The 69303-nt window shown below is 52.5% G+C and overlaps 3 protein-coding genes and 1 pseudogene across 4 annotated transcripts; 1 reads left to right on the top strand and 3 right to left on the bottom strand.

Moving 5' to 3' along the window:
- Window positions 1–2205: 2205 nt before the first annotated feature.
- LOC308578331 (tapasin-like) lies at window positions 2206–6638 on the bottom strand. The gene is made up of 6 exons (XM_081178607.1): window positions 6291–6638; window positions 5143–5475; window positions 4315–4641; window positions 3857–3946; window positions 3054–3094; window positions 2206–2726 (listed from the first exon to the last, which is right to left on the bottom strand). Exons 1-6 carry the CDS (start codon window positions 6394–6396, stop codon window positions 2724–2726), a joined length of 900 nt encoding a protein of 299 aa, XP_081034733.1. The 5' UTR covers window positions 6397–6638; the 3' UTR covers window positions 2206–2723.
- Window positions 6639–35774: 29136 nt separating this feature from the next.
- On the bottom strand, window positions 35775–37391 carry LOC308578335 (zinc finger and BTB domain-containing protein 9 pseudogene; annotated as a pseudogene). Its single transcript has one exon. The product of its transcript is annotated as a zinc finger and BTB domain-containing protein 9 pseudogene (transcript).
- Window positions 37392–47304: 9913 nt separating this feature from the next.
- LOC308578328 (carboxy-terminal kinesin 2-like) lies at window positions 47305–55512 on the bottom strand. Its single transcript, XM_081178604.1, has 17 exons — window positions 55468–55512; window positions 55209–55346; window positions 54940–55054; window positions 54792–54857; window positions 53616–53657; window positions 53296–53512; window positions 53006–53204; window positions 52042–52188; window positions 51831–51962; window positions 51063–51179; window positions 50440–50613; window positions 49865–50032; window positions 48555–48693; window positions 48236–48375; window positions 47832–47905; window positions 47565–47640; window positions 47305–47386 (listed from the first exon to the last, which is right to left on the bottom strand). The coding sequence occupies exons 1-17, from the start codon at window positions 55483–55485 to the stop codon at window positions 47345–47347; spliced, it is 2004 nt and encodes a 667-aa protein (XP_081034730.1). The 5' UTR covers window positions 55486–55512; the 3' UTR covers window positions 47305–47344.
- A 548-nt stretch (window positions 55513–56060) lies between these two features.
- On the top strand, window positions 56061–58663 carry LOC308578175 (PHD finger protein 1-like; the record flags this gene model as incomplete). The annotated part of the gene is made up of 8 exons (XM_081178431.1): window positions 56061–56250; window positions 56909–57132; window positions 57230–57311; window positions 57723–57818; window positions 57918–58003; window positions 58092–58240; window positions 58350–58445; window positions 58541–58663. 8 exons carry the CDS (start codon window positions 56061–56063, stop codon window positions 58611–58613), a joined length of 996 nt encoding a protein of 331 aa, XP_081034557.1. The 3' UTR covers window positions 58614–58663.
- Between the last annotated feature and the right edge of the window lie 10640 nt (window positions 58664–69303).

Consider the following 69303-nt stretch of genomic DNA (forward strand, 5'->3'; position numbering starts at 1 on the left):
TCACTTGAACCTCAAGCCTCTGTGCTCCAGGATTCAAAAGATACATGCGTAAAAGATCACAATTGTGTCAAGATATGCAACTGATATTTAATTAGTTTGTTTTGTATTAAGTGTTATTATGTAGGAATGTTGAAACGTGTCTGACAGTGTGTTACTTCCACAAGGGGGGTATTTTTGTGTGTAATTTTTATGTTTAATGTCTTATTGCTTGCACACCAATTCTCATGCATTTTATACTTTCTGATAGCTCACACTATTGTGTAGTCCAATGTTTAGATAACCACATTTCATTGTCCCACCTGGCACTCTGCCAACTTTCCCTATCCATTTTAAAATGTGCAAAAACTTGCTTTACCAAGGAGAAGCTTATAAGATACATGAAGGTGCACATGCTTTGGTTTAGCAGGAATGATCCCTTATAGAGTTAAATTGACTTATTTGGACAAAGTGCCCTTTTAAGAACGGTTTTCCTTTACAGACTGGTTTGAAAGGTTGAGAACCATGGGCACATAAATTCAAATTGGACTCAGTTTGAATTGGGCAAGTGTATCCAGGCTGCAATTAGCTTTTTGGTCCTTAAAGTGCAAGTGATCTGCGAGACCAGAGCCTGTAATAATAATAAGAAATCCCATGGATTTTGGCCAAGGCGAAGACATTTCTCTCAGGACGTGTCCGAAACCTGTGCCAGCTGTGGTGGGTGCCAGGCTACATGATGAATATGAAAGCCCTAAGTGGATTCACCAGGGATTGCCACTACTGCGACACCATGCCGATGTGAGACCACAGAAGAGCTACCTTGACACCTGAGAACACACAAATGGCGGGGGGGAAGCAAACTGCACTTTTCAGTCATTAGTGGACCTTCCTGCCTAAATGTAAAGCATAGATCACTATTGAGAAAATATTTCTTCCAAGGTGCTAGAATACCACAAGTAACTGAGCAGTGCACTGTTACACCATTATATTTCCATGCAAATATCCTTAAAGTAGCATGATATCCAAGTCCCTTTCAGGTTCACATGGACACACACATCTGGGACGGAGAATACCAGGTTATTATTTACCACCTTAAATTGTGCGGAGAAAAGGATTGCAAAGTAGCCACCTTTGCAATCTTATCTCCGAAGGGGGGAACTGTAGCAGGAACCCCCCCACCCCAATCATTCTGTTTGCACAAACTTCACACACACTCACACTCACACACTACATACGCCACATTTCTGTTATAAATTCATAGAAAATCAACCATACATCGGATTTGCACTGTTCCATTTTTTACTCCATGTGACAAAGACTATCAAAGGATCAAAGGGGGGTGCTTGGTTTCTGGTCAGCCATAATCTCTTCAGCATACCAGCACATCCACAGGAGCCCTGCCCAGTTGCTATGTCAACCCTGATAATCCCAGACAGAAGACAATCAAAATCACAAAGAACAGTGGATTCACCACGGGCTGAAACAAAGGACAATGATCAGATCTTCCCTCTGGGGGCAGGAAACTGCAAACTCCCCATTGTCACCTGGAAAGTACTCATGGGGAGGGGGAAAGGAGGAACCAGCCAGGTGACAGGACACTCAGGTTACCACCACAACTCCTCCCTCAACCCCTCCTTTCTGTAATGAATGCATGATGTCAACCCTTTCTGTAACGTATGCATGATGTCAACCCCTCCTTTCTGTAATGTATGCATGATGTTTCTGGGGGTGGGCTTGACCTAGAGGAGGGGAATTTCAAAAGTTTTTATAAGGTCTTGCGGCCCATTGTTCTGGGTCTTTCCTCTCTCCTGCAAGTGAGGGGAACACCCTGATGCATCAGTTCAATAAAGGCCAAGCCTACAGGCTGCTGTTTTGCTCCAAGTTATCCTGGTTGGTGTCTTTGTTTTGTCCAAGGGAGCCCTCAGATTTTTCCGTTAACACAGTCTACAGCAGAATCTACACAGAATGGGGAGGGGGGCGAGTTCTGGGCTCTGGGGGAGGGAAGGGGGGCAGGTCCTAGTCCGTATCGAGAGAGAGGGCCGAGGGGAACGAAAGCTGCTCTGCCTGGCCGTCTCTGCAGGGATGTTGCGGGGAAACGGGCTCCTTTTGCACCCAGGTCTCTAGAGGGGATAAACCTGGGTCTGGACTGTACCACTTCAGGTCCCCCAGAGGGGGAGGTAAAGGGACACCCAATGACCCACATTCTGTAAGTGGAGGATCCCTGATTGATTTATTTGGGGGGGGGGAGGGATATGCCAATCTTGCTCAAGTCAGCCTCCCCTCCTCCAAAAAGGTTCTCTCCCACAATCCCAAAGACAACACAGGCCCCCCTCAAGAGTCTCCCAGAGCATGTGCAGAGTTCAGAGATGCTTTTGTTGCGATTCCTGTCTTGCGGAAGGTTGGACTACATGACCCTCAGGGCCCCCTCCCAATTCTACACTTAAATAATTTCACAGCACGGAAGTGAGGAGGGGCAGGGACTGTCAGAAAGGGGGGCTTTTGCTATGCAGAGATCTGGCCCCCTCCTTAAAATCAGAGCTGTGAATCTGCAGGATGCGAAGCCAAGCAGACCCCTGACCCCAAAAAGGCAGGGGAAGGGGGCTTCCCACAAGGGACCAGTGGGGCAAGACTGGGCAGCCAAAGAGGAGGGACCCAGGAGTCCGGGGGCCTACGATCCACTTTGCTCTTTCAACGGGATCCGGAGACAGGCAACAAACCAAGCCGGGAGCAGGGTTGCCCAGAGTCCGTTACTGCAGAAAGAAGAGAAATCCGTGAGATACTGACCCGATTCAGAGAGGAAACATTAGCTGGCTGGGGGTTGCAATTGCAGGAATTGCTCCACAACAACCCTGTGAAGCAGGCAGACTGGATCCTGCCCCCCGGGACCCCTGAGAGCTTTATCATGGCCAGGGACTGGGGATTCGAACCCAGATCTCTCTGCCAGGGCCTAGTCTGGCCCTCTCACCACTGCACCGCACTGCCTCTCAGTGGGTGGCACAGAGATGTTTTTTTTAAAAGAATATAAAAATGAAGAATCGAGAGAACTTGGCAGTCTTGGGCGTATCTTGGACACTGACCTCGGATTTGGGCTTCTCCGATTTGGGTTTTTCTTCAGAAGCTGAAAAGGAGGATAATGAAGCAGGGAAAGGTTAATGACCAGAAAACCCAGGGAAATGGACAGGAATACTTGAAAGCATGCAGAAAGCTAAAAAGGAAATCAACATTTCTGAGCCGCTGGGCAGGGATGTTTTTAGCAGGCGACCAAAGAGAGTCTGGCCAAGGCGCCTGGTTGGTATCAAGAGGCAGGGAGTTCCAAAGAGCCTTGGAGCCGGGAGGGACCCCGAGGGTCATCTAGTCCAACCCCCCGCAAGGCAGGAATCTTGAACCCACAACGCTGATATCAAGAGTCTCAGGCTCTCCCGGCTGAGCTTCTTGTACTGGCAAATGTGGGAAAGGGGAGTCAATTGGCCAGTGCCAGTTCCGCCATTCAAAGGGGTCAGGTGGTGGAGGAGAGATTTCTCAACTGCTTTTACTGTCAATATTTGCATGGTCTTAATAGATTCTGAATAGTCTCCCCCAGGAAAATATTTCTATTTTTCATTATAATAATTAGACTTGAGGGAGGCTGGGTTATTTGTTTTGGTTCTCATTTTTATCATGTACGTTGTGTTTTCATCGTGCATTTTTATGCCACAAACTGCCCGGAGATCCAGAAAAGGAGGATGCTGTGTACATTTATAGAATCCTAGAATTGTAGAATCAGAAGGGACCCCAGGAATCTCAGCTAAAGTATCCCCTAAAATATTGACCAAATGGTAAAATAGGACCATATTGATAACAAAAATAACAGTACAGAAGGGGTGGGTGGGAACAACCTTACCCCATCGGAAGAAGGACCGCAAGACCCCCAGGAGCACAATGGCGACCAGGAACAAGCCGATGGCGTCCTCCAGGGAGGGGCCCAGGGACCCTGGGTGGGGGGAGAAGGGGCAGAGGCAGAAGGGGGGCGTCAGAGAGGGAGAAGGGGGGCGATGTCAGACCCCCACCCTGCCTTGGCCACCCAGTGCAGGTCCCAAAGCTGCACCTTCGCCCCACCCCCCATATCCTCCACCCCATGCCCGACTTGATCAGTGCCAATTCACAGAATCCTAGTTGGGAGGGCACCCCAGCGGTCATCCAGCCCAACCCCCTTCAAGGGAGGAATCCCAGCTAAATCACCCAGGACAGGCGACCTCCCAACCTCCGCCAGTCAGGAATCGCACCCCCAGCCAATCTTCTGGGCCTTGCTACCCAGCCCCCAGGGGACCCCGGCACAGACCCCCAAGTGCAGACCCCCACCTGCCACATGGAGCACGACCGCCTTCTTGACCCCCGCCTCGCCCAGCCCTGCATGGCCTACATGGCAGACGTAGGAGACCCCGTGGTCCTCGGTCGGGACGGGCAGCAGGCGGGCGAAGCTGGTGAAGCTGAAGGTGCCGTCAGGAGCCTGGCGGTGCCCCGAGTCCCCGATGTCCAGGAAGGCGTCCTGGGGGGCGCCGGACCCCCTCCGCTTCCAGCTGACCGAGGCACCCAGAGGGAAGAAGCCGGAGACCTCGCAGGCCAGCTGGGGCCGGGCACTGGGGGGCACGGAGAGCGTCGTGGGGCGCAGCGTCACCTGGGGGGGCTCTGCAGGGCGAGAGGGAGTGAGCAGAGCGCCCCCTGCTGACAACCAGGAGCACTGCAGGCTCCCAGCTGCCGGGAGGGGAGAGGGGGGCTCTTGGATTCGAATCCTGAGGAAGACAGGGTCCCCGTTGGCTTGACCAAGTGGCCAGGCGCTTCTTCAGGAGCCTCCCAACCCAGGGGCAGTCTCTCTGGATCGCTTGGTTCTTAGAAGCGTAGAATCAGACAGGTGGAAGGGATCCCCAAGGGTCATCTAGCCCAACCCCTGCCAGGCAGGGATCTCAGGGCAATTGGGCCACTGCGAGGTTGAAGCACTCTCCCTATGTTCTTTTGGCGCCTCCAGGCCCAGGAGCAGTCTATCTGGATCCCTAGGGCCTGGCCGGCATTTGGCCACTGTGAGAATGCAAGATGCTGGCTCCATGGGGGTCCCTTTGGGCAGTGGACCCCCTTTCCCCTTCCTTCCCTCCGCCCTCCCTGCAAGGGAGACCCCCCCGGTCGCTCACTCACCCACCACCTTGAACTCGAGCGCCTGCTGGGCGTGCAGGTGGGGCAGGTAGACGGTGCAGATGTAGGTGCCCTCGTGGCGGACGGCCACGCTCCACAGGCGCAGGGAGGCACCGCCGCCCTCGGCGTCCAGCAGCAGCTCAGCCCCCTCCTCGGCCACCGACACCCCCCGCGTGGCTCCGTCGAAGGCCAGCACCACCTTCCCGGCCCCCCGGAACTGATGGCGCCACTCCACCGAGAAGGCCGAGGCCGGCGCTGAGAAGCCGCAGTGCAGGACTGCCGGGCGCCCGAGGCGGGACTCCAGGCGCGGCGTCCGCGTGAAGACCGACAGCACCGCTGCGCAAGGAGGGAGGAGGGCGAGGTGAGCGGGAGAGATCCCCAGCGGTCATCTAGACCCACCCCCGTGCAAGGGAGGAATCCCAGAAGGGAAAAACAACAAACCCAGGGCTGTGTTTAGCAGATGCGGTGCCAGGCTGCAAATGTCCGCCCGATAGTGTTGGGGTGGCCGTAGCTGCGCACTGCCAGCCATTGTGGGGGGCGCAACTCTCCCTCATGCCAATGCAGGAGAGCGATCCCCCGAGAGGCCAGCGCCCTATGGGAAAGACCGCTCTGAACAAGCCCACCATCTATTTGATTTATTCATTTAATTTCGTGGTTCTCAAATTTGGGGGGACCCCCATGAACGCTCTCCCTTTCAGCCAGTGCCCTAAAAGAGGCATGGTTTGGAACAACTGTTTGAACGACCCAGTAAGATGAAAGCAAGATTTGAAAGAGCAACAATTACTTGCCAAATGACTCAAAATCCACTTCAAACTACTCCAAGTAGTTCAACCCAGCAGATGCCTTTGATCCAGGGATTTCTGCTTTCCGCTTGCCCCACGGTGCCCCCTATCTCCCGCCCCCCAGGAGGGTGGAACCAATGACATTGGACATTCCTCATTTAAATCATGGCCTTTCTGCCCCGCCTTCTCCTCCCAGGGGCTGAAGGCGGCCTCCCTCCCCTTCCCCTCCCCTTCCCCCGCGCTGACCCTGCCAGGCCGGCCTGCCTGAGAAGCACCGACTGGCCCTCGGTCCCTCTCTCCCAGGCTGCTGGCGCAGGGCTCTGACCGCTAGGCCGCTCGGCTGCTCCCCTTCCGCTCGCCAGGTGGGACCTGCGGTGGTGGTGACGCTGCTGACCCCATCCTGCTGCTTCCAAGGCGGGGCCTCCTCCGTGTGCAGGACGCTGCTGACCCCGAACTCGGCCTCGGGGGCCTGCATGCTGGCGATGAGCCACTTGCCCCTCTCCAGGGCGCGGGGGCAGCCCCCTCCGCCCACCAGCCCCTCCGCCCAGGCGACAAAGTGGGACTCTTGCGGCGCGTAAGCGTTGATCTCGCAGGAGGATTCCGCCTCGCTGGCATCCGGACTCAGCCAGGGCGGGGGGGGTGGCCGAGGCCTGACCGCCCCACAGGGCCCCTGAGGGGTCTGCCGGGGGGACAAAGCGGGGGGAGGTGAACCAGTGTCTGGGGGGGGGAATGATGAGCCTTGTCTCTCCACTGCCGGACCCCCCCAACCTACATCGCAGGGGGTTGGAGTGGATGACCTTTGGGGTTCCCAACTCCACCGTTCTGTGTCAGCCAGTTCAGTTCAACTCGCAGAATCACAGAATTGGAAGGGACCCCCGAGGGTCATCTAGTCCAACCCCCTGCGATGCAGGAATCTCAGCGAAAACAAGATGCCCTCTAAGGAGGATTTGTTTTGTCTATTTAATGGGATTTAAACGCCAGTTAATAAACCAAAGCAACCAAGCAGTTTGCTTGGTTCAGATACCTCTGAATCGTGTAAATGCTGAGGTTGGAAAACAATTTGAAGTACATTCAGAATAAGCATAACTAGATGAAATTAATCCACAACAATAGGACTCCTGAGTTCCTGAGATGATTTCTTTTGTCCTTTCACTGTATTTATTTTTCCCAATTGGAACTATGAAATGGTGATTTTCTTGAGTCAAAATGAGAGTAACCCTGAACGTTTCTTAGAAAAAAAGCACTGAACCTATATACCAGAGAAGAATGTACGGAACTGTAGTTGTTTGCATATATAGTGATATACAGTGGTACCCCACAAGACGAATGCCTCGCAAGACGGAAAACCCGCAAGACGAAAGGGTTTTCTGTTTTGGAGGCGCTTCGTAAGACGAATTTCCCTATGGGCTTGCTTCGCAAGACGAAAGCCCATAGGGAAATCTCCGGGGACCTCTTTTAAATGCTGGTGGTGGGGAGCAAAGCCTTTCCCCCCCCCTCCGGCCTTCAGAAGAGGTCCAGGAAGGCCGGCAGGGGCTTCCGGTCGGCGCCAGCGTTAATGGCGGTCCTCTTTCCGAGCTCCGGAGGAGGAATGCTCTGCGAGTTCGGGTCTGACCCGCTACGGCAAGCGGGGGACCCCTAAAATCACAGGCGCTGAAGCCTGTGAACAAGGAGACTCGGTGGGCACCAGAAGCGCCCCCCTTACTGCAGAAAGAGCCTTTTTAAAGGCTCCGGAACGGCATCAGGAGAGCGCGGTGCTGAGAGTCGCTACCCAGCCCGCAGAGTGAAGCCGCGTCGCCATGAACGGAGAGCGCCGATTTCTTCCTGTAAATTTGGGACTGAAAAGCCTGTGAGTAAGACTGAACGTTATTTTGAAAAATTTTAAAATTGGAAATCTGGCTGAAAATGGGGAAGGTGAAAATTAAGGAAGTCTGCCTTCCCCCGACTGCATGACAGCTAAAGCAACGGAAATTTAAAGCTGCATCCGTATGAAACATCCTTTGACTACTTAAACCTGACATTGGATCTAGATCTCCCCTCTAGCAAGCAGGGCAGAGGGGAGGAAAAAAGGACATTAAGAACTGCATGATTTATTTAAAAGAAAAAAATCTTCTGCTGCCTTAACACCCTGAAACGGACTGCCAAATAAGACATTAGGGCACTGAACTGTCTTTAAACTTCTGGGAAAGTTACATGGTTGAAGTTTCGTTTGATACAAAGTTTTAAGACTTTATTGCTACAGTATATTGGAGTGTGTTGAAAGAGTATCTACTGGAAAAAGTGTCGCAGCATATATTTTCAAGCCTCCTGATATACTTGTTTTTAACTTCTTTGTTTCCTCACTTGGACATTTTGTTTTGCTCCCCCTAGAGGGCTTAAAGTAACGGTTGTAACAGTTTAAGACAGTGGAATTTTCCATCAGCGGACTGTTTTTGTGGGAACGTCCTTGGGACATGAGTGGTCCAGCAGAAGAGATAACCACCAGAGCCAAAGCTAAGCAGCAACAACAGCAACAACAGCAACAAAAGAAAAGAGGCTCAATTACAGGTTTAACTCCTACAGGAACAGCAGGACAAGAAAAAGTGACAGCTGCTTCCATGGAGTCAGTGACACAGGCGTTACTCAAGATAAATCAATCTTTGGAGACTTTGACAAAGCAGAGTACAGAAAATACACAGAAATTAACAGAACTAACAGCAAGATTGGACTTGAACACAAAAAGTGTGACAAGCAATACAGAATCTATAAACAGGTTGATTGAAGAAAATTCTGCAACACGTAAAATCGCAGAGGAAGCCAGAAGTGTTGCCGGAGAGACACAGGAGAAGCTAGAACCGATTGCTAAAAAGGTTTATGAACATGATGCAACTTTGTCTTTGATGGAATTACAGAGAAAGGAAAGAAATTTGAAATTAAGATTAATTCCCGAGAGCGAAGGGGACAGCCTGGTGGAGTTCCTAACACAAAAGTTTGCTGACTTTTGGGAAGATTTGGAGGAGGAAGAATTTAAGATAACAACAGCATTTAGACTGGGCAGGAGACTGAACAAAAAGACTCCGAGGGATTGTCTGATTACCCTTAGATCCAAGGAAGAAAGAGACAAAATATTAAAACTACATTATCAAAAGGCCTTGGAAATTGAAAATTCACCTATACAAATTTTTAAAGACATCCCTAAATATATCTTGGAGGTGAGAACCTTCTACAAGGATCTGGTCTACCTGCTGAAGAAGAACAACATCCTCTTTAGGTGGGAGTTCCCACAAGGATTGTCCTTTAACTACAAGGGAAAGAAGGTGAAAATAAAGACAATTCAAGATAAAGAGAAGTTTTTGGAGAGAAACCAAGAGGATCTACAGAAGGGAACGGTGGATCCAATTGCAGAACAAAGGAGAGCACTAGACATTCTGAACCTACCGTTTGGACTCAACCCACCACCATCAGAGGAAGAGCAACAACTTGGAGCGGTTGGAGGAGTAACAGAAAAATAACAAGATGGCCCTGCAATTCCTTAGTTGGAATTGCAATGGGCTGAACATGCCTTTGAAGAGACGCCAAGTGTTTCATATCTTGAAAAGAGAACAATTGAACTTCATTTGCTTACAAGAAACCCATGTAACCAGGGTACACAGGAAACTATTTATAAATAAAAGACTAGGACAAGAATTTATTTCATCAGACAAAGTCAAGAAAAGAGGAGTTGTGATTTACGTAAAAGAGAAATGGGCTCCAAAAATGATGTTTAAAGATGAACAAGGAAGATACCTGGCAGTTGAAATACAAGCACAAGGAGAAAAATTTTTAATAGTTGGAGTTTATGCACCAAATGAAGGCAAGGCGGAATTCTTTAAGAAGCTCCATGAAACTCTGATGGATTACCGTATTTTTCGCCCCATAAGACGCACCGGCCCATAAGACGCACCTAGATTTTAGGGGGGGAAATGAAGGAAAAAATTTTTATTTCCCCCCCCAGGTGCGCTGCGCTACACCAGGAGCTTGGGGCGTGCGGAGCTCAGCGCGCCCCAAGCTTCTGCGTGCCGGCAAGGTCTCCGCTAGCGTGGGAGAGCCGGCGCCTCTCCCAGGGCTAGCGGACCCCTGCGCTAATCCAGAAGCTTGGGGCGTGCTGAGGTCAGCGCGCCCCAAGCTTCTGCATGCCGGCAAGCAGTCCGCTGCCGCCCCAAGCCTTGCGCACCCGGCGGGACCTCCTGCCGGGTGCGGGAGGCTTGGGGCAGCAGCGGACTGCTTGCCGGCATGCAGAAGCTTGGGGCGCGCTGACCTCAGCACGCCCCAAGCTTCTAGGTGCGCGCAAGCAGTCCGCTGCCGCCCCAAGCCTCCCGCACCCGGCGGGACCTCCTGCCGGGTGCGGGAGGCTTGGGGCGGCAGCGGACTGCTTGCCGGCATGCAGAAGCTTGGGGCGCGCTGACCTCAGCACGCCCCAAGCTTCTAGGTGCGCGCAAGCAGTCCGCTGCCGCCCCAAGCCTCCCGCACCCGGCGGGACCTCCTGCCGGGTGCGGGAGGCTTGGGGCGGCAGCGGACTGCTTGCCGGCATGCAGAAGCTTGGGGCGCGCTGACCTCAGCACGCCCCAAGCTTCTAGGTGCGCGCAAGCAGTCCGCTGCCGCCCCAAGCCTTGCGCACCCTGCCTTCAGGGCGCTCGACGCTGCGAGAAGCAGGCTGCTATCCGCAGCCTAGGCAGCCCTGTGGGACCTCCCACAGGGCTGCCTGGGCTGCGGAATGGTTCCCGAAGCGTCGGGCGCTCTGCCTTCAGGGCGCTCGACGCTGCGAGAAGCAGGCTGCTATCCGCAGCCTAGGCAGCCCTGTGGGACCTCCCACAGGGCTGCCTGGGCTGCGGAATGGTTCCCGAAGCGTCGGGCGCTCTGCCTTCAGGGCGCTCGACGCTGCGAGAAGCAGGCTGCTATCCGCAGCCTAGGCAACCCTGCGGGACCTCCCACAGGGCTGCCTGGGCGGCGGAATTGTTCCCGAAGCGTCGGGCGCTCTGCCTTCAGGGCGCCCGACGCTCCGAGAAGCAGGCTGCTATCCGCAGCCTAGGCAACCCTGCGGGACCTCCCACAGGGCTGCCTGGGCGGCGGAATTGTTCCCGAAGCGTCGGGCGCTCTGCCTTCAGGGCGCCCGACGCTCCGAGAAGCAGGCTGCTATCCGCAGCCTAGGCAACCCTGTGGGACCTCCCACAGGGCTGCCTGGGCGGCGGATATTTTCCTGAAGCCTGGAGAGCGAGAGGGGTCGGTGCGCACCAACCCCTCTCGCTCTTCAAGCTTCAGCGAAAGTCTGCATTCGCCCCATAAGACGCACCCAGATTTTCCCTTCATTTTTGGAGGGGAAAAAGTGCGTCTTATGGGGCGAAAAATACGGTATTTGGATTACAATGTAATAATTATGGGAGATATGAACGGTGTGGTTTCTACAAACATGGACAAGGCACAAAGACTGACAATCTCCAAGGAAGGGAGACTTCCGAAGACCTTCTTTGAAATGACTGAAAATGTGGACCTAATAGACATATGGAGAACAAGGAACCCTCTTGAGAGAGAGGGAACTTTTTTCTCTCAAGCAATGATGACCTGGACCAGAATTGATCAAATGTGGATTACTAGTGGGATGGCTCCAAAGATTAAGAAGATAGAAATCTGCCCAAAAACTTGCTCCGACCATAACGCCGTGAAGATGGAAATGAAACTTACAACAACTGGTCAATTTAGATGGAGGATGAATGACACCCTGTTTCGAAATAAGGAGATCCACATGAAGGCCCAAAAAACTTTAAAGGACTATTTTGAAATAAATCTAAAGGCCGATGTGGAAAAAAGAGTGATCTGGGACGCAAGTAAAGCTGTGATGCGAGGATTTTTGATTCAACAAAATTCAATAAAAAAGAGAAAGCAGAATGAGAAGAAGGAAAAGATTTTGGAAAAGATAAAAGAAGGAGAGAAAAAATTAAGATCAAAACCAAAGTCCCAGGAGATTTTGAGAGAGATTAAGTTATATCAAACACAATATATGGAATTGATGAATCAAGAGATTGAATGGAAGATAAAGCAAATGAAACAAAAGACATTTGAATCGGCAGATAAATGTGGTAAACTTCTGGCTTGGCAATTGAAGCAAAGGCAGAAACTAAATACAGTTACAAGCCTAGAAGTGGATGGAAAGAATATATCTAAACCTAACGAGATTAGAAACTGTTTTTTGAGCTGTTTTAAAAAACTATACTCTCAAGGGCCACAAATTGAAGAGGACATAGATGAATTCCTTAGTAAATATGGATTACAAAAAATCTCTCATCAAAGCAAGGTGGATTTAAACCAGAGAATAACAGAACAAGAGATAGAGGGAGCCATTCAGGACATGCAACTGGGCAAATCTCCAGGACCAGACGGACTGACTTCCAGATATTACAAAGCTTTGAAGGAGTGGTTGGTTCAACCGTTAAAGGAAGTCTGCAACGAGATTTTAGACGGGGGGAAAGGCACCAGAGTCGTGGAAAGAAGCTTATATTACACTCATACCAAAGACAGAGACTGAAAAGACTCAACTTAAGAACTACCGCCCAATATCATTACTTAATGTGGATTACAAAATTTTTGCAGACATTTTGGCAAAAAGATTTAAAAGAGTGTTGATGGAGAAGATTCATAAGGACCAAGCAGGCTTTCTCCCTAAAAGGCATCTATCAGACAATGTAAGGAATATAATAGACATTTTGGAATTGTTAGAGGTGAATATAAACACCAAAGCAGTGCTGATTTTTGTGGACGCGGAGAAAGCCTTTGACAACATTTCTTGGAGTTTTATGAAAAAGAATCTTCATGGGATGGGGGTAGGCCAAGGGTTTGAGAATGGTATGGGTGCGATATACTCTGAACAAAAAGCTAAGCTGATTGTAAACAATGTAATAACTGAGGAACTAAAGATAGAAAAAGGAACACGACAGGGGTGCCCAATTTCCCCATTGCTCTTTATTACGGTTCTGGAGGTGTTGCTGAATATGATTAGAAATGACCAGCAGGTTAAAGGTGTACAGGTCGGAGCTAAACATTACAAGTTAAAGGCATTTGCAGATGACTTAGTACTGACTTTACAAGAGCCAAACACTAGTACCAAAAGGGTCTTGGAGATAATTCAACAATTCGGCCAGGTAGCCGGCTTCAAATTGAACAAACAAAAAACTAAAGTTTTAGGGAAAAACTTAACAGATATGGGAAAGGAGAAATTCCAAGAGGAGACAGGGTTGACGGTGGTTAAGAAGGTGAAACACCTAGGGGTTTATTTGACGTCTAAAAATGTGATTTTGTATAAGGATAATTATGAAAAATGTTGGTCAGAAATCAAAAAAGATCTAGAAATATGGTCAAATTTGAAATTGTCAATGTTAGGCCGAATTGCAGTGATTAAAATGAATGTATTGCCTAGGATGTTATTCTTGTTTCAGACCTTGCAGATTCTTGACAAGATGGAATGTTTCAAGAGGTGGCAGAAAGATATTTCGAAATTTGTTTGGCAGGGCAAAAAGCCCAGAATTAAATTTAAAATACTGACAGATGCTAAGGAAAGAGGGGGTTTTGCCCTGCCGGACTTAAAATTGTACTATGAGGCAGCAGCGTTTTGCTGGCTGAAAGAGTGGATGCTCCTCGAGAACATAGACATTTTGGATCTGGAAGGCTTCAATAACGCATTTGGTTGGCATGCATATCTATGGTATGATAAAATTAAGCTGCATAGTGCCTTTAAAAATCATATTGTCAGAAAAGCATTGTTTAATGTTTGGATAAGATATAAAGATCTGTTGGAAAACAAAACCCCTAGATGGGTGTCTCCTGTGGAGGCCAAGGCAGTGAAGAAACTCAATATGGAGGTCGGATGGCCGAAGTATTGGGAAATTTTGGAACAGGAGGGAGATAAATTGAAATTACAAAGTCACGAGAAAATGAAACATAAGGTACAAAACTGGTTTCAATATCACCAAATAATGGAGTTTTTCAAACAGGATAGGAAAATTGGCTTTCAGGTGGAAAAATCAAAACTAGAGACTGAACTGCTAGAACCCAATACTAAGAATTTATCAAGAATGTATAACTTGCTGCTGAAATGGAATACACAGGATGAAACAGTTAAATCGGCTATGATTAAGTGGGCACAGGACGTTGGTCATAACATTATGTCTGCTGACTGGGAATGGTTATGGAACACTGGTATTAAATTTACGGCATGTAATGCCTTAAAGGAAAACATTATGAAAATGGTCTATAGGTGGTACATGACCCCAGTCAAGCTGGCAAAAATTTATCATATGCCCGATAACAAGTGTTGGAAATGTAAAGAGACTGAAGGTACCTTCTATCACCTTTGGTGGACATGCCCGAAGATTAAGGCTTTCTGGGAAATGATTTATAATGAAATGAAAAAGGTACTTAAATGTACATTTCCTAAAAAACCAGAGGCCTTTCTCTTCGGCATTGTCGGCCAATTGGTGTCAAAGAGGGATAGAACTTTTTTGATGTATGCTACAACAGCAGCAAGAATACTCATCGCAAAGTATTGGAAGACACAAGATCTACCCACTCTGGAAGAATGGCAGATGAAAGTGATGGACTATATGACTATATCCCTTCCCTCCCCCCACACCCAGGGGGTCCCCTCAGCCCTCCTTGCCCAGGGAGGCTCCATTGGGACGCAAGCGAAGATGGCAGGAGCAGCAGGGCAGCAACGGGGCCGGATTCGGGACTCGGCCAGGAAAGCGAAAGCGAAAGCGGAGGGACTGTCCCGGGCCAAACCCTCCCCCCACCGCCCCGCTTGGCGACAGGCAGAAATCCCACCGGAGAAGTTTCCCCCGCCAGCCCCTTCCTCGCCCGCTGAGTTTCTGCCTTGCAGGGGGAGGAAATCTGACCACGGGGGCGAGGGACGCCTCCTCCTCCGCCCCCGGAGGGAACCCAGGCGTCCGGCCCCGAGCTCTCCTCCTCCCGCGCCCTGCGAGGGGGGGACCCAGGCGTCCGGCCCCGAGCTCTCCTCCTCCGCCCCCCCCGGAGGGAACCCAGGCGTCCGGCCCCGAGCTCTCCTCCTCCGCCCCCCCTCAGAGGGAACCCAGGCGTCCGGCCCCGAGCTCTCCTCCTCCGCCCCCCCCTCGGAGGGAACCCAGGCGTCCGGCCCCGAGCTCTCCTCCTCCGCCCCCCCTCAGAGGGAACCCAGGTGTCCAGCCCCGAGCTCTCCTCCTCCGCCCCGCCCTCGGAGGGAACCCAGGCGTCCGGCCCCGAGCTCTCCTCCTCCGCCCCCCCCTCGGAGGGAACCCAGGTGTCCAGCCCCGAGCTCTCCTCCTCCGCCCCCCCCTCGGAGGGAACCCAGGTGTCCAGCCCCGAGCTCTCCTCCTCCGCCCCCCCCTCGGAGGGAACCCAGGCGTCCGGCCCCGAGCTCTCCTCCTCCGCCCCCCCCCTCGGAGGGAACCCAGGCGTCCGGCCCCGAGCTCTCCTCCTCCGCCCCCCCTCGGAGGGAACCCAGGCGTCCGGCCCCGAGCTCTCCTCCTCCCGCGCCCTGCGAGGGGGGGACCCAGGCGTCCGGCCCCGAGCTCTCCTCCTCCGCCCCCCCCTCGGAGGGAACCCAGGTGTCCAGCCCCGAGCTCTCCTCCTCCGCCCCCCCCTCGGAGGGAACCCAGGTGTCCAGCCCCGAGCTCTCCTCCTCCGCCCCCCCCTCGGAGGGAACCCAGGCGTCCGGCCCCGAGCTCTCCTCCTCCGCCCCCCCTCGGAGGGAACCCAGGCGTCCGGCCCCGAGCTCTCCTCCACCACCCCCCCTCGGAGGGAACCCAGGCATCCGGCCCCGAGCTCTCCTCCTCCCGCGCCCTGCGAGGGGGGGACCCAGGCGTCCGGCCCCGAGCTCTCCTCCTCCCGCGCCCTGCGAGGGGGGAACCCAGGCGTCCGGCCCCGAGCTCTCCTCCACCACCCCCCCTCGGAGGGAACCCAGGCGTCCGGCCCCGAGCTCTCCTCCTCTGCCCCCCCCCTCGGAGGGAACCCAGGTGTCCGGCCCCGAGCTCTCCTCCTCCGCCCCCCCTCGGAGGGAACCCAGGCGTCCGGCCCCGAGCTCTCCTCCTCCGCCCCCCCCTCGGAGGGAACCCAGGCGTCCGGCCCCGAGCTCTCCTCCGCCCCCCCTCAGAGGGAACCCAGGCGTCCGGCCCCGAGCTCTCCTCCGCCCCCCCCCCTCGGAGGGAACCCAGGCGTCCGGCCCCGAGCTCTCCTCCTCCACCCCCCCCTCGGAGGGAACCCAGGCGTCCGGCCCTGAGCTCTCCTCCTCCGGCCCCCCCCCGAGGGAACCCAGGCGTCCGGCCCCGAGCTCTCCTCCTCCGCCCCCCCCTCGGAGGGAACCCAGGCGTCCGGCCCCGAGCTCTCCTCCTCCGCCCCCCCCCCCTCGGAGGGAACCCAGGCATCCGGCCCCGAGCTCTCCCCCTCCGCCCCCCCCCACTCGGAGGGAACCCAGGCGTCCGGCCCCGAGCTCTCCTCCCATAGGCGCCGACTCCATGGGGCCTGAGGGGGCTCAAGCCCACTCAAAAATTTTTTGCGGGGGGCCCAGCCCCCCCAATAATCTCAGGCGCTCTTCCAGCAGAGCACCGCCGCCGTCCCCCGCCTCCTCCCCACCTGCTCCCTCGCCAGCCAGCCAGCCAGCCGCGCGCCCTAGTCGGACAGCCCCGGCCGTCCCCCGCGAGATTAGGTAATCCCCGGGGGCGGGGGCTCCTGCCTCGCTGCTTCGCAGCACCACCGCCACTGCCAAGGCACTGCCGGGGGGAATTTCAGCCCCCGCGAGAACAGGGGAATCCCGACCGGCCACACCTCCCAGCCAGTCAAGAGCCGGAGCGGAGGGGGCTCGCCCTCTCTTCTCCGGCTAGCCCCACGTTTCCCGCATATCAGCTGTTCCGGAGCTGATTAATAGGCGCAGCACGCTCTCCCCTATTCGCTCACGAGGAGGCGGTGCCACTTTATTTGCATATTCATGAGCTTATTTATTATTCATGAGCTTTCCCGGGCCCCCCCCAATATTTTTTATAAGTCTGCGTCCCTGGGGGACCCAGGCGTCCGGCCACGACCTACCCAGCAGCAGCAGCAGCGGGAGCCCCTTGGCGCGGAGCGGAGCGGCTTGGGCAGCCATGAGGTTCGGCAGGGAGAGAGCAAGGAGAGGCGGCGATGGCGGAGACTCCGTCCCGCTTCCCCTTTCGATTTCGGAGCCCCGAGAGGAAGGAGGGCGGGGCAGGAGGGAGGGGGAAGCTCAACATCCAAAAAACGAAGATCATGGCCACTGGTCCCATCACCTCCTGGTAAATAGAAGGGGAAGAAATGGAGGCAGTGAGAGATTTGACTTTCTTGGGCTCCAGGATCACTGCAGATGGTGACAGCAGTCATGAAATTAAAAGACGCCTGCTCCTTGGGAGAAAAGCAATGACAAATCTAGACAGCCTCTTAAAAAGCAGAGACATCACCTTGCCAACAAAGGTCCGTATAGTTAAAGCCATGGTTTTCCCAGTAGTGATGTATGGAAGTGAGAGCTGGACCATTAAGAAGGCTGATTGCCGAAGAATGGATGCTTTTGAATTATGGTGCTGGAGAAGACTCTTGAGAGTCCCATGGACTGCAAGAAGACCAAACCTATCCATTCTGAAGGAAATCAGCCCTGAGTGCTCACTGGAAGGACAGATCCTGAAGCTGAGGCACCAAGACTTTGGCCACCTCAGGAGAAGAGAAGACTCCCTGGAAAAGACCCTGATGTTGGGAAAGATGGAGGGCACAAGGAGAAGGGGACAACGGAGGACGAGATGGTGGGACAGTGTTCTCGAAGCTACCAGCATGAGTCTGACCAAACTGCGGGAGGCAGTGGAAGACAGGAGTGCCTGGCGTGCTCTGGTCCAGGGGGTCACGAAGAGGCGGACACGACTAAACAACAACAACTATTTATACCCCGCCCGCACATCTGGGGTCAGGGCACGAGGCTGCTGTCTTGATGGCCTCTGAGCCGAGAATCACAGAGAATTCTGCACATGCTCTGGACCATCCGCATTCTGGGAGGGAGGGAGAGCGACCTGCTGGCTGCGCTCAGCTTGCAAAGGGTTAAATCGAACAGAGCTGGAGTCCTAGAGAGGACAGGAAGCAGAGACAGCAGGCAGCAGGTCCTCCAGAGCAAAATCCCCTTCCTCCGTGCCCAGCCGCTTTGGGCATCTCTTGTCTCCTCCTCGCGTGCGTGCTGCCTCTGTTTCCCTCCTGGGAAGAGTCCGGTGAGTCTCCTCTCTCTTCCCCCTTGGGGTGCCTGGGGGAGAAGAAGAAGAAGAAGAAGAAGAAGAAGAAGAAGAAGAAGAAGAAGAAGAAGAGGAGTTTGGATTTTGATATTCCTCCTTTCACTCCCTTTAAGGAGTCTCAAAGCGGCTCACGTTCTCCTTTCCCCTCCTCCCCCACAACAAACACTCTGTAGGGTGAGTGGGGCTGAGAGACTTCAGAGAAGTGTGACTGGCCCAAGGTCACCCAGCAGCTGCATGTGGAGGAGCGGAGACACGAACTCGGTTCCCCAGATTACGAGACTACCGCTCTTAAGCACTACCCAGAAGGGGGTCCCAGGGCTGCAGGGGGGTGTTCTGCTTCTGAATGGCAGGGGCAGACCCCCAAGTCTGGGAGCAGAGGGTCCTGCTGCCCCCCATTTCTCTCTGCCAAGTCTGGGGGGGATGGCCAGAATCCCCCTTGAAATGGGGGAGCCCCTGCCAGGCCATCCTTTCCCCCTGCCAGAGCCCCAAGGGAAGCCTTTCTGGGCAGGGGCCATGAATCAGCCATTGAAGAATGTTCTGAATAACATACTGAATAAAGGAACATTACCAATTACCAGTCTTTTAGAAAGAAGCATATATTACAATAATTCCAAAACAAGGTGCTGATCCATTTATGGTGAAAAATTATAAGCTAATTTCGTTATTAAATAATGATTATAAACTTTTTGCTAACATTTTAGCAAATAGGTTAAAAGAATTGGTGAAAGAATTAATTCATGAAGGTCAAGCAGGCTTCCTTCCTGGTTGACATATGAAAGACAATGTAAGAGATATGGTAGGCCTAATAGAATATTTGGAGACCTGGAATGACAAGCAAGCAGCTTTAATATTTATAGATGCATAAAAGGCCTTTGACAATATTTCATGGAACTTTATGAAAAATAATTTAGAGATGATGGACTTTGATCAACCTTTCCATATGGGACTGGGAGCTATTTATAACAACAACAATTTATTTATATCCCGCCCTCCCCAGCCAAAGCCAGGCTCAGAGTGGCTAACACCAGTAAAAATAGCACAATTTACATAACATCACAGTCAATTAATTAAAAAACATTCTAAAATCAGTTCAGAATCAAATTAATGGCAACCATTGGGCTAGAGTTCTATGAAGATTACAGAAGGAGAGAGGGGGTCAGACTGTGCCTTGGCCAAAGGCCTGGCGGAACAGCTCCGTCTTGTAGGCCCTGCGGAAAAATGTCAAGTCCCGCAGGGCCCCAGTCTCTTGTGACAGAGCGTCCCACCTGATCGGGTCCACGGCCAAAAAAGCCCTGTCTCTGGCTGAGGCCAGCCTCACATCCCTATGGCCCGGGATCTCCAATATGTTTTTATTTGAAGACCGTAAGGTCCTCAGTGGGACATACCAGGAGAGACAGTCTCATAGGTATGAGGGTACTAGGCCGTATAGGGCTTTAAAGGTTAAAAGCAGCACCTTTAATCTGACCCTGTACTCCACTGAGAGCTAGTGCAGCTGGAATAGCACTGGGTGAATGTGATCCCAAGGCGAGGACCCCGTAAGGAGTCTCACCATGGCATTCTGCACCCGCTGGAGTTTCTGGGTCAGTCTCAAGGGCAGCCCCACGTAGAGTGAGTTACAATAATCAAGTCTGGAGGTTACCTTTGCGTGGATCACAGTGGCTAGGTCAGGGCGAGAGAGGTAAGGAGTGAACTGCTTAGCTTGGCGGAGATGAACAGAAAGCCAAACTGATTGTTAACAACACTTTAACAGAAACTTGTGATATTACAAAAGGTACCAGACAGGGTTGTCCTTTATCACCATTGGTAATTATAACTGTTTTGGAAGTTCTGGCGAAAGTCTTAAGATTAGATCAAGATATTCAAGGCATAAGAGTAGGACATAAAGATGGGCGGGGTATAAATTATTATTATTATTATTATTATTATTATTATTATTATTATTATTATTATTATTATTATTATTATTATTATTATTATTATTATTATTATTATTATTATTATTATTATTATTATTATTATTATTATTATTACAAATTAAAAGCCTTTGCAGGCGACTTAGTAATAACGGTGGAAGATCCCCTTTCCAATGTACCTAAAGTGCTGGATAGGTTATGTGAATTTGGCCAAATAGCCGGTTTCAGACTGGAGGGTGTGAAACACCTAGCAGTCAAGTACAACATTCCTAGAGTAGACATAAATAGGAATGCTTGGACCAGCCAGTAGTAAACTTCCTGTTTCCTCCTGGGCTGGGACAAACTTCCTCCGCATGTGACTAGAGGTGGGCAGGACCTTACCTGCCCAGGTACAAAGGGGCAAGGCAGGTAAGGGATTTCTGGGAAAGGATATATAATGAATTAAATAAAATGTTTAAATATACATTTGTGGAAAAACCATGACTTTTTAGGTATAATAGGTGAACAGATTCCCAGAAAATTTTTTAAAAAAACAAAACATTTTATGTATGCAACAACAGCAGCAAGAATCTTACTAGCCCAAAAATGGAAGCAAGGAGATGTGCCAACAAAAGAAGAATAGCAGATGAAACTTACGGACTTTCCAGAGATGGCAAAGCTGACGGGGAAGAACCGAAATCAGGAAGATCAAGTATTTGAGAAGGATTGGAGTAAATTTGTGTATTATTTAAAAGATCACTGCAAATAGTTTAAAACATTAGCATGTTTGTGTGAAGACTTGTAATGTGAAATTAATTTTGATAAATTATTTTTAGTATACTTTAACAGTGGGAAAACTAAAAGATGCAGAGAATTTATGTTTATTTGAAGAAACATGGGGGGAGGGAAGTCAAAAGGTTCTGATGAACCTGAGGTGTATTGTTTTGAAATGGTTTTGACATTGTATTCTGTCAGAGTTGCTCCCCGATCCTAGCTCACAGAGGATCACGCTAGCCAGCGATCATTGAGTAAAAGTCTTTATTGAGTTACAGTTTCCATTCTCAAGCTGCTGCGTGCAACTCTACGTCTAATGGCTAGATCGGCGAAGTCCCGTCTGAGTCTCCGCCCCTTGCGCACCAACTTAATATCCTTTTTTTTTTTTATATAAAATTTTTATTGGTTTTACAGGATTTTTTAAAGAACAAACAAACACTTAGAAAGACAAACATACACGCATAATTTCATAACATATTTTCATAAACCTCTTTTCTTGGACTTCCCCATACCCCCCCTTTCTGCATCCCAATGCCCATAATTTCATAGCAACTCCCAATTCTTACTTTCCAGCCTCTGTCATCTTAGTCCTCTTTGTGTTATGACCTTATATCACTGTATCCCTTTGTTTCTGAAAACCATAACATTTTAACATTCATTAAGTTTATAGTAGTCCTTAAGATAACTTTTAAATTTCCTCCATTCTTCTTCCACCGTCTCTTTTCGTTGGTCATGGATTCTGCCAGTCATTTCCGCCAATGTCATATAGTCCATCACTTTCATCTGCCATTCTTCCAGAGTGGGTAGATCTTGTGTCTTCCAATACTTTGCGATGAGTATTCTTGAAGGAGCGTCTCCACCCCCATCGTTCTGCCCGGACACTGAGGTCCAGCGCCGAGGGCCTTCTGGCGGTTCCCTCATTGCGAGAAGCGAAGCTACAGGGAACCAGGCAGAGGGCCTTTTCGGTGGTGGCGCCCGCCCTGTGGAATGCCCTCCCATCGGATGTCAAGGTGATGGACAACTACCTGACATTCAGAAAACATCTTAAGGCGGCCCTATTCAGGGAAGCTTTTAATGTATGATATTTTAGTGTTTTTTGGTTTCTGTGGAAGCCGCCCAGAGTGGCTGGGGAAACCCAGCCAGATGGGCGGGGTACAAATAATAAATTATTATTATTATTATTATTATTGCTGCTGTTGTAGCGTACATAAAAAAAATTCTATCCTTCTTTGACACCAATTGGCCGACCATGCCCAAGAGGAAGGCCTCTGGTTTTTTAGGGAAAGTACATTTAAGTACCTTTTTCATTTCATTATAGATCGTTTCCCAGAAGGCCTTAATCTTCGGGCATGTCCACCAAAGGTGGTAGAAGGTACCTTCAGTCTCTTTGCATTTCCAACATTTGTTATCGGGCAAATGATAGATTTTTGCCAGCTTGACTGGGGTCATGTACCACCTATAAACCATTTTCATAATTTTTTCCTTTAAGGCATTACATGCCGTAAATTTAATACCGGTGTTCCATAACCATTCCCAGTCAGCTGACATAATGTTATGTCCAACATCCTGTGCCCACTTAATCATAGCCGATTTAACTGTTTCATCCTGTGTACTCCATTTCAGCAACAAGTTATACATTCAGATAAATTCTTAGTATTGGGTTCTAACAGTTCAGTTTCTAGTTTTGATTTTTCCACCTGGAAACCAATTTTCCTGTCCTGTTTGTAAAACTCCAATATTTGACGATATTGAAACCAATTTTGTACTTTATGTTTCAGTTTCTCATGACTTTGTAGTTTGAATTTATCTCCATCCTGTTCTAAAATTTCCCAATACTTCGGCCATCCGACCTCCATATTGAGTTTCTTCACTGCTTTAGCCTCCACTGGTGACACCCATCTAGGGGTTTTGTTTTCCAACAGATCTTTATATCTTATCCAAACATTGAATAATGCTTTTCTAACAATGTGATTTTTAAAGGCACTGTTAACTTTGTCATACCATAGATATGCATGCCAACCAAAAGCGTTGTTAAAACCTTCCAGATCCAAAATGTCCGTATTCTCGAGGAGCATCCATTCTTTCAGCCAGCAAAAAGCTGCTGCCTCATAGTACAATTTTAAGTCCGGCAGGGCAAAACCCCCTCTTTCTTTAGCATCTGTCAATATTTTAAATTTAATTCTGGGCTTTTTGCCCTGCCAGACAAATTTCGAAATGTCTTTCTGCCACCTCTTGAAACATTCCATCTTGTCAAGAATCTGCAAGGTCTGAAACAGAAATAGCATTCTAGGCAATACATTCATTTTAATCACTGCGATTCGGCCTAACATTGACAATTTCAAATTTGACCATATTTCTAGATCTTTTTTGATTTCTGACCAACATTTTTCATAATTGTCCTTATACAAATTCACATTTTTAGATGTCAAGTAAACCCCTAGGTATTTCACCTTCTTGACCACTGTCAACCCTGTCTCCTCTTGGAATTTCTCCTTTTCCATATCTGTTAAGTTTTCTCCTAAAACTTTGGTTTTTTGTTTATTCAACTTAAATCCAGCTACCTGGCCAAACTGTTGTATTATTTCTAAAACCTTTTTCGTACTAGTGTTTGGCTCTTGCAAAGTCAATACTAGGTCATCTGCAAACGCTCTTAACTTGTAATGTTTAGCTCCGACCTGCACTCCTTTAACCTGCTGGTCATTTCTTATCATATTCAGCAACACCTCCAGAACTGAAATAAAGAGTAATGGGGAAATTGGGCACCCCTGTCGTGTTCCTTTTTCTATCTTAAGTTCCTCAGTCACTACATTGTTTACAATCAATTTAGCTTTTTGTTCAAAATATATTGCAGCCATACCATTCTCAAAACCTTGACCCACCCCCATCCCATGAAGATTCTTTATCAAAAAACTCCAATAAATATTATCGAAGGCCTTCTCCGCATCCACAAAAATCAGTACTGCTTTAGTGTTTATATTCACCTCTAGCTTTTCCAAAATGTCTATTACATTCCTTACATTATCTGCTAGGTGTCTTTTAGGGAGAAAGCCTGCTTGGTCCTTATGAATCTTCTCCATCAACACTCTTTTAAATCTTTTTGCCAAAATGTCTGCAAAAATTTTGTAATCCACATTAAGTAATGATATTGGGCGGTAGTTCTTAAGTTGGGTCTTTTCAATCTCTGACTTTGGTATGAGTGAAATATATGCTTCTTTCCACGATTCTGGTGCCTTTTTTCCCTCAAGAATCTCGTTACAAACTTCTTTTAGTGGTTGAATCAACCATTCCTTCAACGATTTGTAGTATCTGGAAGTCAGTCCATCTGGTCCTAGAGATTTGCCCAATTGCATATTCTGAATGGCAGCCTCTATCTCTTGTTCTGAAATTCTCTGGTTCAGATCCATCTTGCCTTGATGAGAGATTTTTTGTAGTCCATATTTATCAAGGAATTTGTCTATATCTTCTTCATTTTGCGGGCCTTGAGTGTAAAGTTTTTTAAAGTAACTCAAAAAGCAATTTCTAATTTCATTGGGTTTAGATATATTTTTTCCATCCACCTCTAGGCTTGTGACTGTATTTAATTTCTGCCTTTTCTTCAGTTGCCATGCCAAAAGTTTACCACATTTATTTGCTGATTCAAAGGTCTTTTGCTTCATTTGCTTTATCTTCCATTCAATCTCTTGATTCATCAATTCCATATATTGTGTTTGATATAGCTTGATCTCTCTTAAAATCTCCTGGGACTTTGGTTTTGTTCTTAATTTTCTCTCTCCTTCCTTTATCTTTTCCAAAATCTTTTCTTTTTTCTCATTTTGTTTTTTCCTCTTTATTGAATTTTGTTGAATCAAGAAGCCTCTCATCACCGCTTTACTTGCGTCCCAGATCACTCTTTTCTCCACGTCGGCCCTCAGATTTATTTCAAAATAGTCTTTTAAAGTCTTTTGGGCCTTCGTAAGGATCTCCTTATCTCGAAAGAGGGTGTCATTCATTCTCCATCTAAATTGACCAGTTATTGTAAGTTTCATCTCCATCCTCACGGCATTATGGTCGGAGCAAGTTTTTGGGCAGATTTCCACTTTCTTAATCTTTGGAGCCATACCACTAGTAATCCAAATTTGGTCAATTCTGGTCCAGGTCATCATTGCTTGAGAGAAAAAGGTTCCCTCTCTCTCCAGAGGGTTCCTTGTTCTCCATATATCTATCAAGTCCATGTTTTCCGTCATTTCAAAAAAAGTCTTAGGAAGTCTCCCTTCCTTACTAACTGTTAGTCTTTGTGCCTTGTCCATGTTAGTGGAGACCACGCCATTCATGTCTCCCATGATTATCATATTGTAATCCAAATAGTCCGTCAGGGTTTCATGGAGTCTCTTAAAGAAGTCAGATTTACCTTCATTTGGTGCGTAGATTCCAACAACTAAAAATTTTTCTCCTTGTACTTGTATCTCCACTGCCAGGTATCTCCCTTGTTCATCTTTAAATATCATTTTTGGGGCCCATTTCTCTTTCACATATATTACGACTCCTCTTTTCTTAACTTTATCTGATGAAATAAATTCTTGTCCTAGCCTTTTATTTGTGAGTAGTCTCCTGTGGGCTCTAGTTATATGAGTTTCTTGTAGGCATATCAAGTCCAGTTGTTCTCTGTTCAATATATGAAATACTTGTCTTCTCTTCAAAGGCCCATTGAGCCCATTACAATTCCAACTAAGGAATTGCAGAGCCATCTTGTTATTTTTCTAAAACTCCTCCAACAGCTCCAAGTTGTTGCTCTTCTTCTGATGGTGGTGGTTTTTGTCCAATCGAGAGATTCAGAATGTCTAGTGCTCTCCTCTGTTCTGCAAGTACGTCCACAGTCCCCTTCTGCAGGTCCTCCTGATTTCTTGCCAAAAATTTGTCTTTGTCTTGAATTGTCTTTATTTTCACCTTCTTTCCCTTGTAGTCAAATGACAGTCCTTGTGGAAATTCCCACCTGAAGCGGATGGAGTTTTTCTTTAACAGAAGAGCCAAGTCCTTGTAAAATTTTCTTAGATCCAAAATATATTTTGGGATGTCTTTAAAAATCTGTATAGCTGAGTTTCCAATTTGCAAGGCCTTTTCAAAGTGTAGTCCTAGTATTTTGTCTCTTTCATCCTTGGATCTGAATGTAATCAGGCAATCTCTCGGGGTCTTTCTGTCTTGCTTAATATCCTAGCCCTGCTCCACCTTTTCCGCCTGACTGTTCTCCTCTGGGTCCCTCTGCCCCCCGGGGTCTCTTCCCTCCGGGATTCCTCTGACGCCGACCCCCCGGACCCTCCTGTCTCCTTGCGCCGGGCTTTAGGACCTGGCTCCCTCTCCGGGCTGCCTATTGCGTCACTTTCCTGTGCATTTGAACTTGGCGCGCGCGCCCAACCTTCCACTTTCTGCTGACCGTTTCCTCGCTCCCCGATGGAGGTGTGGCCACTCCTGACTCGTGCCCTCCCTCCTGTTGTGAGCTGCCAGCGCTTGATCCCTGGCGCCCTTCCTCTTCCCTGCTCTCTGTTGGTGACGCTGGTCCCGATTTCCAACTGCTCCCCTCTGAGTCCCCTCTGGCCCTATCTTCCTGGGATGTCCCCCTAGGCTCCCCCCTTGCCCTGGCCACTGGTGCTCCTTTCTGTGAATCTTCTGATCTCGGGTCGTCGTCATCACTCATCTTTTCTTCTGCCTCCTCCCCCTCGCTCTCTGTTTCCTCCCTTGCCCTTGCCTTTGCTCCTGAACCCCTGACATATTCTTATTTGAAAAGCTAATAAAGAAGTATTATACAAAAAACCCCAAAAGCCTGCAGAGCACTGGCAAAACCCCCCAAAAATGTTCATACTCACATAAGAAACCATATCAGTGCCAAAGATTTCAGGCCTTCATCTGCCCAGATGCAACAAAACATGTCTCCCCCACATTGGTCTCTGCAACCACAGCAGGCGCTGTAACTCTTCAATGGTTTTTCCTCAATGACACACTCTCCCATTGTCTCTCAAGACAAGGGAGATGGATGCCTCACCAACAGGGAGGAACTGATCGATGAAGTAGAAGTACTGGGAAACTTGGGAGGAAGTGATCATGTTCTCCTGGGTTTCATGATACAGAGGCAAGGGGAAGCGGAGTGTAATTGTGTGGGAATGTTGAGGGTGGCAGGAGAGGATATATTGATTATCAATATCCTTCCTAACTTAGCAGAGTGCATTCCTCTTCTGATGCACCAGAAACCTGGTTGCAAACTCGTGTGAGTTTCTTAAGGCAATAAGCAATTCAATCTGGCTTGTCCAGATTGAAATATGTTCTACTATTCCTGCTAAGATCCCCTTTTAAATCCCTCCTAAAAGAATAAAGACACCACAGTCTTGTTCATAAGTAACAAAAAGTAAAAAAAAATATCCGTCTAGTAGCACCTTAGAGACCAACTAAGTTTGTTATTGGTATGAGCTGTTAACGACTGCAATTGGTCTTACAGGATAAAGCAAGGGATGAGATGGCTAAAAATAGCTTTATCATGTATAATGAGATAAGAATCCAATATCTCAATGTCAGAGGTTAACAGTCATCAACAGGTTTACCACACCTATCAGCCAATCACCCATTCCCACCACCCTTCTGAGTAATACCCCTCCCCACCTTCTCACTATATAGAAGGGTCTGGTGACTTCTGTTGCAGTGTAGCTGAAGAAGTGTGCATGCACACGAAAGCTCATACCAATAGCAAACTTGGCTGGTCTCTAAGGTGCTACTGGAAGGAATTTTTTTATCTTGTTTCAACTACGGCAGACCGACACGGCTACCTACCTGTAACAAAAAGTAGTTTTACTTACGAGCAGGCAAAGCACAGTGTGATCCCTGAAGGCAAGCTTAAAGCTTAAAGTTACAAATGTACAAACAGGTTTACCCCATATGGAAGATGACCTGGGGACTGCTGTGGCAGCTAGCAGTCCAGTCCAGGTGATGCAGGGAGGTCAAAAAGGAGAGAAGTAGAAGGTAGCAGCATGACTTGGCCTTTTACCAGGTCTGGAAGGGTCACATGCGAGGAAGGCTGCTCCAGGCCAGGAGGAACAGGAAGTTTCAACTGGCTGGACCAAACATTCCCTTGCATGCCCACTCTAGCAAAACAAGGAATATTGTACATGGCTGCTCCCAGTGGATTATATCCCACAAATTGGACATTGACCCTGGACTTTAAAAAAACTGAAAGAGTTACTGGGGATGTTCCCATGGTCAGAAATACTCAGAAAGAAGGGAGTCCAAAAAGGATGGGGATTTATTTAAGGTGAAATATTGAAGGCCCAAATGCAGACAATATCAACAAGAAAGAAAAGTGGGAGGCATCTAAGGAAACCGATGTGGCTGCATAAGGAGCTTACAGATGAGCTGAGAGTTAAGAAGGGAATGTGTAAGAAATGGAAGGAAGGGGAAATCACAAAGGAGGAGTAGACATGAGTAGCCAGCAGTTGCAGGGTGAAGGTCAGGTTGGCTAAAGCTCAGAATGAGCTCAGGCTTGCAAAAGAGGTTAAAAATTATAGGAAAGGTTTCTTTTACTATGTCCAAAGTAAAAGGAAGAGCAAGGAAGTGGTAGGAGAAGTCAAAATAAAAAAAATTGCAATTCAGTTGCAATTCAGCAGCTTCTCTTTCCAGTCTATTTCTGAAATTCCTTTGTAGTAAAACAGCTACTTTGAGATCTTGTATAGAATGTCCTGGGAGATTGAAGTGTTCTCCTACTGGTTTCTCTGTTTTGTGATTCTTGATGTCAGATTTATGTCCGTTTATTCTTTGGCGTAAGGTTTGGCCTGTTTGTCCAATATAGAGAGCTGAAGGACACTGTTGGCATTTGATGGCATACACAATGTTAGACGATGAGCAATTAAATAGTCCCGAGATGGTATGTGTGATGTTGTTGGGGCCAGTAATGGTGTTGTCCGGGTGTATGTGCCGGGTGTATGCAGCTGCTGAATTGCAACTCATTACCAAACTTAAAACAATGGAGACACCTGGTCTGAACAAAGACATTGGATTCTTATCTCATTATACATGATAAGCCATTTCTCACCTTCTCACCCCTTGCCTTTTCCTGTAAGACCTATTACAGTTGTTAAGAGTCGTCAACAGGCTCATCTCAGCTATCTGCCAATCTCCCATTCCCACCACCCTTCTGAGTAACACCCCTCCCCACCTTCTCACTATATAGAAGGATCTGGCAACTTCTGTTTCAGTGTATCTGAAGAAGTGTGCATGCACACGAAAGCTCATACCAAGAACTAACTTAGTTTGTCTTTAAGGTGCTACTGGAAGGAATTTTTTTATTTTGACTATGGCAGACCAACACGGCTACCTATCTGTAACTGGTAGGAGAAGAAGGGGGTATGCTATTGGGTGACCAAGAGAAGGCAGAACTGTTCAACACCTATTGTCTTCATCCAAAAGGAAAGTGATGCCCAACCTGGTGATAATCAAATAAATGATGTAAGGAGGGAACTGCAGCCCAAGTTAGAAAATGAGGTAACAAGAAATGAATTCAGATCTCCAGGGCCTGATGGGCTGCATCCAAGGCTACTAAAGGAGCTTGAGGATGTACCGTATGTTTCGCACCATAGGACGCACCGGACAATAGGACGCACTTTGTTTTAGAGGGGGGAGAACAAGGGAAAAAAATTCTCCCCCTCTCTGCCCAGTGCCCCTTCAGTGAAGCGGCAGGAGGCGCTGCACAGAGAGGGGGAGAACTTTCCCCCTCTTGTTTTCCTGCTCTAAAACAAGGTGCCGTTTAAGGTGCGTTCAGGCGGCTACCTTGGAAGCCTGGAGAGCGAGAGGGGTCGGTGTGCACTGACCCCTCTCGCTCTCCGGGCTTCAGGTTCCTTTCGACCTGCTCTTTGGGGCTGGGGGGGGGGGAGCCCACCACCAGCCCCAAAGAGCAGGTCAGGGAGCAGCGGAAAGGCGCAGCAGAGAGGCTTCTGCCATAGCCGCATGCCACCTCTTCAGCCGGGCGAGGGTCGCGGGGCTATGGCGTCTTCGCTCCATAGGACGCACACACATTTCCCCTTCATTTTTGAAGGGGAAAAAGTGCGTCCTATAGAGCGAAAAATACGGTAATCTCAGAGCCTTTGTCTGTGATCTTTGAGAATTCTTGGAGAACAGGTGAGGTCCCTACAGACTGGAGGCGGAAAAGGATCTAGTAGCACATCTAGGCCACCAGCCCAAGTTGATCTAATGGAAATGAGATTCTGACTAAACAACAGGGAAAACATTCTGATGGTAAGAGACAGTGGAAAGGAACTACCTTGGAAACTGTGCTTAAAACACCATCTCTGCTTAAAAGCTCTTTCATTGGCAGAGCTTGAGATCCAACAAATATGAGGGAAGTTGAAGTCTCCCACGAGTTCTGTATCCCTCCTTTTGAATGTTTGGGAATCTGCTCTAGGAAGGCGTCATCCAAGTCTTCAGTCTGGCTTGGCAATCTATAACAGACACCCACCGTGAAGCCACTGCTGTTTCTCCTACCATTTTTATCCCTATACTCTCAATCTGCTTTCCATGCTCCCGGTCATGGATTTCTTCACAAGTGTACACAGTGGTACCTCAAGTTACAGACGCTTCAGGTAACAGACTCCGCTAACCCAGAAATAGTACCTTGGGTTAAGAACTTTGCTTCAGGATGAGAACAGAAATTGTGTGGTGGCAGCAGCGGGAGGCTCCTGGTACCTCAGGTTAAGAACAGTTTCAGGATAAGAATGGAGCTCCAGAACGGATTACCGTATTTTTCACTCTATAGGACGCACTTTCCCCCTCCAAAAATGAAGGGAAGATGTGTGTGCGTCCTATGGAGCAAATGCAGGCTTTCGCTGAAGCCCGGAGAGTGAGAGGGGTTGGTGTGCACTGACCCCTCTCGCTCTCCAGGCTTCAGGAACACATCCGCAAGCCTTCGGAGCGCAGCGGGAGTTCCCGCCGGGCTCCGAAGGCTTGCAGATAGCAGCCTGCAGCCCGGGGAGCGCAGCACTGCGCTCCCCGGGCTTCGGGCAGCTATCCGCAGCACTTGCCACCGCTCCCAGACCTGTTCTGGGGGCTGGGGAAGCTCGGGCTTCCTCCGCCCCAGACCCGCGGCTAAAAACGAAGCCGCGCGCAGCCTCTCCCGGCTGGAGAGGTTGTGCGTGGCTAAAGAGGAAGCCAAGACAGCCAGCAGGATGGATCCCTCTCGCTGTCTTGGCTTCTTTGCTCTTTGGGGCTGGGGGAGGGAAATAAAAATGTTTTTCTTTATTCCCCCCCCCAAAAAAACCTAGGTGCGCCCTATGGTCCGGTGCGCCCTATAGAGCGAAAAATACGGTAAGTTCTTAACCCGAGGTACCACTGTACTACTCCCTTCCAGTTTGGTCTGTTCCTTTTAAACAGGCTGTACCCCTCAGTTTCCACGTTCCAGTCATGAGTCTCATTGTTAGGGAATCATTCTGCCAGAAACAGAGGAGGTTCCAGAAAATTCATTTACATATGGGAGTGGCACTCTAAGCATGCATGGCTCTGGCTGGTAGTGCCAATAAGAAAGAGGAACTATCAGTTTCATTTTTTGCAGACGGCAAATGTCTACCCAATGAGTGCTGCCTGTAAATTCTGCTTTGCTGGGACTGCTGATGGACGCCGTTGCTGGAAAGAGAGACTTTTAACTCAAAGCGTGCTATTATAGCTGTTTGCTTTCAGAGTCTGTGAGTGATTCATCTCTAAGAATAACTTCAGTTACTGTTCACTGTTTCCGAGGAAAAACTCTTCTAAACCATTGAAAGCATGTTACTGAGGTGCCTTCACACAATTATCTACGAGCAGAGAAAGTGTAACGAACCATTAATATTCATTCCAGCAGGTTTCAGTAATGCCTTCTGAGTGATATTTGCCACCCTGTAGTGGAAGCGCCAATTTGTCTTGCTGAACTGAAACCACGAGTCGCTCCCTCCAGCTGCTTCCTTCTTGTACAGTCATACCTCGGGTTGAAGTTGCTTCAGGTTGAGCGTTTTCAGGTTGCGCTCCGTGGCAAGCCAGAAGTAACGGAACACATTACTTCCGGGTTTTGCCGCTCATGCATGTGCAGACGCTCAAAATGACGTCACGCACATTCACAGAAGCGGCAAATCGTGACCCATGAACACGCAGACGCGGGTTGCGTTTGCTTCAGGTTGCGAATGGGGCTCCGGAACAGATCCCGTTCGCGTCCAGAGATACCACTGTAGTTTCTTGCCCTTTATCGGGTTTCTGGAGCATCGCCTCAGTTTCCTGTGCATCAATGAGGCTAGAAATCCCCAGTACCAGGAGTTCTTCTGTCTTCTGCAATATCATCTCCTTCCCCCTCAAGATCTAGTTCAAAGCTCTCCTCATCAGGTTTGCGAGACTCTGCAAATGTTCTTGTCACTGGCCTAGTCATATGGAACTCCCTGCCACTGGAGATTCAGCAGACGCCTTCTGGGCTGACTTTTAAAACGCCTCCCAAAGACTGTTCAACCAAGCCTACGCAGGCAGCTAAGAATACATGGTCTGTGGAGGTTTTTAATTTCTCTCTTTTTTCCACTCATTACAATTTTTTGTTTGGGTTTTGTGTTCTTACATTGCTGTAAACCACTTTAGGATAAAGCGGCATATAAATATTTTTATAAACCAATAAATGATTGTCAGACAATGCGACTAGAAGTGTGTTTATTTGCTCCAAGCGAGACCTGCCATGAAGACACCCCCCCCCCCAGGATGGGCTTGCCCCTTGTGGGCCTCTGGGATATCTGACCCCCCCCCCCACGCGCCTCTGGCCATTCCACAGCTACTGACTCTTTGTCCTTTTGCTCCCCCCTTTCATTAATATACTGGGTGTTCCTCCCCGCCCCCAGCATTTGCTTCTCACTGCTTTGGTTCTGCTGCTGATGGCACTGGATGTTCTAGCAGGCAGTGAGAGAAGCAACACGCGATGCAGAAAGGTGTCTAGCTGAAACACAGAAAACCAGTTTTAGCACCAGAACTGAGTGCACCCTCATCTTATTTTATTTTAAATAAATCTTCATGCCCTGGGCAGCTTCCGCCTCCTGCAGACTTCCAAACAAACCTTTCTCCTTTTTTGACATCTATGCTGCTCCTGCTCAGAACGGGGAGGTTGAAGAAACAGCAGGGCCCTGAATTTCTCCACCCGCCATAAACCCCCCACCATGGAAGAATTAAGTCTTTCCAGGCTTTTCCTGTACTGTCCAGCCATACCTAAAGGTAAAGGGACCCCTGACCGTTAGGTCCAGTTGCGGACAACTCTGGGGTTGCGGCGCTCATCTCGCTTTATTGGCCGAAGGAGCCGGCGTGCAGCTTCCGGGTCATGTGGCCAGCAGGACTAAGCCGCTTCTGGCGAACCAGAGCAGCGCACGGAAATGCCGTTTGCCTTCCCGCCGGAGTGGTACCTATTTATCTACTTGCACTTTGATGTGCAACTGCTAGGTTGGTAGGAGCTGGGAACTCGCCCCGTTGCAGGGATTCGAACCGCCAACCTTCTGATCGGCAAGCCCTAGGCTCTGTGGTTTAAACCACAGTGCCACCCGCGTCCCACACTAGCCATACCTAGGCCGCCATAAAAAGCCAGGTGGCAGAGGGGCGACATAGGAGACCCCAAATAAACAGCAAGAAGAACTTTCTGACAGTGGAAGCGATTCCTTGGGAAGGAGGTGGGTTCTCATGGAATCGGAGAGTTGTAAGGGACTCCCAAGGGTCATCCAGGCCAACCCCCTGCAATGAAAGCCCAGGTCCCTGGGGGTGGGGTTTGCAACCAACACAAAGACCCACACTTTCACTGCCACCTCCATGGAACAATGGTGGCCAGAAGCCAGGGCTCCTTGGCACCATTCAAGGTGCTGCTTTTGACCTGCTTTTAGAATCACGGAGCTGGAAGGGACTCCAAGGGTCATCTAGTCCAACTGCCTGCAAGGCCAAAAGCCTCTCCTGGGGGGCGCCTTCCTCAACTGTGTCTGCCTTTGGATGGTGGAAGTGAGCCGCCCCAGCAAGAGAAGCCCTCCAGGGAGAGAGGCGGCCAGGGAGCAGTCAAGGGGCGACTGGTTTACCTCTAGAACCTGCCGGCGACATCTGAAAAGGCCGAATGCCGGAAGATACAGGGCAGACGTGTGCAAACCATGGGACTGGCTCCCACAAGAGACAGGGATGGCCACCAATTAGGCAAATTAACGGAGGATCGGGGCCACCCCCCCCCATGGCTCGTTTCTCCGTCTGTGGCCAGGAGCTCTGGGTCTGAAGGGTAGCTTCTCGCTGGGGAGAGGGTTGCGGCAGTCTGGCGCTCCTCTGGGGCTCCTTCCCTTTGGGGCAGGATGCTGACCCAGAGGAGCCACTGGCCTGATCCGGCTGCAGGGGTCCTCTGTGCCTCTGGCATTCCTCAAAAAGACGCCCCCTGCTGGAAGGGGCTCCTTCGTGATTGTTGCGTTATATTGCTGGGAATCTTCTCCCTGGTCTGAACCTCATTTCGTGGGAGAGGGCCCCTCCCGTGGTTTTTGTGTCCTTGTGTTTTTCACTTCTCTCTCTCTCTCTCTCTATGTAATAAATTAAGCTAAACTTTCAAAAGAAAAGGGGGAAAGACCTGTCCTGCCCCATCTCCAGGATCTCTGCTCCCTACCAATCTCCACCCCACAATTTAATAGCAAAGACAGCTTTGGGGCTGCCTGTGCAGGGAAGTTTTCAAGGTGGGACGTTTGGTTCTGCTTCCATCTCTCTTGGAAGCCGCCCAGAGTGGATGGGCCAACCCAGAATACAGAATGAAATAATAAACATAGTTAGTATTTCTATATCCAGTCTGTTTCCCCCTCTGCAGTTCTGGGAAGCTTTGGAAGTTAGCATAGTATCCCAGAGTCAGAAGGGACCATCAGAGTCACGCAGCCCAGCCCAGCCCAAGATCCTTCTTTGACCAACGTGGGACTCGAACCCAAGAATCTCGCGCTCCACTGAGTTATCCCAGCTTATGAACGGAGGGGGGGGGGGGAGAAGCCACCCTAGACAAAGTCAAGGCCATTGGGTCTGGTGAACCCAGGGCTGCTGACACTGGCTGGCAGCAGCTCTGCTGGATTTTGGACCTGTGGCCTGGAGATGCTGGGGACTGAGCGCCTGCTGCCACACTACAGTCCTGCGCTTCCCCCTGAGACAGCCCCTCTCCCTCCTGTCCTTCTGCACACAGCTGTGGGGCATGTGGGGCACCTGCAGCCTGCCAGCTCTTCTGGGAAAAGGGCGCTGGAGACCCCCTGGCTGCCGGCTGCCCTCCCTGCAGCCCCAAGGGCCAGACCCCTGGGCCGGCAGCAGGAGGAACCCGAGGGGCTCCTCTGCCCACCAAGCCCTTCCCCTGCCCAGGTCCTCTCAGAAGCAGCGTCCAGAAAGGCAGGGCAGCTCATTCTTACCTGGGGAAATCATAAGAGGGCAGAACAGCGGGGAGGGTTGCCGCCAGGGGCCCCAGGGATCTGGGACAGACGCGCTTTGGGGCACAGCGAGGCCGGGGGGCACAGGGCCGTGTGCAGGCCAACAACCAAAATGGATGTGAGGGAGGAAGAGGAAGAGCAGGGCAAGGCCACAGTGGAGCCTCCATGTCCAGAGCCAGTCCACCGGAAGACCAGGGAGGGCAGCAGCCGGGGAGGCCTCTCTCAGCCCCCCGTCTCCCCCCTGGAGCCGTTGGAGGGGCTGAACGAGAGCAGCTTTCCACGTCCTCATCCAGCAGCCAGTTTGTGTGAATGGCGGGGTTTTAATGTCGATTTCAAAATTGTGCATTGAATTAGATTTTAAATGGTGTCCAGACAGAGGCAGAGAAGTGGGGGGTGCGCAGACGCCACCTGGGGGCAGCAGGGACTCCCCCCCAAGAAGGTGGGGCAGGAAGAGCAGGCCTGTACAAGGCCCCACAGCTTACATGCCTGGGAAGGGGGGACTGTCCAGGAAGGGGAGAGCCCTCTTGACGGAGCCCCCCTCCCCATCACCTGGGGCTTAACCCTTCGCTCCCTGCCTTTCACGCCAGCCTGATCCCCAAAGTGGCGGGGCTGGCGAAGGGGGGTCTTTGGGCGTGTCTATGCCATCGCCCCCCAGCACAGGGGGAGGTGCCCTGCCCACCACACGTACTCTGGCCCCCTGACCCCCAAACCCGCCTCCGTGCCCCCAAGAGGGTCCACAGGGATTCCCATCCCTCCATCCATCTCTGGGTGGGCCTCTCCCCCCTGCTTCTACTTGTAGGTCCAGCAGGCGGTGGCCCAGCCCTGCCCCTTGCAGATCTCCTTGTGCTTGAGGAAGCAGCTCTGGACGCGGAACTTGCGCCCGCAGTCCTCGCAGGCGTACAGGTTGCCGCCGTGCGTCTTCATGTGCTCGGTCAGGTGGTGCTTCAGCTTGAACTTCTTGTTGCAGACGGAGCAGCCAAAGGGGCGCAGGCTGAAGGTCAGCATGATGTGGCGGTCCCGCTTGGGCTTGACCGCAAAGCACTTCCCGCACAGGCAGCCAAACTTCTTGCCGTCGGGCGCAGACATCAGCTTGACGGGCGCGTGAACCACCTGCCCGTGCACGGCGTGCGCCAGGATCTCGTTGCCATGGAGGTCCACGGGCTTCCACGAACTCTCGGGGAAGGCCACCGAGTCCGCCTTTGTCGAGAAGCCGCCGCCAGGGCCGCTGGACGAGGATGCCGCCGGGGCGCCAGGGAGCAGGTAGCTGACCTCGCCGCTCTCCTGGATCTCGGCCGGGCACAGCCCCAACACGGCCAGCGGCCTGCCCAGAGACTTGAAGAAGCCAGCCTCCGACAGGCACGAGCTGCTGCCGGATCCGCCCAGCACCGAGGCCGAGGCGGCCGCCTCCTCAGCGTCAAAGCGCTCCTGCTTGATGTAGAAGACCTTGGGGGCCTCGTGGGCCGAGGCAAAGGGCGGCTCCTTGACTCGGCTCTCCTCGGCCTTGGCCGGCCCGTCGGTGGAGCCGCTGCAGATCTGCGCCTGGTGCTCCTCATCCTCCTCCTCCTCGTCCTCCTCCTCGTCAGGCGGCACGCGGATCTTCAGGACCTCGCCGTCGGGGCAGGTGCGCCGCCGCCGCCCAGGAGCCTCGGCTTCAGCCTCGTCCCTGGAGCCAAAGTAGTTGCTGCTGCTGGGCGACTGGCTCTCGCTGGCGCGGCTGGACCAAGGCCGGCAGGCGCCGCCCTCCAGCTCCTTGAGGATGCCTGAGCACTGGTCCACCACCTGCCACATCTGGAGCCCGCTGGCCACCAGGAGGTGGCTGGGCAGGGCCTCCAGGAGCAGCCTGAGGCGCCCCGAGTAGATGAGCTGCAGGAGGTTCTCGAAGGCGTCCGGCTCGATGACGCCGGGCAGCACGATGCAGTTGGTGTCGTGCAGGAGCAGCTTGTCGTGGAAGTAGGGCGAGGAGGCGGCCAGGACGCTCTTGTGCGCCTGGAAGACGCGGCCCTGGACGTGGATGGCGATGTCGCAGAACTTGCCCTCCAGCCGGTGCTTGTTGAGCGACTCCAGCAGGACGGCGGCGTAGTGAGGGAACTCAATCTGCACGCTGCGCGTCTCGGGCTCCATGGCCGCTGCAAGGAGGAGGGAGAGGGTGAGGGGCCAAGGGGGGAGGAGAGGGCACAGGGGGCTCCGCAGGCCAGGCGGGAGGGAGCCCAAGGGTCATCTAGCCCAACCCCCACAAGAGGCTTGCTTTATCAACTGTATTGCAGGGGGCTGGGCTCCTTTCCAAACCTTTCTCTCTCCTCTGCTGCTGCCTTGTCTCAGAAGCCTGGGCAGCCGCCCACCAGGGATTCCTGATGATACAAGGTGTTGGGATAAAAAACCATAAAACAACATTGTGATGCCCCCCTTTGGGAACGCTGCCTTCTGTAGGTGGCCACGGGAAGCCACAAGTTTGGCCAGGAGTTCCCTGTTTGACAGAAATCATATTTCTCTTTCGGAGGCTTCTGGCTGGACAAATTTTGGAGCCTCCTTGAGTCTGTTCATTTTCTAGTGCTGATTTGTGGGTTCATTTGTCTGTTTTACAGCACTGTTGCTGATATTTCACAGTGCTCCTAATTGTGTTCTGTGATTTGGAACAATGTGATTTGTTTATTTCTGTTAAAGTAAGCTGCTTTGAGCTTTCAGTAAACAAAAAATGGCATGTAGGCACATTCAATAATTTACACAGAGAGAGGAATTGGTAGGGACCTCGAGGGTCATCTTTTAAAATATTTTACTGCAAGCCGCCCAGAGTGGCTGGGGCAACCCTGTCAGATGGGAGGCACATAAGTAATAAAATCTTGTCCAGCCCCCTAGATCAGTGTTTCCCAACCTTTTTTGGGCAAAGGCACACTTGTTTCATGAAAAAAATCTCGAGGCACACCACCATTACAGCCCCGTGACGTCAGTGCTCAGCGTCACTCCGGGAGGGACATGAATTGCTAGCAAATTACATAATCACCTCCTTGAGGGCTGGCTCATCTTCTCCGAAGGCAGAATCCCATTAATTAACAGCACAGACTCACACCATTGCCAAGACGAGGGGGGAAAACCTCAGTCATGCACAGTCATGCACATGTGGGGGCTAAATGAGGACGAAGACCGGGCAGAGAGCAGGGTTCAAATCACCCCACCTGGCCAGGACAATCCCTGGGTGCTCCCGTGGGCCACTCGCCTGACCCACCTCGCAGGGCTGTTGTTGCGAGGTTAACACGGGGAGAACCACGCGCGCCCCCGGGAGCTCCTTGGAGGAGAAAGCGGGCGATGAATGCAATGCACGAAATATATGAGAGGCGACCAGGTTTTGCAGGTGAGGGGCCCCCGCCAGCCTCCGCTTCCAACACCCGGTGCAACGACGCCGAAGTTTCCCCCCGGGCTCAGCTCGGGGAGCAGCGCTGCTCCCCCCCGGCTCCCCTTCGCCCTCCCGGCTCTCTCTGCCACCCACTGGGGACCCCCCTCACCTGCCAAGTCCGGAGCGCCGGTGGAAGTTGCATGCATGCATGCAGGGCGCCGCGTTGCCATTGCATTGCACTGCACTCCATGCAACACCTGCACGCATGCATTGCCTTGCACGCCCGCCAAGGGGTCTCCCCGCGGTCCGATGCGTCCCCTCCGGCGCGGATGCAGCATTGCAAAAATAAACACCCCCCCGACGCAGCCCTACCTGGGGGGCAGCCTCCGCCTCCGCCGCTCCGCCTCCGCGGGGATCCCTGGGCTCCATCCTGCCACCCGATCTCCGTGGGGGTGCAGGCAGGCTGTGCGGGGTCTGCGCGGAAGAGCCCCTGCCCGCCCGCCGCCGCTGTGCTCATTCCATGGCCGGGAGAAGAGCGCTTCAAACAAAACGCCCGGCCCGCCAGGCCACGCTGGGAAACGTAGTTCGCGCACCCCGCGCGGGCGCGGAGCCCAAGGGCGAGGGGACTACGGATCCCGGCAGCCCCCGCGCCGGGGACGGAGGGGGAGAGGCTGGGTGCAGGGATGGAGGGACGGGTGGGCGAGCGAGTGAGTGAGTGGCAGCCGCCAAGCCTTGGCCGAGAGCCAGGAAGGGCCTCCCCGGAGGAGGAGGAGGAGGGAGGCGCAGAGCGGGAGGGAGGGAGGGAACCCCAGGGGTCATCTAGTGACGGCGTCCCAATCGAAAATTTGACTTTTTTTAAAAAAAATCTTTCGAATTTTTTAATTTTTCCCGCGGCACACCAGGCAACATCTCGCGGCACACTAGTGTGCCGCGGAACAGTGGTTGGGAAACACTGCCCTAGATAACCTTCAGGGTCCCTTCTGACCCGACATTTCTACGCTCCTCAGCTGCTGCTGCTGCTGCTGCCTGGCCTCCGGTGAAGCTCCAGGATCTCTCCAGCCACTGGAGCAGGACGGGGCAGGAGGAGAGTCCAGAATAGAATAAGGGGAGGGGTCTTCTTTTGCTGTTTACTTATTGACTTGTTTTCCTCTTGTATATTATGGTGTGAAACACCCTGAGATCTGAATGTGTTTTTTTTAATTCAGGAGTGTACGCCCGACAATGGAGGCGTTCCACAACCGAGGTTCCACTGTAATAATATGAATAATAAAAGCACCCTGCCTATCAGAGACGGAGGCGCCTTTGGGGCTCTCTTGGCTTCTCTCTTCTCGCCCCATCTTTCAAGGGGAATCTCTGCCACTTCATGTGCCTATATGCTCCCCCCCTTTCTTTCCTGAGATTTCCACTATTTACTTCCAGTAGCACCTTAAAGACCAACTAAGTTAGTTCTTGGTATGAGCTTTCGTGTGCATGCACACTTCTTCAGATACACACATACTGTACATACATACACACACACACACACACACACACACACATACATACAGTGTATCTGAAGAAGTGTGCATGCACACGAAAGCTCATACCAAGAACTACCGTATTTTTCGCTCTATAACACGCACCTGACCATAACACGCGCATAGTTTTTAGAGGAGGAAAATCCGTAGGCATGCCACCTGTAGGCATTCCCTCCATAACACGCACAGACATTTCCCCTTACTTTCTAGGAGGAAAAAAGTGAGTGTTATGGTGCAAAAAATACGGTAACTTAGTTGGTCTTTAAGGTGCTACTGGAAGGAATTTTTTTATTTTGACTCTGGGGTGTTAGCGGAAAAATCCGAGGGCTCCCTTGGACGAAAACAAAGACACCAACTAGGATTACTTGGAGCAAAACAGCAGCCTGTAGGCTTGGCCTTGATTGAACTGTTGCAACAGGGTGCTCCCCTCACTTGCAGGAGAGAGGAAGGACCCAGAACAATGGTGCGCAAGGCCTTATAAAGACTTTTGAAATTGCCACCCTGTAGACCAAGACCACCCCCTGGAACATCATACATACATCACAGAAGGGGTGTAACCTAAGACCACCCCTCAGATACATCACACCTACATCACAGACAAGGCAGTCCAAAATAGAATTTTTAATATTGTTTTTCTCCCTTTTTTGTTTATCTCCTGTCTGGCAGGTTCCTTGATTGGATTGCCTGGGGAGCCTGGCCAGTCTTTTGTAATGATAAATACTTAGTTCCTGGGCCAGGTCACAGGCTGACACCCTATTCAAACACAGACATACCCTTAAGACAGGATTTGTGAAGGAAAAGACAATGGGGAGGCTTTTCCGGTTTGACCTTGCAGAGAAAACATTTGCTCAGTTTAGGAACCAAAAAGGTTCCAGGCGTGTCTTCCTGTGCTGATCTATATATGTGCTTGGTTGGTACACTTATGAACATTATCATATATTTAAGAGCATAAAATTCCTATTACAGGGTTGCGGCAAATGTTATGTGCAAATGGCTTTAGATACCTCTTAGGTCCATATAACATATATTCAACCAAAAAACAGCGACAATTTGTTATTGACATAGGATGGACATATTGGCTGGACATATTCTTATGAAAATTATGGGGGGGCACATCTTTAAAGTTGTTAAATGTTACAAATATTATGCCTGAATGTATTCTTTCAACTTGACAGCTTAGGTAAGTTACCTAGCTTTAAAAAATCATAAAATCAACTCCTTTGCCATTTTCCTCTATTCCAACGCTATTTTGCCCTTGGAAAAGGGACTCCAGGAAGTGCCCAGAGGTGATAATTGCTGAGCTGATTGTTTACAGGTGATGGATGAAGTTTATTCTAGTACACCTGATTTGAAGGACATGCCAAATCCTGCCTGGCCTTCCTGGTTTGTGGATGGTAGCAGCTTTCTGGAGGGAGGCCAACGAAAAGCGGGGTACGCTGTAGTAGCCCTGGAAGGGGAAATCATTGAAGCCTCCCCACTTCCCCCTTCTTCATCCGCTCAGCTTGCACTACAGTTGGCTGAAGGCATAGACATTAATATATATACTGACTCAAAATATGCTTTTCTTACCCTGCATGCCCACAGAGCACTTTGGAAGGAGCGTGGCATGCTCACGTCAAAGGGGAGCCAGGTGCAGCACCCCCAAGCCCTTATGGATCTTTTAACTGCAGTATGGGCTCCCAGCCAAGTGGCTGTGATACATTGTTATGGACATCAAACTGGACTAAGTGATGCGGCCAGGGGCAATCGCCTAGCCGACAAAACAGCTAAACAAGCAGCTAGACAAGAGGCACCTGCTCTCTTCCTGGGATCCCTGATACCAGAGAAGATTGTGGATACTAGCCTTAGACCACCATACACCACACAGGAGCGACAAGTGGCAGAAGCTGAGAAGTTGGCAACTACTGATGAGGGATGGTATCTTACACCTGACAACTGCCTATGGGTGGCAGAGTCCCTAGCCCCCCAAGTTGTGCGTCGGTACCACGACTCCTGTCACGTGGGGCCCGATGCTCTGGCCAAAGATCTTGGGAGCAGTTACTATAGATCCAAGGTTAGCGTCTGAGGCCTGGAGGCGTTGTGTTCTCTGCCAGAAAAAGAATCCCAGAACAGGACCCTTACCTCCTTCCGGAATTCAACATCAAGGGACAGCTCCCATGGAGGACTTAATTATTGATTTCACTGAACTGCCCAGGTGTGGCTTATACCATGATCTCTTAGTGGCTGTCTGCACTTACACAGGAAGGGTGGAAGCTGGAAACTTCACACAGCCTACAGGCCTCAAAGCTCTGGGAAAGTTGAACGTATGAATAGGACTTTGAAAAACCAGCTGTCAAAACTAACCCAAGAAACGAACTAAAATTGGGTTAGCATGTTGCCTCTCGCATTGCTTCGCGTTCGAAGTATTCCCGCTAAGCATATTCATCTGAGTCCTTTTGAATTAATGTTTGCTAGGCCCCTGCCTTATGTGCAAATGATATCTCCACATTCAACTCATGATATGCATATTGAAAACTATTTGCAGTCTCTCTCGCGTGTGTTTTCTTCTCTCAACAGGTGGCAATTTGCCAGGACGCCTTGCTCCTTGGTTGAGCCCCTCCATTCGTTTTTACCGGGTGATGAGGTCTGGATACGTGATTGGGCCCAGACGCCGCTCCAGCCCTGTTGGAAAGGACCACACATCGTCTTACTTTCTACTCCCACGGCTGTTAAAGTCTCCGGCATAGCTCCTTGGATACATCATACCCGTGTAAAGAAGGCCTTCTCGGATTGGACTGTTACACCGCATCAACAAGAGCCGCTTCGACTCACCATTTCCAGACGTGCTCCAGACTGCACTCCAGCTCCTGCAACCAGCGTGGATTGAAAGGGGACATTTTCTTTCCTTTCCTTTTGCATAACTGAACTTTATTGAAGGTACCTGGGCCTGGTTTGCTTTACGCCACCCCTGCAGAGGGGGGTGTCTAGTGGGTCTTTTCTTTCAGCGTAATTACACCCCAGCCCGCTCTCTGGCACTTACCTAAGCCCCTCCCCGTGCATAAAATGGCTCAGATACGACTGTTGGTACCCGTGCTGGTATTTTTGTTGCCTTTGACCTTAGAAATGCCAATACCACTCACACTGACCAGACAACTGCTTCAATCGTGGGGGGCCCACCACACAAATAATAAGTGGGTTCAGGTTGCCGAGATGGTTGCGTTCTCTGCGAATTGGACCAATTGTGCCGTCTGCACCCTGGCCCCTGTAGATGCTCTGGGAGGAATGCCACTCCTCCCTGTGCCTTGGAATGAGTCCTTGGTCACAACTCCACTTGTTGCCTTCCAGCCTCTGGGCAACCATTCTTCTTTATGGAATCATTCTGTCCCTTTCCTGGTTCACCGGATCACTGGCTGCCTTTGTGTCAACAAATCGAATGACGCCAGTGACGCTCAGACCTATGTGGGCACTTCCCACTGTGATCGTACCTTCCCAGCCCCAACAAACATGCCTGAGTCCGAGACAGGAACTTTTTCTGGTTCCAATTTGACTGCATGCCTGGCCCGCTTGCTAACAGGCACCATATCTGCCCATGGTCAGGACGTTTACTGGGTGTGTGGCAGGAAGGCCTATCAAGGGCATCCTGATCAAATTTGCAGATGACACCAAACTGGGAGGGGTGGCTAACACCCCAGAGGACAGGATCACACTTCAAAACGACCTTGACAAATTAGAGAACTGGGCCAAAACAAACAAAATGAATTTTAACAGGGAGAAATGTAAAGTATTGCACTTGGGCAAAAGAAATGAGAAGCACAAATACAAGATGGGTGACACCTGGCTTGAGAGCAGTACATGTGAAAAGGATCTAGGAGTCTTGGTTGACCACAAACTTGACATGAGCCAACAGTGTGACGCGGCAGCTAAAAAAGCCAATGCAATTCTGGGCTGCATCAATAGGAGTATAGCATCTAGATCAAGGGAAGTAATAGTGCCACTGTATTCTGCTCTGGTCAGACCACACCTGGAGTACTGTGTCCAGTTCTGGGCACCACAATTCAAGAAGGACACTGACAAACTGGAACGTGTCCAGAGGAGGGCAACCAAAATGGTCAAAGGCCTGGAAACGATGCCTTATGAGGAACGGCTAAGGGAGCTGGGCGTGTTTAGCCTGAAGAAGAGGAGGTTAAGGGGTGATATGATAGCCATGTTCAAATATATAAAAGGATGTCACATAGAGGAGGGAGAAAGGTTGTTTTCTGCTGCTCCAGAGAAGCGGACACGGAGCAATGGATCCAAACTACAAGAAAGAAGATTCCACCTCAACATTAGGAAGAACTTCCTGACAGTAAGAGCTGTTCGACAGTGGAATTTGCTGCCAAGGAGTGTGGTGGAGTCTCCTTCTTTGGAGGTCTTTAAGCAGAGGCTTGACAACCATATGTCAGGAGTGCTCTGATGGTGTTTCCTGCTTGGCAGGGGGTTGGACTCGATGGCCCTTGTGGTCTCTTCCAACTCTTCTATGATTCTATGCCCTCCCAAGAGGATGGTACGGGGTCTGTTTTCCAGCCTACTTAATACCCCCCCATGTGGATTCCTGACCAGATTGCCTCTGCACTCCCTAGAAGGAGGCGTTTCGACTGACCTGGCAACAATTGCAGGTGGGAGTTCCCAGAATTGGGGCAAAAATCAGTGGCCTCCAGAAAGGATACTGGCCCATTATTCTCCAGCCTCATGGAATCGGGGAGAGAAAATCTCTGGGGCAAGGGGGCTGATCTAGAACTTGAACCGCGTAATCAGACTCCAGGCAGTGGTAGAGATTGTTGCTAACACAACAGCCACGGCCCTTAGGTTAATTGCCACGCAATTGGATGAGACACGCGTTTCTCTCAGTCCGCTTAGCGTTGGACTTTCTCCTGGCGCAATATGGCGGCTTTTGTGCAGCGTTAAATCTCACGGGTGGGGCCTGTTGCTTTAACATCTCTGATCATGGTGAAGCCATTCGCAATTTGGCAGCAGGACTTGAAACAGTGGCCCATATTCCTACCGAAACCTGGGAGGGATGGGACATGTCATGGCTTGACTGGTTGCCAAACCTAGGATGGGTAAAAGGCCTGTTTTTGCTGCTGCTTGGCCCACTGTTCATCTTGCTAATTTTTTGCTTTTCTGTACCTTGCCTGCTGCAATGCTTGCATACAATGACACGCAATATGATTTCACGCATGCTTCGCCCCCAGATTATAGCTCTGACCCGAGTATATCAGCCTGTGCCTTCCTGGGACGAGCCTTGGAGGCTGCCCAAAATTGAGAGGTGTGGAATGAAGGGGTAGTTAGGGTTACCCCAGAAAGCCCTAAAAACTGTTTGTGAATTCCCCCCCCCAGCCAGGCCTCGGCGTACGCATTTTAAAACTGCATTTTCCTCTAAGACAAAAAGCATGAGCTAAGCAGTCCTCTCTGTAACAAAAACGCTGTAACAAACCTACAGCTGAGAACAGTAAAGCCTTTCGCTTCCCAGATCCAAGATAACCTTGTCCTGGTACATTGACTTGCAACATACTTCCGGGAACAGAGTCAGAGAACGAAAAGCAACATTTCTATGTAAGAATCTGTGAAGGGGGAGAGGGAAGGAGGGGCTTTGGAGAACAGGATAAAAACCTGATGTAAAATACTTTTTGCTGCGGCCTGTCTTTTGTGAACTGAATCACACAGGTGCCTCTGCCCCCCCCCCCCCATGGCAGAATAAAACACTCTTTCTCTGGATTAACCCCTTGGTGTCGTTTGGCTCCTTTTGTCTCTGCTCGGGTGCAACAATTTTTCCTACCCATGGATTAAAAAGGCTACATACCAAGGAGAGCCTAATCCCATCCTCAAACTTGCCAAGGGGCCAGACATGCAAAGGAAGTTCTGTTTTACTTTGGGTGGTGGGACTTCAGAAGTGTTTGCCTATGCTAATCTAACACCTGGGTCTTGCCCTGACATGTCTGCTTATGCTGATGTTGTACCAAGGACTTGTCTGGACATGTTTGCCAAGGTTAACCCCTCCCCTTTGAACTGTATTCTGGGATATGGTGGGAAAGTTTTAAAAAGTCGCCACCCCATCCTCGGGGTTCCAAATTCCTCTTTGACCCTGTTGCGCAATAAACTTTGGTCTACAGCTATTTGCTCCGGTTGGTGGCTGGACTCCTCCTTTATTCTGGCTCTGCCCGACCGGTTGGGGGACTGAGCAGCCTCCCACCTAGATTCTTCCGTAACAGTATGTTGTTTGTTACTATGGTGTGTATTTTTGCTTGGATGAACCCCCCAACTCACAAACAAGCCCTGACACAACCAGCATGTTTTTCTCCTCTGAAACACAGCTAAACTTTTATCTCTTCGTACATAAGAACATAATAGCCTGTTCAGGAGTCTCTGGCGAGGTGCTGTGGCAGCTTTTTGCAGGAAGGAGTTCAACAGGAGTAGCCCATCTTTCCTGGCGGGCCATTTCTGCATGTTTTGGCCTTGCTAGCAAAGCCACATCATGCAAGAGTTGGTTGCTGAGAGCCCTTGAAGCCTCCTCTGACCACAAGGGTCTTACGGTTACCTACAAGGCTTTCCTGCCTCAGCCACAGTTAAAGTCCTCCCGTTGCCACAGGATCCTTTCCAGAAGGGCCAAACTCAAGCTCAAGCCACCTATTTCCCTTACCCCTGAAGAAGAAGAAGAAGAAGAAGAAGAAGAAGAAGAAGAAGAAGAAGAAGAAGAAGAAGAAGAGGGGGAGGAAGAGGAGGAGTTTGGATTTGATATCCTGCTTTATCACTACCAGAAGGAGTCGCAAAGTGGCTAACAATCTCCTTTCCCTTCCTCCCCCACCAGAAACCCTCTGTGAGGTGAGTGGGGCTGAGAGACTTCAGAGAAGGGTGACTGGCCCAAGGTCACCCAGCAGCTGCATGTGGAGGAGCGGAGACATGAACCCGGTTCCCCAGATTACGAGTCCACTGCTCTTAACCACTACACCACACAGGCCACTGCACTGCTGCCAACGAAAGGGCAGGGAGGCTTGAGAGGGAGGAGACGCCCTGAAGTGGAGCCTGGGCACGCAGCTCACCGGAGGAAGACAGCAGAAAAAGCCAAATTCAGCAGTGGAAGAAGAAAATTTCAGAATATAAATGCAGAAATATAAACATTTATTACAAAAAAAGTATCATGACTTTAGAAGACAAAAGAGTAAGAATGGGAGTCGCTATCCGAGACGCAGAAAGACCAGCCGCCTCCGCCGCCCTCACTTCCGCTTTGATGCTGTGCCAATGACACAGTCATTGACCTGCAAGGCAAGACCGGGCAGATTTGGGGGGCCAGAAACTGGTCCCCACAGCTGCTGCTGCCGCCACCTCCTCCATCCAGCTGCGGTCAGGATGCCCCTTCCGCAGAGGAGATTCTGCAAGCAGCCCAGAGAAAGGGACACCCCCGCCCCCCCCCAGCCGGATGCTGCAGCCACTTACCTTTCTGGCAAAGCGAAGGGAATTGAGGGACTCGGCAAAGTTCTCCTCCGAGGGCGAGATGTTAACAAACATCAGCCTGGGGGGAAAGGCCAGAGGAGAGGGTGAGGAGAAACAGAGGCTGCCTCAAGGGGGGTGCATGGCCCCCCTGTCAGAGACCTCTGGGTTGAAAGGGGTCATCTAGCCCAACCCCCTGCGTTCCTGGCAGGACAGCGCAGACCAGGCCTCAAAGGGGAGGGGGAGCCATCAACTCCCTCCTTGCCGACTCACATCTTGGAATTGCCGCCTAAGGAGTTCTGGAGGAGGTAGGTCAGCTTGCTGTTCCGGTAGGGCACATGGGCCTCCTGCAAGGGGGCAAAGGAAGCGGACAAGGATGGGTGCAGGAGGGGGAAATGTGTGGGGACCCTCCTCCCCACTTAGGGCAGGCCGGTTCCGCCAGCATCATGAGGCTGTCCCATTCCCGATTGAATTGTAGAGTTGGAAGGAATCACAGCTCTAGAGCCCCCGATAGGTGGGCACCCCACACGTGAGACAGTGCTGGACGCCACATCCTCACCCTCGCAGAAGACCAGCGCACTGCGGGAGGCGGGCTGTGGGGCTGCAAAGGGCTGCCCCATGGCTGGCCAGGACTCCCCCCCCCCCGGAGGCACACGCGACCCCCCTCTCCCGCCTACCTTGTTGCTGAGGGCGGTGATGACCAGGCCCAGGTTGGAGAGGCTGCTGTTGATGGCCTGGGTCTCCTTGAGGCGGTCGCCGGTGGAGAGGGACCTGTCCAGGCGCTCACTGCCAGCCAGGTCCACCAAGCTCAGCACGGCTGCGGGGGGGGGGGGGACAAAGGAGGGGTGAGGGTGGAGGGAGAAGGGGGGGGTGCTGGGGACCAGGGACCCACAGAGGGCCTGGCCTAGAAGAGGAGGGAGAGCAAGGGAGCGCCTCTGGGCCAGGGCAGGGACAGAGGCCTCCGGCGAAGGGGGTCGTGGGGCCGGCCACACTCACAGGAGGTGTGCAGCTCCCGGTTGGGGTTGTGGCCCTCGATGCGCAGCTGGAAGAGGCTGTGGCTGCGGGAAGAGCGCTCGTTGAGATTCGTCTTGGCCACCGAGCGGTTGGCTTTGGCTCTCTGGAGCAGCTTCAGGACCTGAAGGGGCAAGCGGGGGGCAGGAGGCGGAGAATGGCGGTCGGAAGGGACCCCAGAGATCCTCTGGCCCTAGCCAGCCCCAGGCAAACAGCGTGAAGAGGCTAGCCGGGCACATTCCCCCCCCCCCGGCTATTGGCTACTTGCGACCAGACTGAGATGCCCGGGCGCCCGATGGCGTTGGACATCACCGCCTGGAGGGGAAGCCTGGGAATCCTCGGAGCAAGACTCTTTCCACACACGAGGACCTCGTCCTATAGAATTCTATCCGTTACACAATCAGAATGAGTATCAGGAACCAAAACGGTTTCTCTCAGCAGCCTGAGCAGGAGCAGTGAACAATGGCAGCTCCTTGTTCTCACCTGACTTCACTCCCCCGCTGCCCCCACTGCCCCACGCTCAGCTGCAAAGAATATTCTTATATTCTGAATGTACAGTTAAGAAAGAGAAGTTGGAATAGGCCAAGATATGTGGACTGCCCCAATCCCAGCTCAAGGTGGTCATCTGAACTGGCCAGATGTTTAACTGAGAATCAGTCAGTCAGTCAGGCCATCATTTGAAAAATAAGACTTTAGAACGCCTGGCCCCAAAATGGCAACGAGACATCCCATTTGGGTGAGTTTAAGCTTGGTTTAAGGAGCCGCTTGGTGCCTAGCCTCTACACTGGAGTTTCTACCATTGCCTGCAAATAGAAAGGGAAGCATGGGGGGGGGGGAGTTCTTCCTCTGGGAACTCTAGGGCAGGCAGAAGCCCCATAAGGAGCCGAGGGGCCAAGACCCAGGTGATCTGAGCTCTCCAGACAGGCAGGATGGCTCAGGCCTTCATGCAGAAGCCTCTCAGAGAACGGCACAGTCGGAGGGGAGCCCCCAGGGTCATCTAGCCCAACCCCAGATTCCTCCCTCTGCTCCTCCCCTCAGAGGCTTTGGATGCAGACACACTCTGGCTGCCTTGTCCCCAGACCAAGGCCCTAAAACGGGTCACAATGGGGCTGGTTCTCTGGCTTCTGCCTCTCCTCCACCCCTTGCAAGCAGGCTGGTGGCCGGACACAGTGCAGAGAGCGGGAGAAGAGTAGTGTTGGAAGGGGACCCCCAAGGGTCATCTACCCGACCCCCTGCACCGCTGGAACCCCCCAGGAAAATCCCAGACAGACAGCTGCCCCCCCCCACCGCGGTACCTCTTGCTCCGAAGCAACGGGGACGTAGCAGAGGTTGGGAACGTGCAGCTCCTCCGTGCATTGGCTCACTCGCCGGATCTCCAGCTCAGAGCCCTGCTCAGGGCGCAACACCAGCAGGTCCCGCAGAGACTCATTGTAGATCTCCAGGAAGTTGGCAGTGAAATGGTACTGGGAGGAGACAGGCAGAGGGGCAGGATCAGACCAGGGAAGGCGGCTGGGGTGGCGCGTGCCCAGCCAGCACATCGCTCCCAGCTCAGACTCGGGGACCAACTGGCATGGCTATTCCAAGAGGAGGCTTCCAAAGGTGAGGCCCAGGAGTTCAGACAGGCCAGCCCTCGGGTGTTCAGGGGATCTTGTGAGGCTGAACGGAAGGCCCTGCAGAAAAACACTGGCGGTCTCACCATCCTGTGGGGTGGGTGAGGGTGAAGGAGGCAGCCCTCTCTCACCAGCGCCCTCTCTGGGAGCTCCCAAGCCCAGTGCGAAACCCCCCTGGCAATTGCAGCATGGCGAGTGAATGCAGCGGGGGTCTCCACCCCCTTTGGACACCTGCATCCGCTTTCCCTCTCTGCCCCCACCTTCCAGCCTTTGGCCTCCATCTCCCGGGCTTTCCTGAAGATCTGCTGCACTGCGCGGGGGATCATGCCGGCCGTGGAAGGGTCCTGGCAGTCGGGGCCCTCCATGGTGTACGTCTTGCCGCTCCCCGTCTGCCCGTAGGCAAAGATGCAGACGTGGTAGCCGTCCAAGGCCGACTGCGGGGAGGAAGGGAAGCCGTCAGGCTGGCGTCCACCAGACCCCACCTGCCCCCGGAGGGGGAGAGCCGCCCTATGTGGAATTTCCAGACCATCCTTCAGCCACGACTCACAGGACAAACCAGCCAAATCAGCCAGGGAATCATCCTCACGATCATCATCATCATACAGTGGCACCTTGGTTGTCGAACCGAGTCCGTTCAAAAACTAAGGCTGCCAAAGAATGTTGGGGAGTTGGAACACTTACTTCCAGGTTTTCAGCGTTCAGGGGCCAAAGTGTACGAGTACCAAGGTGTTTGAGGGCCAAGATACGACTGTACCATGCTCAACATAATAACAAACTAGAAGAACTGGGCCGCTTCCCCCCTTAATGTATTTATTCTATATATTTATTTGATTGATTTATGTGCTCTTCAGGGTGGTTGACAGAATAACATGCTTTTCCTTACCTGCACAAGCAGAGAGATCTCCTCAAAGACCTCCTCCTGGGAGCTGGACGGAGGGAAGACCTGGTCAAAGTTGAACTCATAGACAATGTCCTCTTTTCGCTCCCGACCAACGTGGGACTGGCAGAGAATCAAAGAATTGCAGAGTTGGAAGACCCACGAGGCTCATCTAGTCCACCCCCAAGCAAGACTTGAACCCACAACTCTGAGATTATGAGCCTCTACCGAGTAAGTGGTGACAGGGGCCGCGTTCCCCCTTGGCCAGCTCTCCCGGGGCCACAATGCTCTCTCTCGCACACACACACATATCCTCCAGCTGGCATTGGGTCTGTTGGCCTTGGGCCGGCCATCAACATTTGGGTTTCTCCTGCTCCTGCAAAGGTCATTGCAGGAACAACACTGGCTTATTTGAAGAAGAAGAAGAGTTTGGATTTGATATCCCGCTTTATCATTACCCAAAGGAGTCTCAAAGTGGCTAACGTTCTCCTTTCCCTTCCTCCCCCACAACAAACACTCTATGAGGTGAGTGGGGCTGAGAGACTTCAAGAAGTGTGACTGGCCCAAGGTCACCCAGCAGCTGCATGTGGAGGAGCGGAGATGCGAACCCGGTTCCCCAGATTACGAGGCCACCGCTCTTAAGCACTACCCCACACTGGCTCTCGGCAGGCTTTGCGGCAGGTGGAGACTTCCTGACATCCCCTGGCAACTGTGACAGCCCAAGATGCCACCAAGACTTCGACAACCGCCTTGTCCCCCCACCCCCAGACTGACCTCCTCCGCCTTGGATAAGACCAGGCTCTTGCTGTTGTCTGGCGGGAAGCGGAGGTGGCTCACCCCCTGTTTCTGGGCCTCCTTCTCGCTGCTCAGCAGGGGGCGCACGCGGCAGAAGACACGGATGTTGCCCTGGAGGGAGCGGGGAGTCGTCAGCACCCAGCCCCACAAAGGGTCCCCCAGTGCCAGCCCCCCACCACCACCGGCCCACCTTCAGCTCCTGGACGGCGTTGTGCAGGGAGCGCCGCTCCATCTCCGACTCGTGCTGCTTCTGCTCCAGCTGGGCCTTGTGTGCTGCCAGCGCCTCATTCTCCTGCGCCCGCCGGGCCAGGCTCTCCTGCGCCAGGCGCAGTTCCGCCTGCGTCAGAGAAACCCCAGGGCCAGTGAGGGACGGGCCACCTCAAACCCAGAGCCGCCCACCCGCCCTCTCAGCCAGGCAACAATTCAGGGAGGAGGCGGCAAATGCAGGCTTCCTCAGCTGGGAAAGGAAAAGCACCAGCAGGAACAGACACAGCAGAGGTTAGCACTTCCCCCAGACAGATATCTAGGGCCCTCTTGCGATGGATAGAAAAGGGACTTGTGTGAGAAACAGGGTGTGAGGCTGAGGAGAAGGGAAGCGCTTCCAGCGAGAGCCGAGAGGGATACACTTCTCTGTATGGGGGGGATTGAAGATTAAGATATAATTATGATAGAGGGCTAGACACATAAAATTTTGTGTTTTATTGCGATTATTACTATTACTGTTGTGATTTTTATTTATTTTCTTGCTTTTTCTCCTTATCTTCCCACCTTTTATTGCTTTTTTCTGTATTTCTTATTATCTTTTATTAAAAAATTCTTGTTTTCCAAGAGTGTTTGCAACATCTTTCTCTCATCTTATTATCTTTTTTAAAACTAGTTTGGTTTGTATTATATGTTGAAAATATTTAATAATTTTTTTAAAAAAACATTTTTTAAGGTATCTAGCTCTCTTTTCTGGGGCTGAGGACCCTTAACTGTGATCTTGAGTCTGGCATTGTGGAATCAGAAGGGTACCTACGGGACATCTAGTCCAACCCGCTGGAATGCAGGCGTCACAAGCGGATGTTGGCTAGTCCCAAGGATTCCTCGCCTCACCTTGGGATTCCAATCACCATTCAAGGGCGGGTGGAAGGGTCCCCAGCCCCCCCCCTCACCTCTCTGGCCTCCAGCTGGGCAGCCAAATCCTCCTTGGCCTCCCTGGCTTTGCGGCCAGCGGTTTCCAGCTCCTGGATCGTCTGGCTCTGGCTCTTGACGGTCTCCTCCAGCTGCTGCTCCTGCTTCACCAGCTGCTCCACCCTCTGCCGGCTCTCTGTGGCCTGCGCTTGGCAGGTCTGCAGCTCCAAGGCCAGGGCACTGCCAAGAGAGGGTAGGGCAGAGGTCAGGTCCTGCTGCAGGAGGAGCAGACGGAGCCCGCCATGCCCTTCTCAGGCTGCTGCTCGCTCACCTGTTCTGCCCCTCCAGCTGCTGGTTGCGGGCCGTCGCCTGCTTCAGCTCCCCCTCCAGCTGGCTCAGCTGATGCCTCAGGGCCTCATTCTCCCCGGCCAGCCCCTGGGCCTTCTCCTTGTAGGTCCCCCCTTTGGCCCGCAAGTCGCTCACTTGCCCCTTCAAGTCCCAGGGGGCCCGCTTCTTCTCACCCCCGCCAGCAGCGGCAGGAGCAGCGGCTGCCAAGGGGAGAGGGAGAGAGAGAGGACAGTGTGAGGGTCCCGGTGGCGGCTCAAGGATGGCACGGGGGGGGGGCACCTCCCTCCCTTCTCTAGGCCTTACCTGGCTTAGGGGCTGCCGCAGCCACCGTCCGACGGGATCCTGCTGGGAAACAAGGAACGAGACATGAAGCAGTGAAAGGATTCCCAAGGGGACCCTGTCTCCCCTCCGTTGCTTCATGAAACATCTCCAAACAATAGTAATACTTCAAAACATAAAATCAGCAAGGAACTCAAGACAGATTAAAGCAACATATGTGGGGGTTCCCTTCCACGGATTGCGCCTAAAGTCAAAATCACGTATAGCTGAAATATGCTGGATTTAATGGTGGGCAGGATTGCCAGAGCATTTTCCCCAGCCCCTCTCCAAACTTTTTATATTGTTTCCTACACTGAATGCACACAAGTTAAAGGGGCACCAGATGCAGGATTACGGGGAACCCACATTCTACACATCTGAATCAGCTTGAAAAAACTAAAATGGCTTCAGCAGGTGCCAAAAAGAGTCCAGCAAAGATAGCTGCCTGGTGTTGTAAGAACATAACTGGATCAGGCCCAAGGGGGCCTGTCTAGCCCAGCATCCTGTTCTCAGTGGCCAAACAGTTTCCTGTGGGAAACCAGAGAGCAGGATTCAAGTCCAAGAGCCCTCTCCCCCTTTGTGGCTTCCAGCAACAGGTATCCAGAAGAATTTCTGCCTCCAGCCATAGAAGCAGAGCACAGACATCACGGCTAGTAGCCACTGATTGCCCTCTCGGATGTGCATCTGTTTAATCCTCTTGTAAAGCCATCCAAGTTAGTAGCTATCACTACCTCCTGTGGGAGGAAGTTCCATAGGTTAGCTATGCAATGCCATTGTTTTTTATACAGAGGTGGCTTGGTTCTCAAACTTCATCCGTTCCTGGAGTCCAAGACTCCAGAAACCATTCGCAAACCAAGGGACGGCTTCCGACTGGCTGCAGGAGCATCCTGCACTCATTCGGAAGCTGTGTCGGATGTTCAGCTTCTAAAAAACGTTCGCAAACTGGAAAGCTTACTTCCAAGTTTCCAGCGTTCAGGAGCCAATTTGTTCAACAACTAAGCCGTTTGAGAAGCAAGGTACCACTGTAATGGAAATCAATACAACAATATTTATAATATTTTTGAAAAATAACACGATGGGTGCTGCTCCTCTAAATGATCAATTCCTTACAGGTACGATATGGCACCCTTAACAGGGACGCTTCTGCAGCCCGCTGCCTACCTGTGGTGGACGGCCCTGCCACACCCGCAGTCCCCCGGGTCCGAGTGCTCGAGCGGCGGCGCCCCCCTGCCAAGAAAGCGGTGTTACAGCAAAGTCCAGAAGGGCTCCCCAGGTTCTGCCCCGCCCCCCCCCCCCGACCTGAGCTTACCGGCCTGGCGGTGGCCTCGGAGCGCAGGGGCCGCTGGCGGAGGCTTCGGAACGGAGGGGGCTGCTGTCACAGGTCCTCCCTGCTTGGTAGGGTCCAGGGGAGCCCGAGCCCGTTTCTGGGAGGAAGGAAAGGGCAGCCGCTTGTTATTCTCCAGGGCCAGGCTGGATGCCCCCTCACCGGTCCTATTCCACGTCCCTCTCTGCTGGAAATGGCAACGCCCCATTCGCACCCCCCCCCATGCTGCAGAAGGGAGGGGCTTGGGAACTCACCCGGTCCACCTTGGGGGGCTCATTCTCATCGCTGGCCGGGCGCTTGAGGTGCAGCGCAGACACAGGGAGCCGGGAGGGGCCTTTCGGCAGCAGGAAACTTTTCCCCTCAGAGTTCATCTTCTGCTCCCGGAGTGGCAACTGAGGAAGGCCGCTGAGTTCATTTAATGAAGCATCTCAGAAGCAGGGTGGAGGGGGGGGGGAGTCGAAGGCCGAGGCAGGCAAGAGAGAGGCGCCCCCCCGGCCCCCGAAAGGGACTCACGGGAGGTGGACCATCCATCAGCTCCAGGCAAGGCCTTCGGGGAGAAGCCAGTGGGAGGCCAGTAAGGAAATGAAGCCCAGCCTGCAAGGTCAAAGGAGGCCCGGCTAGTCCAAATGGCCCCCAGCACCGAGATAGGCTGCCTCTGGGCCGGGAGGCAGCAACCCTTTCCCGCAGGGGGCCGGTCCGCTGTCCCGCAGGCCCTGGGGGGGCCGGACTACACGGGGAGGGGGGGGAAGAGAGCGAATTCCTCTGCCCCGCAAAGAAGCCAGAGATGCCTTTTCAAGGAAAGGACACCTTCTGCGCATGTCCAAGGGCGCTGATTGCCGGGCCCTCCGCGGGCCGGAGGGAGAAGGCGACGGGGGCCGGATCCGCCCGCGGGCCTCAGGCCGCCTCCCCCCGATCTGCTGGGGCTTGGCTGGTCCCCCCTCCCTCCCGCCCGAGGAAGGGGCCCCTCTGCCCTCTGCCCGCGCCCCGAGGCCTCACCGGCGCCCCTCCGGCTCCTCCGCCTCGCCCTCCGTCTCCCTCTCCGACCCAAACGCCGTCGATTTAAACGGACAGCTCCCGTCCTCCTCCGCGGCGCCGCCCGGCAGCCAATGGCCAGGCGGCGAGAGGAGGAGACCAATCCGCGCCGCCCGTCGCGCGGGCCGGACCCGCCCTCTTCGTCTTACGCCCACGGCTCCGCCCCCAAGTCCCTCCTTGGCGCACGGCCCGAGCGGAGGACGCACTGCGCACGCGCGCCGCGAGCCCGCCTCCGCCGGAAGGAGCGTCGGCGGGAGGGCGAGCGTGAGTGCGCGCGCGCGCGTGCCGCAGGCGGCCCCGCCCCTCCCTGGCAACGGCCGCGGCGCGCAGGGAGCGGGCGGGGGGGCGGGCGGGGGCGGGGCCTGCGCCGGAGGGGCGGGGCCAGGGAGATCTAGGGGGAGAGAGATCAATGTCTAGGGAGATCAATAAACAAACGGGAGGGGCCCCCCGGGGGAGGCCGGCGGAGCGCGCCTTGGCCACCGGGGCAGCAGCTTCCCCCGTTGAACACCCGCCTGCCCCTCTGCGCAGGTGGGGCGGGGCCTGGAGGGGGGGGACCCCGAGTGACCCTGGCCCCTTTCCCCTCCCCCCCATGAAGGGGGATCGGGGGGGGGCCTGAGGCAGGGGGGGGCACACAGGGACGCTGCAGCGGGGCGATCCCCTTGGAGGGGGGCCGGGGGGTCCTGGCATTGGGGGGACCCCCGGGCGCTGCCACGGTCTTTCCCCCGCTGCCCCCCCCAGCCCGGCGGGGGCGTGGCGGGCCCGGGTGGGGGCGCTGGGGGGGGGGCTGGGCCGCCCGGCCCTCGGCATCCCCCCTGGCGGCCCCCCGCTCCGGCTGCTGTGTCACTGGCCCTCGGCGGGAGGCTGGAGCCGCCGAGGGTCCCGCTCCGCCGCCCCTGAGACCCCCCGCCCCCCCCGCGGCGAGAGGGACCCCCAGAGCGGAGCCGGCAAGGGGGCGCCCCCCGCCCCTCCCCCGCCTCGGCCCGCCTGACCCGGACCAGCGCCCGCCTGACCTCGGGGCCCTGGAAGCGGCCGGCGGCCGGCAGCGGAGGGGCGCCCCCCTCGCCCGGCTGGCCCCGCTTCTGGGAGGGCCAGGATGTCCTGGCGCGCTGGACCGACGGCCTCCTCTACCTGGGCACCATCAAGAAGGTCAGTGGCTGCCCCTCCCCTCGGGGGGGGCAGGGGGGTCCGCCCCCGTCCCCCCCCGGCTGGGGGTCTCTGCTCACCCCCTCCGCCCCCCCCGCAGGTGGACCCCCTCCGGCAGGTGTGCCTGGTGCAGTTTGAGGACGACTCCCAGTTCCTCGTGCTCTGGAAGGACATCAACCCAGGTCAGTGGGCAGTGAAGCCCCCCACCCCCACCCCCCCACTTTGGGGTCCCCCCCCAGTCTCCGCCCCCTGCAGGCCTGGCTGCTCCCCACCCCCCACCCCCCGCCTTGTTCTGTAGGGATGACCCCAGTGCAGAGTTCACCTGTGGAACTCCCTCCCACTGCCGAGATATCAGTGGTTCTGAAGGGCCGGTTCCTGGAAGCCGCTTTTTTGGGGGGGGGCATTCCCTGGCTCCCCAGGGTGAGGCGGGGGGGCTGGATCAGAGGATCCCATCCAGAAGACACTTCTTATCTCCCGATGGAGCCTCCACCTCCAGAGGCAGTCTATCTTGCTCCTGAGGCTCTTGGGGCAGGAACCCAGCTGCCCTGGGGGGGGGGACTGGCCCCTCACGCCCCCCCTGCCTTTTCTCCTAGCGGCTGTGCCTGGGGAGGAGCAGTCCTGCTGCGTGTGCCACTCGGAGGCCGTGAGCCCAGACAACCGGCTGGTGCGGTGTGAGAAATGCAGCCACGGTGAGTCCGCCAAAGGAGCCCCACAAGCTGCCCCTGGTTCCCCGTTCTCCCCCCCACTGCCCCACTGATGACCCTCCTTCCTCTCCCCCCCCCCCGCAGCCTACCACCAGGAATGCCACCTGCCCCGGGTGCAGAGCGATGGGGCCTGGACGTGCCGGCAGTGTGTCTTTGCTGTGGCCACCAAGGTAAGTGTGGTCTCCTCTGCCCCCCCCCGAGGTCCTCTGTCCCAGCCCCGCGCACTGACTCTGCCCCACGGCTTTCCTCCTTCTGCAGCGGGGCGGCGCCCTCAAGAAGGGGCCCTACGCCAAGGCCATGCTGGGCATGAAACTGGTCCTGCCCTACCAGCTGAAGACCCTGGAGTGGGACGCTGAGCACCTCGCCAACCGCCAGCAGTGCTACTGCTACTGCGGGGGCCCCGGAGAGTGAGTCTGCCCCCCCCGGAAGAGGGGGGCTTGTGGGGAGGAGGGAGGGCGCCTCTGGAACCGGAGGGGGGCGCTCAGCTGACCGGCCCCCTCTCTCCCTCTGCCTCAGGTGGAACCTGAAGATGCTGCAGTGCCGCGGCTGCGCCCAGTGGTTCCACGAGGCCTGCACCCAGTGCCTCAGCAAGCCGCTGCTCTACGGGGACAGGTGAGGGGCAGCCCTGGGTGGGGGGGGGAGGGTGGGGGTCAGAGGGCGAGGGCATCTTGTGACTGACCCCCCACACACCCGGCTCCACCCGGCAGGTTCTACGTCTTTGAGTGCTGCGTCTGCACGGGAGGCCCAGAGAGCGTCCGGCGTCTCCCCCTGAGATGGTGAGGGGGCGCTTTGGGGCGGCAGGGGGGCATGAGCACAAGAAAGCAATGCAGCGGCCTGGCCCCAGACTCGGTCACGGGATCGGGGCCCCCGTTGGGCAGGACGTCCCTGCATCTTGGGGGGCTGGACTGGATGACCCTCGGGGTACCTGCCAACTGTGATTCCATATAAAAGCAGCTTAAAGAGAGCCAAAGGAAGGTGGGTCCTTAAAAAAACAACAACCCCACATCTGGAGTGTATCCGGATCCACTTGGGCCCTTTAATTAACAGCTTCCTGCTTCTCACTTGATTTCCTAATACTCCGCTTGGGATAATTGGGACACTTAGAATAAGTCGGTCAGAATTCAGCAGCTGATCTGGAAAGCGAAGAGAGAGCAGAAGGGGGAAGGAGGTTTTGGCGCCAGAGCGAAGGAAGCCGCCACCTCAAGGGCCAGGAGGCACCGGGCGGGAGTGGGGGGCCGGGAGGGTGGGGGGCTGCGCTGGCTGCGCTGAGGGATTCCCGCCTGCCCCCCCCCCGCAGGGTGGACGTGTCACGGCTAAAACGGCCGCTGTTTCTTTAATGCGAATAAAGCTGGGTCAGCATGACTCAGCGGTCTGAACCAAGTTGTATATATAAGTGAGAAATGTTAGTTTGGGCTGTGGCTGGTGTTTGGGTTGGTTGGTGCTGGTGTGTATAGTTATTCAGTCATGTTTTGCACAAAGACTTTTAAGAATAAAACTCTGCAAGGATATTCCCGTGGACTCTTTTTGTGACGACAAGGAGTCTGAGAAGATAAAGGGAGGTCAGAACCCTTTCCTTCTTTTTTTTGCTTTCTACAAACACTGACAGGTTATGGGCCCAGTGTTTCTGAGCATGTGCAGAGTGCAAAACGACTAACAGCATTTCAGCAAAGAGCTGGTGAGTCCTGGTGGTGTACGGAGACAGTGGCTGTGCGTTGGAGCAGTTGGTGGCAAGCTGTAACTGTCTGCAGCGACGCTGGAGCGGCTAGGATCTGAGGATCAGGAAAGCACTCAGCGTCAGCTACTGGAACAGTTTGAACTGCTAGAGGACCACAGCAGGCGACTCACAGAGCGGCTACACCAGTTGCAGAGCCAGGCGGGACTTGAGGGTCAACAGAGGCAGCAGCTAGAAGCCGGTGAGTGCCAGCCAGGACCATCCAGTTGGACTCTAAAGAGAGAGTCAGGAGAGATTGCTGGAGGCCCCACAGAAGGGGCTCAGCAAGCACCAGCAGAGATGGCAGATTTCCAGTCTTCCCAAGTTGTAAATATTGGGGGAGGCATCCCTTTTGAACTTCTCTCAGAAAGCAACTGGCTGAGTTGGTCAATTAAAATGCAGCAGTTGTTAAGGAGAGATGGACTATGGGACTGTGTTGAAACTGAGGTTTTGAGAACTGACTCTGCTGAGAAAAAACGGCTGGATGAAAGGGCCCGTGCCCAAATTATGCTGTGTTTGAGAAACTCTCAGTTATTGCATGTAGCAAATGCCAGCACAGCATTTGAGTGCTGGAATTTATTAAGGGCAATGCATGTCAGAGAAACTGCCGGAACTATCATTTCTCTGACCAGAAGGCTGTTCAGGACTGTTATGAAGGAAGGTGAGAGTTTGGCAACTCATCTTCAAATGCTGAAATCTCTGTTTCTTCAACTACAGCAGAGAGGTAAGCGTTATGATGAGACTGACCAAACCTACATTATCCTTTCAAGTTTGCCTGAAAGCTGGTTGCCTGTGATTAACAGCATGGAGAGTATGCGTCCCCGAGATCTGACCCTTGAGTATGTGGTTGGCAGATTGACCGAAGAAGCAGAAAGAAGGTCAGATAGGCAGGCTGAACTCCAAGAGCGGAGGAGTTACAGCCGAGGGGGCCAGCAGCAGAATCTGCCAATGGAGCAACGCCAAGGTTTGGACTTGGCCATGGCGGTGAGGAGATGCTATAGATGCAACCAACCCGGGCATCTCCAACGTCAATGCAGGGCAAGACTTCCAGGAGACGACATGGAGCAGAGACAGCAATCGACGCAGAAACGTAAGCAGAAGGGGTTCTCTTCAGGGAAGAAGAACACGCGTTCTACTCAGTTTGTGTCTGCATTTTCTAGGGAGGAGAGAAAGATACCTCGAGGAACATGGTTGCTGGACTCTGGCAGCAGCAGGATTATCTGCAATAGTCAGGAGGACTTTAAGACCCTGGAGAAGCCAGCTGATGGAAAAGACTCAATTTATCTTGCTGATGGTCGTAGAAGCAAGATTGATGGCCAGGGAACATGTTTCCTGCAGTGCTTGAACACTACTCTACCAGAGACTCTGTTTATCAGCAGTTTGGACTATTGTTTACTGTCTGTAAGCTGTTTGATTAATGCAGGGTATCGTGTTAAGTTCACGCAGGATGGCTGTCTGATAAAGAATGGAACTCAGGTATGTGGCCATGCAAAGTTGGAAAATGGGTTATATGTAATGCAGGACAAGCCTGTTAAAGCAGCCCAGGTGGTTCAGGATAATTCGCCAGTTCATAAGGGGTGTGTACATCAACTGCACAGAAAACTGGGTCACGCCAATTTCCGTGTGCTTTCAGAGATGCAAAAGGTGTGCAAGAACCTAAAAGTAAATAGCTGTAACTGTTTTCTAGATTGCAATGTATGTAAAATGGCCAAATCTAAGAGGAAGCCTGTGGCTTCTAAAAGCGACAGAGTATCTAAAGAGGTTTTAGAACTTGTCCATTGTGACGTGATAGGCCCTTTTCCACAGAAGACTGAAGGGGGCGCCAGATATGTTTTTCTGGTAATAGATGACAAATCACGTTTTAGTTGGCTGTTTTTGTTAAAGCAGAAATCTGAGTGTTTCCCCACATTCAGAGAATGGGTTGCCCAAGCTGAAAAGCTCTTCGCTCGGCCTGTTGTGCAGCTGCAAACAGATAGGGGCGGAGAATTTCTGAACAAACAATTTGGGACATGGTTGCGACGTAAGGGGATCACTCACCGTTTGACTAACCCTTATAGCCCTGCTGAAAATGGTCTGTGTGAAAGATGTGGGGCTGTGATACAGTCAGTAAAGGACTGCCTGCTAGTGGATGCAGGATTGGGCCACAACCATAGGCTGTGGGGCGAGGCTTTTCTGACCGCGAACTTTTTGATTAATAGAACCTGGTCTAGCTCTATAAAAGATATTCCATATTGTGTGTTGTTTGGGAAAGAACCAGAGTGGACAATGCTCCATAATTGGGGTTCTTGGGCACATGTAAATATCCCCAAAGCTCAGCGCCAGAAAGGGGGCGCTAGAGCACAGAAACTGCGGTTTGTGGGATATCAGTCCTATGGCAAAGGGTGGCGTTTCAATTTACGCCCAGGACGCGTGGTTCTGTCACGAAGCGCAGACTTCGCTGACCAGGACAGATGGACTGCGATCCATGCCAACCCTGACTGCCTACTGCCCCTGCAAGTAAGAGAAGAGGCTTCTTCTCAGCCATTGGCAACACAGGAGCAGAATGAGGAGGAGGCACAGATTTCCCCAAAAGATGTGGCAATAGATAATACTTCTCTAGAGGAAGAGGAAGAAGAGCCAGAGATAAGGGGGGAAGAAGAAGTAGTTGTACCTAAGCGCTCCCAGCGTTCAAACAAGGGTGTACCTCCTCAGCGTTTGACCCTAGGAGGAGTGAGAGTATGCAATGTGAGTTGTGTGGAACCACAAAGTTATAATGAAGTCTTAGACTTACCCCCTGGGGAACGTGCTTTGTGGGAACAAGCTATGAAAGAAGAAATGGACTCTTTTAAACGTAACAAAGTGTTTGAGGTCATAATGCCGCCACCTGGTGGCAGAGTGGTCACATGCAAGTGGGTTTACAAAAGGAAAACCCTTGCATCTGGGGAACCACGTTTTCGAGCCAGATTAGTAGCCAGAGGGTTCACTCAGATTAAAGGGGAGAGTTATGATGAAGTGTTTTCTCCCACGGTAAAGAGTGAAACTTTTCGTTTAATGCTTTCCATTGCTGCTGTAAGACAACTAGCAGTGCACCATTTTGATGTTGATGCTGCATATCTGCATGCAAATTTAGACCATGAAGTGTTAATGAGACAACCCCCTGGGTTTGAAGAGGAGAATGGTGCAGTCTGGCGTTTGAGAAAGGCTGTTTATGGTCTCAAACAAAGTGGAAGGTGTTGGAACCAGTGTTTAAATGAAGCCCTTGTAAAACTTGGTTTTAAAAGGAGTGTGGCTGATCCATGCCTGTACACCAAGGGGACAGGCAACAAATATCTAATGCTCTTAGTCTTTGTTGATGATTTGCTTGTGGCAGGGAGTTCCACAGATGAGATCCAGAAGCTCACAAGTCAACTAGAAAAGAGGTTTAAGCTTAAAGCCTTGGGGCCTGTAAGCAATTACTTGGGAGTAGAAGTAAGGCAGGAAGCTGATGGAAGCTTCCTATTGAGTCAGAAAGAGAAAATTCTTCATTTAATAGAGCAGTTTGGCATGGAAAACTGTAAGCCAGTTCAGACTCCCATGACACCAGATTTCCCAAAGACACCGTGTGATGATGAATTTGATCAGCCTGAATTGTATCACTCAAAAATAGGATCACTGTTGTATTTAAGCCAGTGGTCAAGGCCAGACATTGCATGTGCTACAAATGTTCTGAGCCAACGTGTATCTAAACCCAGTACTGCCGATTGGTGTGCTTTGAAAAGGCTTATCAGATATCTAAAGGGGACATTAAATGCATGTTTAAAGATATCTAGTACACAAGATGAAAAACTAGAAGTATTTGTTGATGCGGACTGGGGAAGCTGTGTAGCTACTAGAAAATCTACAAGTGGAATGGTTATGATGTTTGCCAATTCCATAATTGGATGGAGGTCAAAGAAACAAGGATTTGTTGCGACCTCATCCTGTGAGGCAGAATATGGGAGCCTGTCGCTAGCATGCAAAGAAATCATGTGGTTTATACAGATACTAAAAGATCTAGATTGTAAAGTAGATTTGCCTATCCAAGTGTATGAAGATAGCCAATCGTGCATTGCATTAGCGGGCTCGGAAATAATGAAATCCGCATCAAAACATATTGCTATCCGTCATGCGAATGTGAGAGATTGTGTACAGAATGGGGTAATCAAACTGGAGTACTGTCAATCACAAGATAATATTGCTGATTTGTTTACCAAGCCTTTGCCAGCAACATGCCATAATGAATTGATGACAAAACTGGGTTTATGTATATAATGTATTGTTTCTGTTGGGGTTTTTCGCATTTAAGAAACAGAAGGGGTGTCACGGCTAAAACGGCCGCTGTTTCTTTAATGCGAATAAAGCTGGGTCAGCATGACTCAGCGGTCTGAACCAAGTTGTATATATAAGTGAGAAATGTTAGTTTGGGCTGTGGCTGGTGTTTGGGTTGGTTGGTGCTGGTGTGTATAGTTATTCAGTCATGTTTTGCACAAAGACTTTTAAGAATAAAACTCTGCAAGGATATTCCCGTGGACTCTTTTTGTGCCGACAAGGAGTCTGAGAAGATAAAGGGAGGTCAGAACCCTTTCCTTCTTTTTTTTGCTTTCTACAAACACTGACAGGACGTAGCCCACCTGGTCCTCTACCACCTCAGCATCTGCTGCAAGAAGAAGTACTTTGACTTTGAGCGCGAGATCCTGCCCTTCGCCAGCGAGAACTGGGACAGCCTCCTGCTGGGCGAGGTGAGAGGCCGGTGGGTGGGGGGAGGGATCCTGGGGGCAGGAGGAGAAGAGGGGGGGGGCGAGACTCCGAATCTCAGGGTTGTGGGTTCGAGTCCCAGGCGGGGCAAAACATTCTTGAATTGCAGGGGATGGGACCCGATAAAAGTCTAGGATCCCTTTAGTGTTGGGGATTGGCCGTGTGTTTTAAAATTCATCTTGTTTGTTTTTGCCCAGTTCTCTAATCTGTCAAGGTCGTTTTGAAGTGTGATCCTGTCCTCTGGGGTGTTAGCCACCCCTCCCAGTTTGGGGTCATCTGCAAATTTGATCAGGATGCCCTTGAGTCCATCATCCAAGTCGTCGATAAAGATGTTGAATAAGACCGGGCCCAAGACAGAACCCTGTGGCACCCCACTAGTCACTCTTCTCCAGGATGAAGAGGAACCATTGATGAGCACCCTTTGGGTTCGGTCAGTCAGCCAGTTACAAATCCACTGAGTGGTAGCATAGTCAAGACCGCATTTTACCAGCTTCTTTACAAGATCATGGGGCACCTTGTCAAATGCCTTGCTGAAATCAAGGTAGGCTACATCCACTGCATTCCCTTCATCTACCAGGCTTGTAATTCTGTCAAAAAACGAGATCAGGTTAGTCTAACATGACTTATTTTTCAGAAATCCATGCTGACTATTGGTGATCACAGCATTCCTTTCTAGGTGCGCACAGACTGTTTGCTTAATGATCTGCTCCAGAATCTTCCCTGGTATTGATGTCAGACTGACTGGGCGATAATTATTTGGGTCCTCTCTTTTCCCCTTTTTGAAAATAGGGACAACATTTGCCCTCCTCCAGTCTGCCGGGACTTCGCCTGTTCTCCAGGAATTCTCAAAGATGACTGCCAGTGGTTCTGAGATCACATCTGCCAGTTCTTTTAATACTCTTGGATGCAGTTCATCTGACCCTGGAGACTTGAATACATCTCGTTTCTCTCTGATCGGGGACAGAGGGTGGCGCTTGGGGGGGAATTGTCATCGCGTCACTCCTTGGTGTGTGGAGTGCCTCAGGGTGCGATTCTCTCCCCGATGCTTTTTAACATCTTTATGCGCCCCCTCGCCCAGCTTGTCCGGAGTTTTGGGCTGGGCTGCCATCAGTATGCTGATGACACCCAACTCTATCTGTCAGGGCTGCCACTCAGTCCCAGCTCACATAGGACCACGTTAGCCAGCGTTCCGGTTAAAAGAGTCTTTATTGGATTACAGGTTCCATTTCCAAACTGCAATGTGCAGCCCTACTTCTTCTAGGTCAGACCGGCGAAGACCCGTCTGAGTCTCCGCCTCTAGCACACCAGCTTAATACCCTAGCCTTGCTCCACCTCCTGCGCCTTTCCTTCCGTCTCTGGGTCCTTCTGCCCCCCCGGGGTCTCTTCTTTCCTACTCTCTTCTGACGCGGATCCCCCTGACCCTTCCGCCTCCTTGCGGCGGGCTTTGGGACCTGGCTCACTCTCTGGGCTGCTTACTGCGCCAGCTTCCGCTACATTTGAACTTGGCGCGCGCGCCCAACTCTCTACCTTCCTCTTGATCGTTTCGTCGCTCCCCGAGGTGGGCGTGACTACTCCTGACTCATGCCCTCCCTCCTTCTGAAAGCCTCCGGAACCCGATATCTGGTCCCCTTTCTCCCCGCTGCTCCCGGCTGGGCACGTGGGTCCCGATCTCCAACTGCTGCTCTCTGATCCCTCTCTGGACCCTTCTTCCTGGGGTGTCCCCCTGCTTTCCCCCCTTGCTCTGACCGCTGGCGCTCCCTTCTGGGAATCCTCGGACTCACTGGACAGGCTCGGTGATCTCGGGTCGTCATCCCCACTCATCTTTCCTTCGTATTCCTCCCCCTCGCTCTCTGTCTCCTCCCTTCTCTGCGTCTCTGCTCCTGAACCCCTGACATCCATCCCCCCCTCGAAGCCCCCCCTTCCCCCCCTCCCCGCTTTCAAGGGTGGTTGCTGGGTGCTCCATCATCACAGGAGTGAATGCCGGATACAGTTCGCTCCTCGTCGCTGGCCGCCAACTGAAGACCTCCGAGTCTTCCTCCTCGCGTTCGTCAACGGTGAGCTGCTCCGCCTCCATTTCAGTGCCGCCGTGCTCGAAACCGAGATCCTCCCCGCACACGTCCATGTCAGTCTCTGCGTCGGTCGCTTGACCTGGCATCTCCAGCCACCTCCGGCGCCACTGCTCCTCTGGCCGATCGTCCCACCAATACGAGGTGTCGGACGCCGAACCCTCCGGTGACCCCTCTGGGGAACGTGTGCCCTGTGCGGGCTCCCCGTCCGAGTCGAAGCCATGGAACGTGCTGGAGGAAAGTGTGGGCGTGAACAACCAGTCGTCGAAGAAGCCTGCTGGCATGGGTCTGTGTGGGAAAAGGGCATGAAACTCGTCCTTGAGCAGGGGTTCCTCCAAAGCGTAGTCTGGCACCCAGCTATTAGCACTGGCCCGGGTGCCCTCTCTGGCTAGGAGGTATTCTACTCCGTCTTCCCCCCATCTGGAGTCCAAAATCTCCGTGACTTCGTTGATGGGGTCCTGCTGTGGCAATCTCCCCGCCTCCGTCCGCTCCTGAGACGGACTCGGTGCCGTTCCTGGTTCCTGGAACCTGTGAGGTGTCCTGTAGGGAGTGAGCACCGACCTGTGGAACACCGGATGCATCCTGGAACCCTCCGGTAGCACCAGCCTGAAAGCTACTGGGTTGATCTGCGCTTCGACTTGGTATGGACCGAGTTGCTTGTGCCCCAACTTCTTCTTGGCTAACGATCTGGTCGGCACTGCGTGGGCTGCCAACCAGACCCAGTCTCCCACTCGTATCTCTTCGCCAACCCGCCTGTGCTTGTCAGCTTGCACCTTGTATGCGTGCTTCGCTAGCTCCAGCTGCCGTCGGAGTTGATCGTGGACCTCCTGCAACTCAGACGCGAAAGCGTCCGCCGTCTGCGGTTCCCCTTCCCCCACTCTGTCCAGTCCCGGGAAGGTTCTGGGATTCCTCCCATTGTTGGCGAAGAACGGCGTCACCCCTGTGGACACGTGCTTCGTGTTGTTGTAGGCGAACTCGGCGAGCGGCAGGTAATCCACCCACGTCGCAGGCTGTTGATTGGCATAGCATCTCAGGTACTGCTGCATGATGGCATTGACCCTCTCCGCTTGCCCGTTGGTCTGCGGGTGTCTCGCTGATGTCAGGTTGATCTTGACGTTCAGGAAGCCCATCAGCTTCTGCCAGAAATTCGAGATGAACTGGCGGCCGCGGTCGGACAGTATAGACCGCGGCAGCCCGTGCACTTTGAACACGTGATCTATGAACAGTTTGGCTGTTTGTTCTGCTGTGGCCACCTTCGCACACGGTATGAAATGTGCCATCTTGGTGAACAAGTCCACCACCACTAGTACAGCTGTCTTGCCTCTCGAGCTGGGTAGATCCGTGACAAAGTCCAGGGCCACCCTCTCCCACGGTTCAAACGGCGTTTGCAGCGGTTCCAGCAGTCCCGCCGGTGGTTTGTGCACCGGTTTGGCCCTCTGGCAGGTGTCGCACCTCGCGACGTAGTCCGCGACTTCCCCTCTCAGTCTGGGCCACCAAAAGTCCCTTGCGACTAATTCCACCGTTTTTTCTGTGCCAAAGTGCCCGGCCGTGGGTGCGTCGTGCAACTGCTGCAGTACCTTGGCGCGAAGTTCGTCTCCCGGCACGTAGATGGCCCCTTTACGTAAGAGCAAGCCGTCTCGTATCTGGAACTCGTCGCTCTTCGCCGTGCCCTTGTGCACCTCGGCCATCTTCGCCTGCGCGAATGAGTCGTCCTGCAACGCCCGCCGCACCGCATCCAGGTCTACTGTGGCTGAAGCGCACGCCCACGCTGTTGGCGCGAAGATGTGCATGGCTGCCGCTGGCGTCGCCTCTTCGAGGTATTGCGGTTTTCGGGACAGTGCATCCGCCATGATGTTGGTGTCGCCTGGGACGTACTCTATTCGGAAATCGAAGTCAGCAAAGAACTCCGCCCAACGTATCTGCCTCTGGTTCAGGAACTTCGCCGTGCGCCAGTGCTCCAGATTCTTGTGGTCCGTGCAGACCTGCACCGTGTGCTTGGCGCCGATCAGGAAGTGTCTCCACGCCTTGAAAGCTGCATGAATGGCAAGCAACTCCCTGTCCCAGATGGTGTAGTTCTGCTCCGACTTGCTGAGCTTTCTGGAGTAGAACGCTCCCGGCCTCCAGACCCCCTGTGGGTCCCTCTGCAGCAGGACAGCTCCCACTGCTCTATCGGACGCGTCTGTCTCTACCCGCATCGGTCTGCTGGGGTCGATATGCAGCAGTTGCTCTTCCGACGCGAAGAGACGCTTGAGTGCCTGAAAGGACTGCTCCGCCTGCTCCGTCCAGATGAATTTCTTTTTCTTGGAGCTTAGCGTGTCCGTAATAGCTGCCGTCTGCATCGCGAACCCCTTGATAAACTTGCGATAGAAGTTGGCGAAGCCGACAAACCGCTGGACCTCCTTCCGGTTGCGCGGGCTCTTCCAATCCAACACCGCGCGAACCTTGGCGCTGTCCATGGCTAGCCCCTTGTCCGACAACTTGTAACCCAAGAAATCCACCTCCTTCGTGTCGAACTGGCACTTCTCCAGTTTGGCGTACAGTCTATGCTGCTGCAACCTCTCCAGCACCTCCCGAACGTCTTGGTCATGCGCTTGCTGCGATTCGGAGAATATCAGGATGTCATCCAGAAAGCAGACGCACTTCTTGTAGAGGAGTCCCGCCAACACATGATGCATGAAAGCTTGAAAACAGTGAGAACCGTTTTGCAATCCAAACGGCATCACTCTGTATTCGTAGGTGCCCAGAGGCGTGAACATGGCTGTCTTCCACTCATCGCCCTCCCTCATGCGGATGAGATTGTACGCCCCTCGCAGGTCCAACTTGGTGAACACGCGTCCCTTGCGCACCGTCGCCAGTAGGTCGTCAATCCTGGGCATGGGGAAATCAGAGGGCTTGGTCATCTTGTTCAAGAGGCGAAAATCCACCACCAGTCTTTTTTGGG

This window comes from Podarcis bocagei (assembly GCF_964188305.1).
Source record: "Podarcis bocagei genome assembly, chromosome: W".
Lineage (NCBI taxonomy): Eukaryota > Metazoa > Chordata > Lepidosauria > Squamata > Lacertidae > Podarcis > Podarcis bocagei.

Excerpts from the sequence above, each read along its gene's own strand:
- LOC308578331 (XM_081178607.1), bottom strand. The coding sequence starts at position 6,396 with ATGCAGGCCCCCGAGGCCGAGTTCGGGGTCAGCAGCGTCCTGCACACG. Across the intron at positions 5,476-6,290 it reads CAGCGTCACCACCACCGCAG|CGGTGCTGTCGGTCTTCACG; the intron begins GTCCCACCTGGC and ends CTCCTTGCGCAG. Across the intron at positions 3,095-3,856 it reads GCGGTCCTTCTTCCGATGGG|CTTCTGAAGAAAAACCCAAA; the intron begins GTAAGGTTGTTC and ends CCTCCTTTTCAG.
- LOC308578328 (XM_081178604.1), bottom strand. Across the intron at positions 51,180-51,830 it reads TCTTATCCAAGGCGGAGGAG|TCCCACGTTGGTCGGGAGCG; the intron begins GTCAGTCTGGGG and ends ATTCTCTGCCAG. Across the intron at positions 48,376-48,554 it reads CCGGGAGCTGCACACCTCCT|CCGTGCTGAGCTTGGTGGAC; the intron begins GTGAGTGTGGCC and ends CCCCCCCCGCAG.